Source organism: Thamnophis elegans, unplaced genomic scaffold (assembly GCF_009769535.1).
Source record: "Thamnophis elegans isolate rThaEle1 unplaced genomic scaffold, rThaEle1.pri scaffold_201_arrow_ctg1, whole genome shotgun sequence".
NCBI classification, from domain to species: domain Eukaryota; kingdom Metazoa; phylum Chordata; class Lepidosauria; order Squamata; family Colubridae; genus Thamnophis; species Thamnophis elegans.
In genome coordinates, this window is record NW_022473670.1 from 1 (window position 1) to 54,460 (window position 54,460).

Here is a 54,460-nt window from a genome sequence, read left to right on the forward strand (position 1 = left end):
TCTTGTTCTGACCGAAGCTTCCGAAGAGGCTGAAGCAAACTCCTGGTCCCGACAAAAAAAATCCCTTTTATTAATTTGCTGTGAATTCTGCTCCTTCACATCCAGCAAAGTCTTTCAAGGGAGGATTTACAGTCACAGACCTTATCTGGCTTGGAGAGCCGCCAGGCCGATCTCTGCGCAACTTAGCCAGGAGTCTCGGAGAGTCACGAACCAATGAAGGGAACTCCTGCAAACTCCACTCCCCTGTCGCTCCTCTTTTATTTCCTCTGGGAGGGGCCATTCACCGTCCACCTGCGGCCTTACTCTCAAGTTGACCCCTGTTCTTTAGCTGTTCCCTTCCTCTAGCAGCTCTGTGTATACGCACACTGGGAACAGGCTCCAGCTGTTCTTCTGCCTCACTGATGTCTGACTCCGAAGGCAGCTGATAACTGGCAGACGGCCCTGATCCCGTATCTGCCTCCGACACAGAGCCCTCATCAGAGCCTTCCCCAGACTCCAGGACTGGCCCAGGTTCCTCCCCAACCTCCTCACTGTCCGAATTGGCTGCCAGCTCCATTGGCTGCTAGGCGGCCCACCACAGGTCTTCTCCCTGCCTTTAGTTGGGAGGGGATGGAGAAAAAAGGACACCCCAAATTTTCCTATCAGACCTGTCACCCAACAGACGTCAAGTAATTTGCAATCTTCTCTCTGCGTCGCTTACCACGTGAGTGTCTTTGGAGGCCTTGGCGACCGCATCTCCACGCTCCAGAAAATATCTACGAGAACGAGAAAGCAAGGCTAGAACTTACAATCACCCAGTTTCCCAACTACACACGAAAATAGCTTTCTCTGAACTAGTGCCTACAAAGAAAATAAATATATAAGGCCATGACCCTCCTAGATGAAAAAGGACAAAGGGATCATCACCTTCTTTTAATGACCCATAATCCCTTGTGGAGTGGAATTTGGACAAGGGAATGGAGCCGAGCATTTACTGGCCGGCTGCTCGCCCTGTTGCCAATGAGGAGTTATCTTCAGCAGATAAATTCTCATCCTGACCAGAGAGAGAAAAATATCTGCCTCTACCGAGGATCGAACCCAGAGCCTCCTGATTGTGAGGCGAGAGCACCACCTCTAGGCCACCGCACCATTCGACGTGTACTAGAATTCCAGAATCACTTCCCTGTCGCTGTTTCCAGATGGATTCAATCCTCATCTTCTGATTTCAACATCAATTTGTCTTCCTCTCATTTTGTTTTTTTTTTAGCTTTATTGATTGTGTCACTGCTCCAGAGAGCCGAAATTTACCTAACAATGCCTTTTCTGTGTGGGGTGGGGTGGGTGCACTGATGATGTTACCTAGTTTGGTAATGAAAGGTCTGCACGAAAACAAGGACGAAGGACTCCTCCTCTTCCTCCTCCACTTTAATCTCTTCCTCCTTCTTCTCTTTCATCTTTCTCCTCCTCTTCTTTCTTCTACTTCATCTCCTCCTCCCCCCCACATTCCTTTCCTTTCCTCCTCCACCATTCCCACTCCCGCTAACACTGCTGATGTTACCCAACTGGGTGAAGAAATGTCTACAAGAAGGCAACCAACCTCATAGAGCACCGAAGAACCTGACGATTCAACCCTGAGCTACAAATATTCTCTTCTATCAGTAATGCTTATTCTTATTTTTCTCCTATCTTTGTCTTTTCTGCTTCACTAGCAGCTGTCCCAAGGACCGGCCCATAGATTTCCACTGTTCTCCTCTCCTCTGCCTTCTGTGCATTAGACACTGGACCCAGCTGTTCTTCCTCTTCCTCATCAGCCACCTCCAGACCTGGGAGCTGTTGACTCTCCATCAGAGGGCTGATGGATGGCCCAGGCTTCCCCCCACCTCCCCGCGCGCTCTCAGGTTGCTTTAACGTTGACCCTGACTCCCATGCCCCCTCCTCTGATTTGATTCTCCGGCGGCCAGCACCTTGGCTAAGGGAAAGATTACCCAGGATGCTTGCGCGCACAGTTAATAAGGAAGCCCTGTCTATGATGTACCCCAAGAAGCACAGATTCTGACATGCATGACACTACGAAGGTGAGAAAGGACCCCCATGAAGTTTGGTCAAAGTTTTGGGGCGCAGGAACACCAACAGGAGCGAACAGCGCCCGAGTACAGCGGACAATTCCCGCTACCCTGGAACCCAGATCCCACAGCTTTGCCTCCTTTCCGTGCCGGCCCTTCGGGACTACGTACTTAGCCATGGTGGTTTGGAAAGCTTCAGCCTTCGTCTTCAACGCCGTGATACGTTCCAGCACTTTCTCCTGCACAGGAAGGAAACGGTTGAGGTGTGCCAGCCAGGAGATTCCCACAGCCAGGGAAATAAAAGTTTGGCGGGGCGGAGAAAGTCCCCATTCCCCCCCCCCCCGATTCTGGTTACCTGAACCGCCACCCCGAAGTCGTTGCCATCCTCAATTTTGGGGATCATGAACTGGATCCAGGTCGTGACCTAACGGCGGGAATCAGGAAGAAGGGAAGATGGAAGTGATTTTGCAGGGAGGGGGAGCGCAAATCCCCTTCGTTGTTCAGCCGATGCACAACCGCGAGGAAACTCCTGGCCAATCGGAACTGGGGGAGGGAGGAGACCCCCCCGTTCGGCCCACTTACCAAAATGCATTTTTCTTTAAACTCGCGAACTTCAGGTTTCACGCGATTCAGAAGTGAAATAAGAACTTCGTTTCCTTTAAGATAACCACACTTTGGAGCTGGGAATCAGAGGAGAAGAGAAATTAAGTCCATCAAATGCTGGGAAATACTTTAAAATCCATTCCTCCTTTCTCCTTTCTTTCTTTCTCTCTTTCCTTCCTCTCTCCCTCCCTTCTTTCCTTTCTTTTTCTTCCTTCATTTTTCTTTTTTCCTTCCTCCCTTCTTTCCTTCCACTATTTCTCCCTCCCTCCTCTTCTTCTTTCCTTGCTTCTTTCTTTCCTTCCTTCATCTTTCTTTCCTTCCACCCTTCCTCCTTTCCCTCTTCCCTCCCCCATTCTCTTTCCTTCTTTCCTTCCTTTTTCTTCCCTATTCTTTCCTTCTTTCTTTCTTCTTTTTTCCTTCCTCCCTTTCTTCTTTCCTTCCACTCTTCCTTTCTTCCTTCCCCCTCTCTTGCCTTCCTTTCTCTTTCCTTCCTTCCACCCTTCCTTCTTCCCTCCCCATTTCTCTTTCCTACTTTCCTTCCTTTCTTCCCTCCCATTCTTTCCTTCTTTCTTCCTTCCTCCCTTTCTTCCTTCCACCCTTCCTTTTTTCCTTCCCCCTTTCTCTTTCCTTCCTTCCCTTTCTCTTTCCTTCTTTCCTTCCTATTTCTTTCTTTTTTCTTTCCTTCCACCCTTCCTTCCTCCTTTCCTTCTTCTCTCCCCCTTTCTCTTTCCTTCCTTCCCTTTATCTTTCCTTCCTGTTGCTTTCTTTTTTCCTTCCCCCCTTTCTCTTTCTTTCCTTCCCTTTCTCTTTCCTTCTTTCCTTCCTGTTGCTTTTTTCCTTCCTCCCTTTCTCTTTCCTTCCTTCTTTCTTTCTCTTTCCTTCCTCTTTCTTTTTTTCTTTTTTCCTTTCTCCCTTTCTTCTATCCTTCCCCCTTTCCTTCCTGCCTCCCTCGCTTCCTCATCCTTACCTTCCTTCTCCTCTTTTTCTGTATCCATCTGCAAGGAATAAAATATATCGATGCATAAATAACATTTCTCACCTCTTAAAAGTTACATTAAATTGGGGGGGGGAGCTAAGGAGAGAACTACCCCCATAACTCACCTCGTCTTCTTTGGGTGGGGGGTCTGGAATAGGGATCTCCAAAGGAGCTTTAAGAGTGGTCAAATCTTGCACGTTTAGTGAATTTTCCTAGATGGGTGGAGAAGGAGTTACGCTGTTAAAGAAAACACACACACAGAGATGCCCTGCCAATAAATCTTTGGTTTCAGATATTCACTTACCTTAAGAAACTTATCCAACTGAAATATTTTGGAAGGTAAAAATGTGCAAAGGAATTCTTCACCCTGCAGGGAAAGAAAAAGAGAGGAAAGAAAAAAAGAAAGAAAGAAAGAGGGAGAGAGAAAAGGAAGGAAACAGAAGAAGAAAGAAAAGGGAAGGAAAGAAAAAAGGGGAAGGAAAGAAAAGAGAAGGAGGGAGGAAGGGAACAGAAGAGGAATGAAGAAGGGAAAGAAGGAAGGCGGAAAGAAGGAAGGTAGGAAAGACAGAAAAAAGGGAAGGAAGGAAAGGAACAGAAGAGGAAAGAAGGAAGAAAAAGGGAGGGGGGAATTAGTTACCTGGGAAGGGGGAAAATATCCAATATTTATTGAACATTTGTTGCGCAGTAGAGACTTACCTCTTTCAAAAGCAATTCTCTGAAAAGAGCCATCTAAAGAAAGAAAAGGAAATTATGAGACCGATTGTAACCAGTGGATTAGAGCAGCACAGAAAGATTGCAGGAGATCATGTGAAAAAAAATCTCATTCATTCCCCAAATGCAAAAACAAAAAAGTTTTTGGAAGGGGGAGGGGGGGAAATCCAGAATAATTCTAATGTTTTTTTCAGCAAAAAAAGTATCACTGATTGACTGAAGATATCAGGACAGCATCATAGCAAAAACATAATATATGGTGTGTGTATGTATGTATGTATCTATGTATGTCAAATACAATAGCAGAGTTGGAAGGGACCTTGGAGGTCTTCTAGTCCAACCCCCTGCCTAGGCAGGAAACCTTATACCATTCCAGACAAATGGCTCTCCAACATCTTCTTAAAGACTTCCAGTGTTGGGGCATTCACAACTTCTGGAGGCAAGTTGTTCCACTGATTAATTGTCCTCACTGTCAGGAAATTTCTCCTTAATTCTAAGTTGCTTCTCTCCTTGATTAGTTTCCACCCATTGCTTCTTGTTCTGCCCTCAAGTGCCTTGGAGAAGAGTTTGACTCCCTCTTCTTTGGGGCAACCCCTGAGATATTGGAAGACTGCTATCATGTCTCCCCTGGTCCTTCTCTTCATTAAACAAGACATACCTTCAACCGTTCTTCCTATGTTTTAGCCTCCAGTCCCCTAATCCTCTTGGTTGCTCTTCTCTGCACTCTTTCTAGAATCCCCACATCTTTTCTACATCGTGGAGACCAAAACTGAATGCCGTATTCCAAGTGTGGCCTTACCAAGGCATGATAAAGTGGTATTAACCCTTCACCTGATCTTGATTCTATCCCTCTGTTGATGCAGCCTAGAACTGTGTTGGCTTTTTTGGCAGCTGCTGCCCACCGCACTTTATTTATTTATATATAAATAAAACTAGGTTTATGGCTGTATAATCCTACTGATTTATATAGGCCCACCAAGAGCATTTGGTGACTAGGCAAAACTCATACTTGGAAGGGATCTTTGAGGTCATCTAGGCCAACCCCCTTGCTCCATGCCAGATCCCCTAAAGGGTATTTGTGAGATAGCCACATTACTTCTCAGAGCCAAAAGCCTCCGTAACATACACCAACCTCTGGCATCATAATACTGGTAGCCCTCAACTAACTAAGTTGTATTTAGTGACCGTCCCAAAGTTACGACAGCACTGAAAAAAGTGGATGACGACCATTTTTTTCATGCATCCCCGTGGTCACATGATCCAAATTCGGATGCTGGGCAACCGACTCACATTTGCGACGGGGCGCAGGGTCCCTTGGGCGCGTATACCGCTTTTGTGACCGTCCGACCAGCACAGTCAGCGGAGACATTGGATTCACTTAATGACTGTGTGATTCACTTAAGGATTGCAACGATTCATTTAACAACAGCGGCTAAAAGTCACTTAACCAATGTTTCATTTAGCAATGTGAATCCTCCACTGTGGTCCTAAGTCGGGGACTGTCTGTATAGGATTGAAAAGGATGCCATTTGGCGTTCGTGATATCCCTGATGCTTATTCTGTATTAGCTTATTCTGTTGCCCGGGTATTTATTTATAGGGGGGAAATGTCCGGACCAAACGTAATTTCTAATGTTGGACTTTTCCCCCTTACCAGAGGGAGCCCCCTTGTGGAGTACTGTGAAGCCGTTACCATGGCAACTCCACTGCACTATACAAAAGAAGCCATTTTACGGCAGTACAGTAGAAGCCATTTGAAGGCACAACAGGCTGTATCTTAACAGAACACACACCCCGAGGGGCGTTAGGGGTGTCTTACCCCCCACAGTATTTGTTTCCAGAGAGGAAGTCATCTGTGTACCAAGTTTGGTTGAAATTGCTTGAGGCTTTCCAGAGTTATGCTGGAACGAACGAACACACACACACACACACACACACACACACACACATAGCCGGTAGGTAGGTAGGTAGGTAGGCAGGCAGGCAGGCAGGCAGGCAAACAGACAGAAGATAAATAGATAGATCCGTAGGTAGATAGAAGATAGATGGATGATAAATGTAAGATAGATAAATAGATAGAAGATAAATAGGTAGGTAGATAGAAGATAAATAGAAGATAAAGATAGGTAGGTAGGTAGGTAGGTAGGTAGGTAGATGATAGATAGATAGATAGATAGATAGATAGATAGATAGATAGATAGATAGATAGATAGATAGATAGAGGTAGGCAGGCAGGCAGGCAGACAGACAGACAGACAGACAGACAGAAGATAAATAGGTAGGTAGGTAGGTAGGTAGGAAGGTAGGTAGGTAGGTAGATGATAAATAGAAGATAGATAAATAGATAGAAGATAAATAGGTAGGTAGATAGAAGATAGATAGATAGATGATAGATAGAAGATAAATAGAAGATAGATAAATGGACAGACAGATAGATAATAAATAGAAGATAAATAGGTAGGTAGATAGATAGAAGATAGATAGATAGGTGATAGATAGAAGTTAGAAGATAAATAGAAGATAGATAAATGGACAGACAGATAGATAATAAATAGATAGAAGATAAATAGGTAGGTAGGTAGGTAGGTAGGTAGGTAGGTAGGTAGATAGACAGATAGATAGATAGATAGATAGATAGATAGATAGATAGATAGATAGATAGATAGACAGAAGATAGATAGATGATAGATAGATGATAGATAGAAGTTAGATAGATATAGATATAGATAGATAATTAGCAGAAGTGAACAGACTTCTTGTACTCCTTATACTGTAAACATCTATTTTCTTCATACTGAGGTTTGGTTTTTTAATTAAGAAAATCTCCCACAGAAACAGAAAAAATATCTTTAAAACCTCCCTAAAATGCAAACGCAACCCTGAACAAGCTAATCTTTTCCCTCCTACGTTTGACTCTAGCAATAACCGCTTTCTGGGGAAGACATATTGAAACCTCGAGACTTAACTACGGAAATCCCCTTTTAAACAGCCCAGAAAGATTTGTTTTTCGATCCCCCAAAAGTACAGGCTAAAAATTGCAAATTGCAAAAAAAAAAAGTCGTCTTGCAAAACAGGTTTAAATTTAATCGATGGCTCTTTCGGGGAAATTGCTTGGCGTGGCCGGGCATTGAAAAAGAAAGGAAGGCAAGATTTTATAAGCAGCGTTGGCATGTCACACTGACTTTGCAATTCTCAGTTGGTTTATTTTCAGAGAATGAAGTCAGGGCGGAACGAATCGATTCTGGCTAAAACCCAAGAATTTGAAAAGCGCTTGTTTTTTTTTCCTTCCCAGCTAGGAGATTCGATTTAAATGTTTTCAATCGAATGTTTCTCCGATCTTTCGTTCCCAAGGAAAGTCATGTTCAGCGTTTCAAGGAGTTGTTTTCCCCCCAAACTTTGGCCTGTTTGAAGCCCTGTGGACTTCAACTCCCAGAATTCCCTTTAGGCTGGCTGGGGAATTCTGGGAGTTGAAGTCCAAGTTGGGGAAGGTGGGGGGGGGAGACACTGATTTAAAGTTTCCCCCGATTGGTTGAACTATTCCTCCTCCTTTTCCCCCAACTTTTTCAAAAGTTGGCAAACTCCCTTAGGAAATCCACACGTGAATCAACAAAAATCAATCCCCTCTTTTTTTTTTTAAAGACACAAACAAGTAGCAAGTTTTGTTGCCATGCCAAAACAAAACCCAAATGTTATTTATTTTCTCCTCTTGGTGTTTTTTCCCTCCCCCCCTCCAGGCCTCTGAGCCTGTGCAGAGTTTTTTCCCCCACCGCGATTCGAACCCTTAAAAAAAGCAACTTTTTTCGACCTTCTTGCTAGCAAACTGGGGAAGGGAAGGGCGCTCTGCCCATGCTCAGAGGCAGGAGATGTTAAAAATAAAGAGGGGGGGGAGATACCCCCTCCCCCACCCATTTTTTTCCCTGATTTTTTTTTTTGCAACTCGTATCTCCCGCCCACCCCCGTTCACACGTTCTGCGGATCTTCCCCCCCCCCTTCCCCGAACCTTCTCGCGCGTCTCTTTGCCGACACGGAAGTTGGAGGTGCAGGATTTGGCCATGGTGTCCGCGGGAGAAGACGACTCGCTTTCGGCTGGCCGCGAAGTCGATTTCACTTTCACATTCCCACGTTCCGTTCAGGCCTCGCCCCACCCCTTCCTCCCCTCCCCTCCTCTTTCCTTCCTTTTTTCCCCTCCCTTCCTCCCTTTCTGTGTTCTTTTCTTGCTTTTGTATTTCATTTCTTTCCTTCTTTCATTCCTACCGCTCTTTCCTTCCCTCATCTTTTCCTTCCTTATTTTCCTTCCTCCCTTTCTATGTTCTTGCTTTTGTATTTCATTTCTTCCATTCATTCTTACCTTTCCTTTCGTTCCTCTTCTCCTTCATTTCTATTTCCCTCCTTTCGTTCCTTCCTTTTTTCTTCCCCCCACCCTTCGTTCTTTTTTCTCTCCATTTCCTTTCCTTTGTCTTCCTTTACTTTTTCTATCTTTCCTTTCCTCCTTTTTCCTTTTTTCTTCCTTCCTTTCTTCTATCTTTGTTTCCTTTCCTTTTTTATCCTTTCCTGTCCTTTTCTATCTTCCTTTCCTTCTCTTCCCTTTTTCTATCTTCCTTCCATTTCCTTTTTCTGTCTTCCTTTCCTGTCTTTTTCTATTTTCCTTTCTTTTCCTTTCTCTATCTTCCTCTCCTTTCCTTTTTTAAAATCTTCCTTTCTTTTCCTTTTTTAAAATCTTCCTTTCTTTTCCTTTTTTAAAATCTTCCTTTCTGTCTCTTCCCTTCCCTTTTTATCTTCCTTTCCTGTCTTTTTCTATTTTCCTTTCCTTCTCTTCCCTTTTTCTATCTTCCTTTCCTGTCCTTTTCTATCTTCCTTTTTCTTTCTCTATCTTTCTCTCCTTTCCTTTTTTTAATCTTCCTTTCCTTCTCTCATCTTCCCATTTTTTTAAAAATCTTCTTTTCCTTTTTCCTGTCCTTTTCTATCTTCCTTTCTTTTCCTTTCTCTATCTTCCTCTCCTTTCCTTTTTTAAAAAAAATCTTCCTTTCCTGTCCTTTTCTATCTTCCTTTCCTTCTCTCCTCTTCCCCCTTTTTAAAAAAAATCTTCCTTTCCTTTTTCCTGTCCTTTTCTATCTTCTTTTCCTTTCTCTATCTTCCTCTCCTTTCCTTTTTTAAATCTTCCTTTCCCGTCCTTTTCTATCTTCCTTTCCTTCTCTCCTCTTCCCCTTTTTTTAAAAAATCTTCCTTTCCTGTCCCTTTCTATCTTCCTTTCTTTTTCCTTTCCCTATCTTCCTCTCCTTTCCTTTTTTAAAAAAAATCTTCCTTTCCTGTCCTTTTCCATCTTCCTTTCCTTCTCTCCTCTTCCCTTTTTTTTAAAATCTTCCTTTCCTTTTTCCTATCCTCTTTCCCCTCAGGTGGAGGTGAGGGCCCGGCCTTTGGAAAGTGGCATTCCCTCATGTCCCCCCCTTTGCGAGCCTGGGGAAAGGGAGCTCAGGGCCTGACATGCGCCTCCTCCTCGTGCGTCGCTGCTATCCATCCATCCATCCATCCATCCACATCCATCCATCCTCGCCAACGGCCTTTCCCTTCCTATTGGGGGGGGGGGAGGAGGGGGAGATCCTCGGGCGCTCTGCCCATGCTCAGAGGCCTCCTTTCCCCGACTCCCCTTGGCCTCCCTACTACTCCTTGTAGTTCTTCCTCCGCGTCCCCGGAGGTCGCTTCTCGGCCTTTTTGTGTCGGGCTCCGGTTTCGGTTTCCAGCGGGGCGGCTCTTCCCCGTCTTCCCGGCGGCGGCTTCTTCTTCTTCTTCGCGCCAAGGCGGGGTGGGGGAAAAAAAAAACCCTGTTTGCAAGGTAGGCCGATCCCGTCCTTCTTCTTTCCCGGCCCTGGGTTCGAACCCGGGGCTTTGGGGAGCGGGGTCGGGGGGGCTGCGGGGCTGGGGCTGATCCTCTCTTGGCAACGGCTTCTCCTCCTCCTTAGGAGGGTTGGACTACAACTCCCATCGCTCCCCGACTCGCGGTCTTAAGGGGTGGTGGCGGCGGGAGAAGGTCTTTGTAGTCCCTGCAACGCGCCCCCTCTTCTCCTTTCGGGCGTCCCCCAAATCTTCCCCTTCCCAAAGTTTCCCCTGGTGGTTCTTCATCCTCCTCCTCCTCCTCCTCACTGTGTAACTTTATTCAAGTCAACGGAACATTTTAAAAAGGACTGAAAACGGGATGTCAAAATAGTATTATTCTTATTATATACTTTATTCATTAAACAGGAAACAGTCAACTGAACATTTTAAAAAGTATTAAAAATGGGGTGTTAAAATATTATTATTAATACTTATACTAATGTTAATATTAATATTCATTAAACAAGAAACAGTCAACTGAACATTTTAAAAAGTATTAAAAATGGGGTGTTAAAATATTATTATTAATACTAATACTAATGTTAATATTAATATTCATTAAACAGGAAACAGTCAACGGAACATTTTAAAAAGTATTAAAAATGGGGTGTTAAAATATTATTATTACTATTATTGTTATCATCATTATTATATACTTTATTCATTAAACAGGAAACTCATTCAACTGAACATTTTAAAAAGTATTGGAAATGGGGTGTCAAAATATTATTATTAGGATTATTAGATCCTTTATTCGTTAAAAAGAAAACTCAAGTCAACTGATCATTTTAAAAAGTATTGAAAATGGGGTGTTAAAATATTATTATTAGGATTATTATATCCTTTATTCATTAAAAGGAAAACTCGAGTCAACTGATCGTTTTAAAAAGTATTGGAAATGGGGTGTCAAAATATTATCTTTAGGGTTATTATATCCTTTATTAGTTAAAAAGAAAACTGATCATTTAAAAAAGTATTGAAAATGGGGTGTCAAAATATTATTATTAGGATTATTATATCCTTTATTCATTACTCAAGTCAACTGATCGTTTTAAAAAGTATTGAAAATGGGGTGTTAAAATATTATTATTAGGGTTATTATATCCTTTATTCATTAAAAAGAAAACTCAAGTCAACTGATCGTTTTAAAAAGTATTGAAAATGGCGTGTCAAAATATTATTATTAGGGTTTTTATATCCTTTATTCATTAAAAAGAAAACTCGAGTCAACTGATCGTTTTAAAAACTATTGAAAATGGGGTGTCAAAATATTATTAGGATTATTATATCCTTTATTCATTAAAAACTCAAGTCAACTGATCATTTTAAAAAGTATTGAAAATGGGGTGTCAAAATATTATTATTAGGATTATTATATCCTTTATTCATTAAAAAGAAAACTCGAGTCAACTGATCGTTTTAAAAAGTATTGAAAATGGGGTGTTAAAATATTATTATTAGGGTTATTATATCCTTTATTCATTAAAAAGAAAACTCAAGTCAACTGATCGTTTTAAAAAGTATTGAAAATGGGATGTCAAAATATTATTATTAGGGTTATTATATCCTTTATTCATTAAAAAGAAAACTCAAGTCAACTGATCATTTTAAAAAGTATTGAAAATGGGGTGTCAAAATATTATTATTAGGATTATTATATCCTTTATTCATTAAAAAGAAAACTCAAGTCAACTGATCATTTTAAAAAGTATTGAAAATGGGGTGTTAAAATATTATTATTAGGGTTTTTATATCCTTTATTCATTAAAAAGAAAACTCAAGTCAACTGATCGTTTTAAAAAGTATTGAAAATGGGGTGTCAAAATATTATTATTAGGGTTTTTATATCCTTTATTCATTAAAAAGAAAACTCAAGTCAACTGATCATTTTAAAAAGTATTGAAAATGGGGTGTTAAAATATTATTATTAGGGTTTTTATATCCTTTATTCATTAAAAAGAAAACTCAAGTCAACTGATCGTTTTAAAAAGTATTGAAAATGGGGTGTTAAAATATTATTATTAGGGTTTTTATATCCTTTATTCATTAAAAAGAAAACTCAAGTCAACTGATCATTTTAAAAAGTATTGAAAATGGGGTGTCAAAATATTATTATTAGGGTTTTTATATCCTTTATTCATTAAAAAGAAAACTCAAGTCAACTGATCATTTTAAAAAGTATTGAAAATGGGGTGTTAAAATATTATTATTAGGGTTTTTATATCCTTTATTCATTAAAAAGAAAACTCAAGTCAACTGATCATTTTAAAAAGTATTGAAAATGGGGTGTTAAAATATTATTATTAGGGTTTTTATATCCTTTATTCATTAAAAAGAAAACTCAAGTCAACTGATCGTTTTAAAAAGTATTGAAAATGGGGTGTCAAAATATTATTATTAGGGTTTTTATATCCTTTATTCATTAAAAAGAAAACTCAAGTCAACTGATCGTTTTAAAAAGTATTGAAAATGGGTTGTCAAAATATTATTATTAGGATTATTATATCCTTTATTCATTAAAAAGAAAACTCAAGTCAACTGATCGTTTTAAAAAGTATTGAAAATGGGGTGTTAAAATATTATTATTAGGGTTTTTATATCCTTTATTCATTAAAAAGAAAACTCAAGTCAACTGATCGTTTTAAAAAGTATTGAAAATGGGGTGTCAAATATTATTATTAGGGTTATTATATCCTTTATTCATTAAAAAGAAAACTCAAGTCAACTGATCGTTTTAAAAAGTATTGAAAATGGGGTGTCAAAATATTATTATTAGGGTTTTTATATCCTTTATTCATTAAAAAGAAAACTCAAGTCAACTGATCGTTTTAAAAAGTATTGAAAATGGGGTGTCAAAATATTATTATTAGGATTATTATATCCTTTATTCATTAAAAAGAAAACTCAAGTCAACTGATCATTTTAAAAAGTATTGAAAATGGGGTGTTAAAATATTATTATTAGGGTTATTATATCCTTTATTCATTAAAAAGAAAACTCAAGTCAACTGATCGTTTTAAAAAGTATTGAAAATGGGGTGTCAAAATATTATTATTAGGGTTTTTATATCCTTTATTCATTAAAAAGAAAACTCAAGTCAACTGATCGTTTTAAAAAGTATTGAAAATGGGGTGTCAAAATATTATTATTAGGGTTTTTATATCCTTTATTCATTAAAAAGAAAACTCAAGTCAACTGATCATTTAAAAAAGTATTGAAAATGGGGTGTTAAAATATTATTATTAGGGTTTTTATATCCTTTATTCATTAAAAAGAAAACTCAAGTCAACTGATCGTTTTAAAAAGTATTGAAAATGGGGTGTCAAAATATTATTATTAGGGTTTTTATATCCTTTATTCATTAAAAAGAAAACTCAAGTCAACTGATCATTTTAAAAAGTATTGAAAATGGGGTGTCAAAATATTATTATTAGGATTATTATATCCTTTATTCATTAAAAAGAAAACTCAAGTCAACTGATCGTTTTAAAAAGTATTGAAAATGGGGTGTTAAAATATTATTATTAGGGTTATTATATCCTTTATTCATTAAAAAGAAAACTCAAGTCAACTGATCGTTTTAAAAAGTATTGAAAATGGGGTGTCAAAATATTATTATTAGGGTTTTTATATCCTTTATTCATTAAAAAGAAAACTCAAGTCAACTGATCGTTTTAAAAAGTATTGAAAATGGGGTGTCAAAATATTATTATTAGGATTATTATATCCTTTATTCATTAAAAAGAAAACTCAAGTCAACTGATCGTTTTAAAAAGTATTGAAAATGGGGTGTTAAAATATTATTATTAGGGTTATTATATCCTTTATTCATTAAAAAGAAAACTCAAGTCAACTGATCGTTTTAAAAAGTATTGAAAATGGGGTGTCAAAATATTATTATTAGGGTTTTTATATCCTTTATTCATTAAAAAGAAAACTCAAGTCAACTGATCGTTTTAAAAAGTATTGAAAATGGGGTGTCAAAATATTATTATTAGGGTTTTTATATCCTTTATTCATTAAAAAGAAAACTCGAGTCAACTGATCATTTTAAAAACTATTGAAAATGGGGTGTCAAAATATTATTATTAGGATTATTATATCCTTTATTCATTAAAAACTCAAGTCAACTGATCATTTTAAAAACTATTGAAAATGGGGTGTTAAAATATTAATGTTATTGTTGTTATTATTATTATATACTTTATTCGTTAAACATGAAGTTCAGTCAACTGATCATTTTAAAAAGTATTTAAATGGGGTGTTAAAATATTATTACTATTATTATTACTACTATTATTAATATTAATATTCAGGAAACAGTCAACTGAACATTTTAAAAAGTATTCAGAATGTAGTGTTAAAATGTTATTATTATTATTACTATTATTACTACTATTATTATTAATATTCATTAAACAGGAAACAGTCAACTGAACATTTTAAAAAGTATTAAAAATGGGGTGTTAAAATATTATTACTATTATCATCATTATTATATACTTTATTCATTAAACAGGAAACTCATTCAACTGAACATTTTAAAAAGTATTAAAAATGGGGTGTTAAAATATTATTATTATTATTACTATCATCATCATCATCATCATCATCATCATCATTATTATATACTTTATTCATTAAACAGGAAACTCAGTCAATTGAACATTTAAAAATACCACAAATACATTTTGACTGGCAGTTGATATTGTTGATATGGATTGCTGCCAGCATCCTAGGTATCATCAACCAAGTATCTTCTTAAAATTATTATTATATATTATTATTATATATACTATGTAACATTACATTGCATTATATTACATATTATAAGATGATTAAAATTATATTTTATTCATTAAACATGAAACTCAGTCAACTGCACATTTTAAAATGTATTACAAATATAATAATAATAATAAAATATAATAAACACAATTTATTTTATTAAATATTAAATAAATATTTAATCATAAAATCATAAATTTTTTATTAGTGGTAGTGTCATTATCATTCTTGTTGCTGTTGTTATTATCATCATTATCATTGTTCTTGTTGCTGTTGTTAGTTATTACTATTTATTATTATTATTATATGTTTATCCTGACCTTATTACAGGTAGTCCTCAAGCTAGGACCAAAATTGAGAGCGACATTTATGTTGCTAAGTGATACATTTATTGAGGTTTGCCCCACGTTACGACCTTTCTTGCCACCGTCATTAAAGGGAATCACTACAGCTGTTAAGTTAGAAACGTGGTTGTTAAGTGAATCGGGCTTCCCCCATTTAGCTTTCCTTGTCAGGTGACCCTGGGACACTGCAACCGTCGTAAGTATCAGTCAATTGCCAGGCGTCTGAATTTTGATCACATGACCATGGGGGATGGTGTATCGGTCGTAAGTGTGAAAAACAGCCCTAAGTCACTTTTTTTTAGTGCTGGTGTATCTTCAGATGGTCACTAAATGAACTGTTGTAAGTCGAGGACTACCTGTATTTTGTAAGTAACTCAAGGGGTTGGGGGTAAGTGTCCCTAACCCTCCTTCCTCCTTCTGTTTTCGTCACAACAATAACCCTGCGAGGTGGGCTGGGCTGAGAGAAAGAGCCGATTTTATCATTTACTAGCTGATAATTCAGCGTTGCCCGCGTATTTATTTGGGCGGGGGGGGGGAATGTGTGGACCAAACGTAATTTCTAATGTTGGATTTCCCCCCTTACCAGAGAGAGCCCCCTTGTAGAGTACCGTGAAGCTGTTACCATGGCAACTCCACTGCACAGTAGAAGCCATTTTAAGACACAACAAGCTGTATCTTAACAGAACACCCACCCGAGGGGTGTTAGGGGTATCTTAACCCCCACACTATTTTTCTCCAGAGAGTAAATTTGGTTGAAATTGCTCGAGGCATTCCACAGTTATGCTGGAAAACTTTGGCCGCGCGACACTTATGCACAGAATCGTCCGGGCGGGTGGGGGGAGCCTCCCACCACCACTACTACCGGTTCGCCCGATCTGGACCGAACCGGGAGCAACCCACCTCTACCCCCCCAGTATTTGTTTCCAGAGAGTAAGTTACCTGTGTACCAAGTTTGGTTGAAATTGTTCAAGGCGTTCCAGAGTTATACTGGAACACACGCACACACAAACACATTATATACATTATATGTAGAGAAGATAATATTTTCTGAGGTCTCTTGAGGTCAGGAGGAGTGGGCTTCAATTGCTAGAACTCCCTAGCCCATTGACAGAATTCAACTCTGATTCAGACTGCGGGGAGTCCTCAACTTAGGACCACAATTCAGCCCAGAATTACCGTTGCTAAGTGAGACCGTTGTTATGTGGGTTTTGCCCCAGTATTGGACTTTTCGTGCCACAGTTGTTAAACGAATCACTGCAGTTCTTCGGTTAGTAACATGGTTGTTAAGTGAATCTGGCTTCCTCGTTGACTGTGCCAGTCATAAGGTCGCCAAAGGGAAATCAGGTGACACCCCTCCTCGTCATAAATACGAGGCCGTGGCCAAGACTCTGAATTTTGATCTCGTGACCACAAAGGTTGTGTGTCTGACAAAGGGCCCTAAGTCCTTTTTTTCCCAGCGCTGCCGTAACGTCAAATGGTCGCTAAGCGGACTGCCGTAAGATGGGGTCTTTTTGCAGATAGACTTCCTCGGCATAAAACTTCGCCTTTGGCCTACCTCGTAGGGCTGTTGTAACCTGAGTCCCTGCGCCTGGTTTCCAAAGGAATGTTGCTTTTTCTGCCCTGCAAAGGAATTTTCCAATTTGCCGGCGATTGCCAAAGCGGCATTTCACGTTGGATTTTTGTGTGTTTGTGTGTGACAGCAATGGGGGAGGCCGCGCAGGCATTCGCGGCCCTTCGGAACCAGCTGGTCACTGCCTTGATCCAGAATCCTTCCGAACAGAACGCCGAACTGTTGCAGCGCCTGGTGGAAGCGCCTTTGTCTCCGGCCCAGAAATACCTGAAAATCGACCCGAAGGGCATTTTGCGAGCCAATGTCAAGGAGCAGGTGAGGTGAGGGGGAGGGTGGACCCCACTCCGGATGTTTTACTTGTCGAATGTCTGCCTGTAATTCTCCGTTTACTCGTTGCGGGGAGAGGAAAAATGCCCTCAAATGTCATGGAGTAGATGAGGAGTAGATAAGAGCAGAGGTGGTATTCCGCCAATTCGGCCGAACCAGTAATGGAGATGTCGTCCTATTTAGACATGTTTTTCTGGCTGGATGCATGCACGGAAGGTGTATGCGTGAAGCAAGCATGCACGCGCACAGCAAACCGGTGATAAAAATAAGAGAAACCCACTGCTGGATAAGAAAGACGATAAATTCCCCACATGGGGTGCTTTACCTGTTGAATGTCTGCCCGTAATGCTCTGTTTACTCCTTGCGGGAAGCGGAAAACTGCCCTCAAAATGGAGTAGATGTGGAGTAGATGGTTCCACCACAAAACCGCGCTCAACTAAACCGCGTCGCTGACGTCATCAACAGGGCAACAACAGCGCGGAGACAGAAGCACGCTGTAAATCCTAAACCTAAAATTAACCCCTAAACCTAAACCTAACCCCCCTAAACCTAATCCTAAACCTAACCCTAAACCTGACCCTTAACCTAACCCTAAACCTAATCCTAACCCTTAACCTAACCCTAAACCTAACCCTAACCCTTAACCTAACCCTAAACCTAACCCTAACCCTTAACCTAACCCTAACCCTTAACCTAACCCTAACCCTTAACCTAACCCTAAACCTAACCCTAACCCTAAACCTAACCCTAAACCTAACCCTAACCCTTAACCTAACCCTAACCCTTAACCTAACCCTAACCCTTAACCTAACCCTAACCCTTAACCTAACCCTAAACCTAACCCTAACCCTTAACCTAACCCTAAACCTAACCCTTACTTTAAGTTGAATCGGCTTGCTTTCAAAGCGCTATTTAAAGCGCTCTTCTTTCTCCGCGCTGGCTGTTGTCGCCCTGTTGATGACGTCAGCGCCGCGGTTTAATCGGGCGCGGCTTAGTCGAGCGCGGTTTTGACGGGTCACGGGAGTAGATAAGAGGGATGATAGATTTCCCCATGTGGGATGCTTTACCTGTTGAATGTCTGCCTGTAATGCATTGTTTACTCCTTGCGGGGAGAGGAAAAATGCCCACATATATAATGGAGTAGATGAGGAGTAGATAAGAGACGACAGATTTCCCCACGTGGGATGCTTTACCTGCTGAATGTCTGCCTGAAATGCTACTTTTACTCATTGGAGAGGAGGAAACTGTGTTTCCAACATCAAGGGGCAGGTGAGGAGTGGGTAAGAGGGTGAGTAATTTTCACATTGGATAATTTACCTGTTGAATGCCTGCCTGTAATGCTCCATTTACTCTTTGCGGGGAGAGGAAAACTGCCCTCAAATGTCCTGGAGTAAATGTGGAGTAGATAAGAGGGACGATAGATTTCCCCATGTGGGATGCTTTACCTGTTGAATGCCTGCCCGTAATGCTCCGTTTACTCCTTGCGGGGAGAGGAAAACTGCCCTCAAAACGTCCTGGAGTAAGTGTGGCGTGGATAAAAGGGACGATAGACTTCCCCATGTGGGATGCTTTACCTGTTGAATGCCCGCCTGTAATGTTACTTCAACCCATTGATGGGAAGAAACTGACTTTGCAAAAGCTGAAAATTAAGCAGAAACCTTTTTTTAAAAAAAATGTACTTATTGTTTTATATGATGTTTTTATATTGTCGCAGGCAACCCAGAGTGTCAACCTTGACAGTGAGATAGGCAGCATATAAATTAATAAATTAATAATTAATGAATTAATGAACGCAAATAAATAAATAGAAATGCAATTAAACTCAGTTTGGAAGCAGTCTGGCTAGGTGTAAGGGGCCAGGTACGATATGGGGTTCATTTCTTTCCATTCCCCGGTTTGGGGGAATTTAGTGACACGCTCCTCAGACCTCCCATCTCCAAAACAAAGCTTCTAGTCCTCAAGACAAGCAATTTGGGTGGGCTGATTGCAGGTCGTCTTTGACTTAATGGCCACGAATGCGACCAGAATTTCCCTGGCTCAGCGAGGGGCCGTTCTAGCAAGTTGCACCCGTTTTGGCATTCTTTTTTTCTCTCTCATTGCGGTCGCTAAGTGAATCGCACAGTCGCTAAGCGAATCTGGCTTCCCCCGTTCGACTTTGCTAGCTGGAAACCAAGCTCGGAAGAGTCACAAAACGGGGACTGTTTTTTCCCCCCAATACCTGCCAGTTGCCAAGCCTCAAATTTTGGATCATGTGACCCTGTGGGAATGCTAATACAGCCATAAGTGCGAGGACCAGTCCTAAGTGCGAGGACTGGTCCTAAGTCACTTTTTTCCAGTGCCGTTATAACGTCCAACAGTCGCTATAGGAACGGATGTAAGCCGAGGGCCAGCTGAACGAAGCGTGCTTCTGGGAACTCCTCGGAAGCCAGCCGCATTCGAACCCACAACCGGTTACGGCTTCTGGGGCGGGGGGGCGGGGGGGCGGGGGGGGAGACATTGCTGAACTGCCAATCCCTCTTCAGATCCAGGTAGATCTCCGCATGATCTCCACCGCTTTCCAAATCCTGGAGAAATACGGCCGGAATCTTCTGAACCCTCGCAAACCTTATTTTTGGCGAATGGTCAAATTTAACAATCCGGTGTTCCGAGATACGGTGGACACTATCCAGGTAAGCCCCCCCCCACCCCTCCCCTGCCTGCCAAACTGGATCCCTTCTCTTGGCGGCGGTCCCGCTGGATTTAAAGTTTGAGTGTTACGCTGGAGAAGATCCCAAGGCTTCAAATATATATATATATATATAATAATTCATAGGAGCTTCCCAAAATCGAACCGGGAATGAAATTCCAATTTTCTTTTCCAAATCGGGTGAATTTCCAGAGAATGGATTGAAAGCCTCGATAATGTTTTAAGAAATCAGGTTTGGAAGGGGCAGATCCCTCGTCAGGTGATCCTTTCTTACGAGAAATAACCGGATTCCGGGAATCCCCAAATTTTCCCAAGGTTTATCGGCTTGCTGTCTACCGTTAGCAGAAAAATCTCCTGGGATTTTTGTTAATTTTTTACGGGGCTTTCCCGCTTTCCCTACAGATGGAGAACGGCAGGGATCTCCCCTGGGAGGGGATCTGGGATCAATTTTTAGAATCCACAAGCTTCTCTGGAGGTGAATCTGGCCTGTAAAGCCTTTAAAACAGTGTTTTGCCACTTGAAGAGAGGGGTGGACTTCAACTCCCAGAATTCTCGAGTCAGCCATGCTATGCTGGGGAATGCTGGGAGTTGGAGTCCACGAGTCATAAAAGGGCCCTACATATTCCCCCATGCTGGCTGAGGAATTCTGGGAGTTGAAGTCCACCCCTCTTCAAGCGTCCCAGGTTGAGAAATACTATGTACTTTATAATGCCAGTTTGAGGGTGTTGTGGCGAATGAAATTTCCTTTTTTAAAAAATATACAGTATATACACTTGTTGTATATAATATACAGGTTTTTTTTTTGCTGAAATGAAGGAATGGATCTGCTGAAATTATTCTTTCTTTTCCCAACGATGTCCAAATGTTTTAAAGAAGAATTGGCAACGAATAAATGTTGGCTAAATATCTCTTTCTCCCTCTCCTTGTCCCCGCCTCTCTCTTTCTCTCTTTTCTCTTCCTCTCTTTTTCTCTCCTTCCCTTTCTCTCCCTCTCTCTTTTTCCCTTCCTCCCTCCCTCTCTCTTTCTCTCGATCTCTTCTTTTCCCTTTCTTTCTCTCGCCCTCTTTCTCTTTCTTACTCCCTTTCTCCCTCTCTTCTCTCTGTCCTCCCTTTCTCTGTCGCTCTCCCTCTTTCTCTCTTTCTTTCCGTCCCTCTTTCTTATTTCCTCTATCTTTTTCTTTCTCTTTTTCTCTGTGTCTTTGTCTCCCTCCCCCTCTTTCTTTTCTCTCTTTTCCCCTTTCCCCCTCTCTCTTTCTCTCTCTCCCTCTTTCTCTCTCTCTCTCACTCTCTCTCTCACTCTCTCACCTTCTTAGCAATAGCAATAGCAATAGCAGTTAGACTTATATACCGCTTCATAGGGCTTTCAGCCCTCTCGAAGCGGTTTACAGAGTCAGCATATCGCCCCCAACAACAATCCGGGTCCTCATTTTACCCACCTCGGAAGGATGGAAGGCTGAGTCAACCCTGAGCCGGTGAGATTTGAACAGCTGAACTGCAGAACTGCAGTCAGCTGAAGTAGCCTGCAGTGCTGCATTTAACCACTGCGCCACCTCGGCTCTTCTCTCTGTTTCGTATGCGTTTTTGTATGTGTCACCCCTTTGCTTGCCAAAATGACGCCTTCTCTTCTTGCAGGGTGGGCGAGACGTCCTCCGGCTGTACGGCTATTCGGAACAAAAGACCGACGGGCTTTACTTCCCAGATTCCCAGGCCGAGCCAGACATTCCTCAAGTGGCATCCGTCACCGTGGACGTCATGCTATTCCGCGCAGAGCTGACCCTTGTCCTTTCGGTACGGGGCGGTGGGGACGTGAGACCAAGTCGGTCTGGTGGCGGGACGGACGGGGTCTGCTAGAGAACCTTTAGGGGTCCATGCAAAGAGTTGAAGGAGACTTGTGACTCTTTTTCCTTGTGTAGGAAACGCACCCCAACCCTCAGGTGTTGCAAGAATTAATGGACCAGGTGTTACAGGTGAGCAGGGCTATAGGGCAGGATGGTGGGGTGAAGTAGGGAGTGAGGTGGGTCGAGAGAGGGTGAGGGAGCCTAGGCCACCCGTCAGCCCTCAGATGGAGAGTCAACAGCCGCCAGGTCTGGAAGTGGCTGATGAGGAAGAGGAGGAACAGCTGGGTCCAGTGCCTGACGCGCAGAAGGCAGAGGAGAGGAGAACAGTGGAAATCTATAGGCTGGTCCTCGGGACAGAAGAATCTTTTGGGTTCACTTCAGAGGGTTGGCCATGTTTGGGGAGCTGGGTGAGAGCATTTTGTAAGTCTCTCCACTGCAGCGTTTCTCAATCTCAGTCCCTTGAAGATGGGTGGACTTCAACTCCCAGAATTCCCCAGTGGGGAATTCTGGGAGTTGAAGTTCACCCATCTTCAAACGTTCAAGGATGAGAAACATCAGTCCGGGAGGGAGGTGTCTTTGACTTCCAACTACTCATTTAAGAACCAATTGAAGTTAACAGCAGCGCTGAAACAAGTGACTGGTGAGCAGGCTTCACACTTACGACCGTCACAGTGTCCCTGCGATCATGTGATCCAGGCAAGGCATGGATTCGTGACAGTTGCGGCAGGCCGGGGTATGTGTGTGTCACCCGATCGCCATTTGCGGCCTTCTCCGCCAGCTTCCAACAAGCAGAGTCTATGGGCGGGAAGCTGGATTTGCTTAATGACCATGTGATTCACTTAACGACTGTTGGGGGAAGAATAGTCAAATCAGGCAGGGCTCGCTTAACCGACACACTAACGCTGAGCAACAGGGGTTGTGGTTGTGAGTTGTGGATTATCTGTCTATAATTGTCTGGAAACCATTTTGTTTGACCTTGTGGAGAAACCGTCTTCTCACTCTGGTTTCCATCATCCCCCACCAGAAGCGCTGGCTGTGGATGATGAAGGAGAGAATCCCACATACAGATCGCCCTCTACTTCAAACCGTTCATTTCGTGACCGAAGTCACTAAACAGCACTGAAAAAAATGACTGCTTTTCACACTTAACGACATTTATGACGGCTGCAGTGTCCCGGGGGAATCACATGATTCCCCTTGTGCGACCTTCTGACAAAGCCAAGTTCACTTAACGACATCACAACTGCGAGGCTTCACTTAACAACCGCGGCCAGAAATGTCATAAAATGGGGCAAAGCAAGGGTTTCCTTTAGCAACAGAAATATCGGGCGGGATTGTGGTCGTAAGTCAAGGACGGAGGGAGAAGATTTATCAACTGGCCTAACGGGCTGATTTTCCTTCCTTTGGGATTGCTTCTCAATTTTCTTCAAGGCCAACTTTAGCCTTCGAGGCAGGAAACCTAGTATGAAGGTTTGTTTCTCTCCTCGTCCTTCCGTGGTCCTGATTATCCTCTCTTCCTCCAGATCCAAAGGGCGGCCGATGCTGGATCCCCGAGTCCACTTTTAGCCATGATTCACGCAGGTAATCTGAGAAAGAGACACAGGTGGTTTGGTTGTAAGGTGGGACTGACTTTGTAACGCAAACTGCGGGGTTGAGATGAACCAAGATCCAAAGGATCTTTTAGACCAGAGGCGGGGGAGAAATTTAAAGATCTAATCTCAGCCATATTTTTTCAAGCCATATTTGCGGCTTTTGAGGGCCGGTTTTTTTTGGGGGGGGGGAAACAGCCCCCCAAAAGCCTCAAAAACGGCCTGGGGAAAAAGCCTCAAAAATAGGCCAAAAAAGCCTCAAAAATGGCCCGAAAACAGCCTCAAAAACAGCCCCCCAAAACCTCAAAAACAGCCCCCCAAAACCTCAAAAACAGCCCCCCAAAGCCTCAAAAGTGGGTAGAAAAAAGGTGGGAAAAGGCCCGAAAAAAGGTCCCAAAAAGGGCTGAAAATGTGGCCTGCCGAGGCCAAGAACCGTTGTTGTTGTTGTTGTTTTCCTTTTCTAAATTTAGGTGTGTCTTATAGTCAGGTGCGTCTCTTATACTCTGAAAAATACGGTAACCAGTGGAACAACTTGCCACCAGAAGTTGTAGGGGCTTCATCACTGGAGGTTTTTAAGAAGAGACCGGACAGGCACTTGTCTGAAATGTTATAGGTCTCCTGCTTGAGCGGGAGGCTGGACTAGAAGACCTCCAAGGTCCATTCCAGCTCAATTTTGATTGATTGATAACTGGGGAATAAAATCTGCCTCTGATGTAGAGATGGACCTGAGTCTTGAGTTTTGAGACCTAAGAGAACAAAATTTGAGAAAATTGTTGTCTCTCTCTCTCTCTCTCTTTCTTTCTCTCCCTCTCTCTCTCCCCCCTCTGCCTCTCTGTTTCTCCCTCCCTCTCTCTCTCTGTCTCTCTCTCTTTCTCCTCTCTCTCCCCCCTCTGCCTCTCTTTCTCCCTCCTTTCCTCTCTCTCTCTGCCTCTTTCTCTTCTCTCTCTCCCCCCTCTGACTCTCTGTTTCTCCCTCCTTTGCACTTTCTCTGCCTCTCTCTCTCTTTCTCTCCCTCTCTCTCCCCCTCTGCCTCTCTCTGTCTCTCTCTGCCTCTCTGTTTCTCCCTCCCTCTCTCTCTCTGCCTCTCTCTCTTTCTCTCTCTCTTTCTCTTCTCTCTCCCCCCTGCCTCTCTCCCCCTCTGCCTCTCTGTTTCTCCCTCCTTTCCTCTCTCTCTGCCTCTCTCTCTCTTTCTCTTCTCTCTCTCCCCCCTCTGCCTCTCTCCCCCTCTGCCTCTCTGTTTCTCCCTCCTTTCCACTTTCTCTGCCTCTCTGTCTCTTTCTCTCCCTCTCTCTCCCCCCTCTGCCTCTCTCTGTCTCTCTCTGCCTCTGTTTCTCCCTCCCTTCCGCTCTCTCTCCCTCCTTGCCCCTCTCCCTCCCCTTCTCTCCCTCCCTCCCCCTCTCTCTGCCTCTCTCCCTCCCTCCCTCCCTCTCTCTCTCCATCCCTCCTCCCTCTCTTTCTCTCCCCCTCTCTCCCTCTCCCTGTCTCTCTGTTTCTCCCTCCCTCGCTTTCACTCTGCCTTTCTTTCTCTCCCTCCCTCTCCCCCCTTTCCCTCCCTCCCCCATCTCCCCCTCTCTCTCCCCCTCTATCTCCCTCCACCTTCTCTTTCTCGCCCTCCCTCTCTCTCCCCCCTCTCTGCCTCTCTTTCTCACTCTCTCTCCCCCCTCTGCCTCTCTCTTTCTCTCTCTGCCTCTCTCTCTTTCTCTCCCCCTTCCCTCACCCTCTCTCTGCCTCTCTCCCCCCTCTCCCTCTCTCTCTCTCCTTCTCTCTCCCTCCTGCCTCTCTTTCTCTTCCTCCCTCTCTCCCCCCTCTGCCCCTCTGTTTCTCCCTTTCTCTCTTTGCCTCTCTCTCTTTCTCTCCCTCTCTCCCCCTCCCTCACTCTGCCTCTCTGTGCCTCTCTGTTTCTTCCTCCTTCCCCCTCCCTACTCCCCTCCCTTTCCTCCCTCTCTCTCCCCCTTCCCCTCTCTCCCTTCCTCCTTCCCCCCCTCTCTCCCTATCTCTCCTCCCCCTCCCTATCTCTCTTTCTCTGTTTCTCCCTTGCTCCCTCTCTCCCTCTGCCTCTCTTTCTCTGTTTCTCCCTCCCTCCTCCCCCCCCCCCGCCTCTCTTTTTCCCGGCCTGCAGGAAATCTGCCTCCAGACACCTGCCTGCTTTGTGGTTTAGAAGCCCCGTCTCAGCACTGTGCGGCTTGCAATCAGAGTTTGTGTCCTAACTGCGATTGGCTGTTCCATAAGCATCCTTCCCGGACGCATCACCATCGGGTGCCAACCAAGAACCCTAGCCGAGCGTGGCAGAGTCCTCCACCGCCCCCCAACCCCAGGTATCTGTTGGGACTGAGGCTTCCCAAGGGCCTGAAGCAAACCTTTTGTCCCGACAACCCTTTTGTTAATTGACTGTGAATTCTGCTCATTCATATCCAGCAAAATGTCAGCGTTCCAAGTATCATGTAAGAATTAAATCAGAATCAAAGGCAAAACGATCCTTAAAGTTCCAATTTAATAAAGCAGGCATCTTAGGCACATCTGTGTTAATCCCAATTATGGAAATGACATCAGAATACCACCCAGTTAAAAGTTCATGATCTTGTCCCCCACACCCACAATCCATCACTGGATTGAAGAGCCAAGGTGGCGCAGTGGTTAAATGCAGCACTGCAGGCTACTTCAGCTGACTGCAGTTCTGCAGTTCGGCTGTTCAAATCTCACCGGCTCAAGGTTGACTCAGCCTTCCATCCTTCCGAGGTGGGTAAAATGAGGACCCGGATTGTTGTTGGGGGCGATATGCTGACTCTGTAAACCGCTTAGAGAGGGCTGAAAGCCCTATGAAGCGGTATATAAGTCTAACTGCTATTGCTATTGCTATCACATGGTCCAATCTTCTTCTTCCACGCTGGCATCCACACCCAGCTTCTTCCGGTCAGGTGTACTGGTGCGGAGACAAAGGATGACTTTGGCTTCTAGTAAAGAATGAAAACAATGCATTCCACAATCCTACTCCTGTCTATTCCCCCCTCCCATCGACTATACTTAAAGAAACAGCATAATGAAATAAGAGAAAGTGTGGCAGGCCAAAATTCTAAAAGGAATATAATGGCCTGACACGAAGTCTTTCAAGGGAGGATTTACAGTCACAGACTTTATCTGTTAAACTTGGCAAGGAGTCTCGGAGAGTCGCAAACCAATGAAGCGAACGAATGGTCTCCTGCAAACTCCACTCCCCTGTTGCTCCTCTTTTATTTCTTCTGGGAGGGGCCATTCACTGTCCACCTGTGGCCTTACTCCCAAGTCGACCCCTGTTCTTTAGCTGTTCCCTTCTTGTCTGGCAACTCTGCGCATGCGCACACTGGGAACAGGCTCCAGCTGTTCTTCTGCCTCACTGATGTCCGACTCCGAAGGCAGCTGATAACTGTCAGACGGCCTCGGCCCCCTCTCTGCCTCCGACACAGAGCCCTCATCAGAGCCTTTCCCACACTCCAGGACTGGCCCAGGTTCCTCCCCAACCTCCTCACTCTCCGAATCTGCTGCCAGCTCCTCTGGCCACTGGCGGGCCACAACATTATCTTCTTGGGTGCAAGTCTCCAAGCTAGCCCTCTCCATGCACCCCCTTGTGGGCTCCACCACTTCCCCACCAAACAGGAAATCCTCCGGAAAATGGTTTCCACTTCCTGATTTTTGGATTCAAAGCAAACCGCCCCTCCATTCGTCCCTCTGGTGGAATTATTTCCCTCTGTCCCCCCCAAAAATTAATCTGAGATACAGGTAGTCCCCGACTTAACGACCATAATGGGGGCCAAATGTTGAGCAAGTGGCGAGCGATTTTACGACGTGGCAGCGAAGGGAATTGCCGCGGTCGTAAGTGAATCAGGCGGCCATTAAGTGAATCCGGCTTTCCCCCGTTGACTTGGTTTGTGGGAAGCTGGCGGGAAAGGTCACAAAATGACATTTGTGGTGCGACCATCGGTTGCCGGGCGCCCAAATCTTGATCACGTGACATGATCCTGCGGATGGTCGTAAGCGCGAGAAGTTTTAAGTGGCTATTCCCAGTGCTGTTGTAACTTTGCTCGCTAAATGAATGGTTGTAAGTCGAGGCCCACCTGTAAGCACCAGATCATCATCTTTTAACGACCCCCATTAATCCTTTACGGGGTGGAGTCTGGCCAACTGAATGGAGCTGAGTATTTACTGGCCAGATGCCTTTCCTGTCACCGATGCAGAGTTTTATTCGGCAGATACATTCTCATTGTGCCCAGAATTTATTAATGTATTGATTAGTCGTGATTCATACAGCATCTGGCTCTTGTCTCTTTGCAGCCTCTGTAGCATCCCCTCGGAAACAACTTCCCTACGACCCCCCAGCCTCCCCCCGCTCTCATCTTCCCGTGCCATCCCCAGTCCGCGTCCACCCTGGCGGTGCGCAGCTTGTCAGAAGAACAACGAGGCCTCCTCCATCCTCTGCACCAATTGTGACCGGCCTCGGGGGTGTAAGACCCCCCAGAACCTCGGCCTGGACGACGAACTGACCAGCCCGGGCCAACTGGCCAGAGGACGCTGGGCCTGCCAAACCTGCACCTTTGAGAATGAGTCGGCCACAGTCCTGTGCGCCGTCTGCGAGAGGCCACGCCTAGCTGGGAGACCGGGCACCGGCGATGCGAAGCCCCTGATAGCCTGGGGGGAAGAGGGCGGATCCCAGCAGGAAGATGTGAGTATTGGGGAGGGGGGCTTCCAAGAGGAAACGGTTTCTAATACAGGACTAGAATTCACTGTCGCCTGGTGATTGGCCCCAAAACACTCAGAGGGTGTTCGTGCCTAAGGCGGGATTAGAACTCGACGTCTCCTGGTGATTGGCCCAAAGTCACCCAGATATTTTCCCTGTCTAGAGCGGGACTAGAACCCACTATCTCCTAGTGATTGGACCAAAGTCAGTCAGCCGGTTTTCATGCCTGAGGCGGAACTAGAACTCACTGACTCCTGGTGATTGGCCCTAAGTCACCCAGATAATTTTCCTGCCTAAGGTTGGAATAGAACTGCCAGTCTCTTGCTGATTGGCCCAAAGTCACCCAGCCAGCTTTCCTGCCTAAGGCGGGATTAGAACTCGCCGTCTCCTGGTGATTGGCCCAAAGTCACCCAGATATTTTCCCTGTCTAGGGCGGGACAAGAACCCACTATCTCCTAGTGATTGGCTCAAAGTCAGTCAGCTGGCTTTCATGCCTGAGGCGGGACTAGAACTCACTGACTCCTGGTGATTGGCCCTAAGTCACCCAGATAACTTTCCTGCCTAAGGTTGGAATAGAACTGCCAGTCTCCTGCTGATTGGCCCAAAGTCACCCAGCCAGCTTTCATGCCTAAGGCGGGACCAGAACTCCCAGTCTCCTGCTGATTGGCCCAAAGTCACCCAGCCGACTTTCATGCCTAAAGCGGGACCAGAACTCCCAGTCTCCTGCTGATTGACCCAAAGTCACCCAGCCGGCTTTCATGCCTAAGGCGGGACTAGAACTCACCGACTCCTGGTGATTGGCCCAAAGTCACCCAGCCGGCTTTCATGCCTAAGGCGGGACCAGAACTCCCAGTCTCCTGCTGATTGGCCCAAAGTCACCCAGCCGACTTTCATGCCTAAAGCGGGACCAGAACTCCCAGTCTCCTGCTGATTGACCCAAAGTCACCCAGCCGGCTTTCATGCCTAAGGCGGGACTAGAACTCACCAACTCCTGGTGATTGGCCCAAAGTCACCCAGCCGGCTTTCATGCCTAAGGCGGGACTAGAACTCCCAGTCTCCTGCTGATTGGCTCAAAGTCACCCAGCCGGCTTTCCTGCCTAAGATCGGACATTGAGACCCAACATGGCTAAGATCAGACATCAAGATAAAAGCAGGGCTAAGATCGGATGTCAAAAACTGGTACAGGCAAGATCAGAGATTGGGGCGATCCGTGATTTATGATGTCTCTTCTTTGTCCTGTCCGATCTTCGCCATGCCTCGTCTCGATGTCAGATTGAATGCCAGCTGTAGTGGGAATTGTAGTTCTACTTCCGTGTGGCGCTGTCTTTTGGGGCTGCTCCCGGTGTCTCATTTTAGCCAGGCCTAATCCGCAATGTCTTCTCTTACCTCTGCCCGTTTTTGATACCACTTTTTCCCTGTCCCCGATCTCGATGTCCGATCTTTGCCGCGCCTGATCCCGAATCTTACCCATGCCCGATCTGGCACCCCCGGCGCTAATCTCCATCCCGGATGGGGGGGCCCTTCTCTCTTCCCGCAGGCCCCCAGCTGGCAGTGTGAACACTGCACTTTCCGCAACAATGGCAGCGGACGGATCTGCGAGATGTGCCACTGCACCAGCCTGCACGGCGATCCCCAGCCCCCCAGCCTTGCCCGGACGGAGAAAGAGGAGGTGGGCAGGCTGAAGCGAGAGGTGGTGGAATCCCCCGGGGAGTCCCAGGGTCTGTGTCGAGCCCCATCGGCCTCGTCCGAGGAAGTAGAGCATCAGAGGCAGGAGAAGCTGCGGGACGACGGGCAGAAGATGGTGGCCATGATCAGGGTGAGTTCTCCCCGCAGCCCCAATCAGTTTTGAACCTCTGTATGCGTCTTCTTCAATTGTAGCCCCCCAGTGATTGTGGGAATTGTAGTTCAACTCCTGGGCGTGTTATCTTTGGGGGGCCCAGAGGCCTTAGGATATATCGGAAGTCTGCCCAAGCTCTTTTCTTTTTGTCTCGTACACAGATTTTTTGGGGTGTGTGTGTCTATATCAGTGGGGAAATCTAAATTTTTTTACTACCGGTTCTGTGAGCGTGGCTTGGTGGCCGTGGCTTCTAAGAGCCGAGGTGGCACAGTGGTTAAATGCAGCGCTGCAGGCTACTTCAGCTGACTGCAGTTCTGCAGTTCGGCTGTTCAAATCTCACCGTTGACTCAGCCTTCCATCCTTCCGAGGTGGGTAAAATGAGGACCCGGATTGTTGTTGGGGGCGATATGCTGACTCTGTAAACCGCTTAGAGAGGGCTGAAGCCCTATGAAGCGGTATATAAGTCTAACTGCTATTGGTATTGGTGGGGAGGATTCACATTTCCAACATTTGGGGGAGATATTTGCTAAGATTTTTGCTAACCTTACTGGTGCCAGGTGCCATCTGTAAAACATTTTGTACTGGTTTTCCTTCTACGCAGCCGATAGTGTCGTTTTTAAATTTGTCGTCCCCCCCCCCCCATTTTTCCCATTTATCTAATTCAATATTGTAGCCAAAGTTCTGTTCCCATTTTACCATTTGTTCTTTCGCGATTTCTTCTTCCATTTTATACTTCAGAAGAAATTTATATATTCTCCCTATCATCTTTCTTTCTGAGTTTTGGATTACTTTATCTGATTCGCGTGGTTCCATTTGGATGCCGTATAATTTAGTATCATTATTGTGTTTAGTTTTGATTTGCAAGTAGGTTAGCCAGTCCACTTTCATGTTTTGTTCTGCCAATTCTTCGATTGTTTTTAAATTTCCCTGTCCATTAATTAAGTCTCTGTATCTTAACATTTTATTCATATCTGTAAGATTTGGGTGTGTTGTCCTTTCTGTCAGGGATAGCCAGTTCGGGATTTTCCCATTGTGGATTTTTAAATTTTTGAGCCAGTTTTGCAATAACACATTTCTAATTAGATGTTTTTGAAAGTATTTGTGTGTTATATTTTTATCATCCTATAGGAATGTATGCCAACCTGCTTGCAGATCATGGCCTTCTAACGTCAAGATTCTTTTATTCTTTAACTCTATCCAGCCCTTCACCCATGTTGTTGTTACTGCTAGTGCGTATAACTCCCAGTTTGGTAATGCTAAGCCTCCTCTCTCCTTGCTATCTTGCATTGACTTTAGTTTAATCCTCGCTTTTTGTCCTTGCCAGATGAACCTAGCAGTTAGTTTGTTTAATTCCTGAAAGAAAGTTTTACCCGGATTAATAGGTGCGGCTTGTAGCAAAAATAAAATTCTTGGTAAAATATTCATTTTAACTGTGGCTATAGGTCCCATTAGTGATAGCTGAATATTTTTCCAACTTTCTAAATCTTTATTTATTTCTGTCACTAGTTTATTATAATTATCGTCTTTAATTGTAGAACATTTTGCCGACACCCAGATCCCCAAGTATTTCACTTTCTTAATTATTTGCATCTTAGTTACTAATTCCAATTCCTCTTCTTGTTTTTTTGTCATATTCTTAGTTATCATTTTTGTTTTGCTTTTATTAATTTTTAATCCTGCCACTTTGCCATATTCTTCTAATTTTTGAATTAATTTGGGACTGGATTCTAATGGATCTTCTAAAACAAATCCTAAGTCATTGGCATAGGCTTGGTTTTATATTCTTCATTTTTAAGTCTTAAACCTTTTATTCCCTGGTTCTTCCTAATTTCATTTAACAATATTTCCAGAGTTAATATAAACAGCAAAGGAGAGAGGGGGCATCCCTGTCTAATTCCCTTTTTTATTTCAGTCTTCTCTGTTAGTTCTCCATTCATCAGAACTTTGGCTGTCTGGGTGTTATAAAGTTTTTCTATCATTTTTGTAAATTTTTCTCCGAATTTCATCCTATCTAATTGTGTTGTTATAAATTTCCAAATTACATTGTCAAATATAGTTGCCGACCAACTTCGGAGTCCTCCCTCTGTCATCAAAGGCCCTGGCTTTGTCTTTTGGCCCCACAGGAGGCGGAAAGCGTGGGCGTGGCCCCCGAAATGGTGGCGGCCGCCTTGTGCTACTCGGGAGCTGAGGTGCCCCTGGCCTGGCTGAAATCGGAGCTGCCCTGTGTCCTGGAAGGGATGGCGGAAGTGGCCACTCAGCGAGGCGAGGAGGACCCTGACGGTGGGCTGGGTGCCATAACCCTCCAGGAAGTCCAAACCGCCTGGGTGGCCAGCCAGGGTGACGTAGATGACGCCGTCGTTCGATGCCTCAGTGCCCGTCGGAGCAAGGTGGGTCTGGACGAAATGTATGGGAAATCAGAATAACAGTGTCAAACCTTGGTCACTTTATGACGGGTGGACTTCAACTCCCAGAATTCCCCAGAAAACACAACAGTTTCCCATTTAATTGTCAAGCCATCTAGCCCACCTTTAACTAATAGGATAGGGGAGGGGAAGGGAGGGGAGAAGAGAAGAGGGTAGAACAAGAAGCAATGGATGGAAACTAATCAAGGAGAGAAGCAACTTAGCACTGAGGTGGAATTTCCTGACAGTGAGAACAATTAATCAATGGATCAGAAGTTGCCTCCAGGAGTTGTGAATGCCCCAACACTGGAAGTCTTTAAGAAGATGTTGGATAGCCATTTGTCTGGAACGGTATAGGGTTTCCTTTCCTGCCTAGGCAGGGGGTTGGACTAGAAGACCTCCAAGGTCCCTTCCAACTCTGCCATTGTATTGAGAAGAGAAGAGAGAATGCAATAGAATAGAATAGAATAGAATAGAATAGAATAACAGGGTTGAAAGGGACCTTGGAGGTCTTCTAGTCCAACCCCCTGCCTAGGCAGAAACCCTACACCACTTCAGACAAATAGTTAGCTAACATCTTAAAGACTTCCAGTGTTGGGGCATTCACAACTTCTGGAGGCAACTTCTGTTCCACTGATTAATTGTTCTCACCGTCAGGAAATTCCTTCTCAGTTCTAAGTTGCTTCTCTCCTTGATTAGTTTCCACCCATTGCTTCTTGTCCTGCCCTCAGGTGCCTTGGAAAATAGCTTGACTCCCTCTTCTTTGGGGCAACCCCTGAGATATTGGAAGACTGCTATCATGTCTCCCCTAGTCCTTCTTTTCATTCAACTAGACATACCCAGTTCCTGCAACCGTTCTTCCTATGTTTTAGCCTCCAGTCCCCTAATCCTCTTTATTGCTCTTCTCTGCACTCTTTCGAGAGTCTCCACACCTTTTCCATATTGTGGCAACCAAAAATGAATGCAGTACTCAGTATATGTCAGATTTTTTTATTTATGTTTGCAATTTTTTATTATATTTTTAAACATTAAAAAAAAAACATAAAAAAATTCTCATCCATTACATACAGCATGTCCTTGGGTTACAAATGTTTTTGCATCCATAATCTCAAATACATTTACAATCACAGATTTTCCATCTAATATAACTAAATACCTCACTTTCATTGTACAACATATATTCAATTACGATATATATACATATATATACATATATATACATATATATATATACATACATACATACATACATACATACATATATGTTGTATTTGTGCTGATAAATAAATAAAGGGAGACTAGTATAGATCTATTTCAAGCTATTTAGCTCTCATCAGCTAGCCATACCCTTACTGGGATTCAAACCTGGGCTGTATTACATATTAGGCAGATGTGTTAACCACTAAGCCACAAGGTTCTCCTCCTTTATCAGCTGAGCCAGGGAAATAGGTATGTATTTAGTGTCACAACCCCTGGTATGCCCAAATATGGGAGGAAGCCTACTGCTTCCTTTCTCTGTCTATCGGCTCGTCATAAGAGACCATCCAGACAGAAACCCAATATTTTTACTGTTGCCTTTGTTACATTTGTGTTGTATTTGTGCTGATAAATAAATAAAGGGAGACTAGTATAGATCTATTTCAAGCTATTTAGCTCTCATCAGTTAGCCATACCCTTACTGGGATTCGAACACTAAATACATACCTATTTCCCTGGCTCAGCTGATAAAGGAGAAGAACCTTGTGGCTTAGTGGTTAACACATCTGCCTAATATGTAATACAGCCCATGTTTGAATCCCAGTAAGGGTATGGCTAGCTGATGAGAGCTAAATAGCTTGAAATAGATAGGTGGCGCAGTGGTTAAATGCAGCACTGCAGGCTACTGCTAGATCAGCAGTTCAGCGGTTCAAATCTCACCGGCTCAGGGTTGACTCAGCCTTCCATCCTTCTGAGGTGGGTAAAATGAGGACCCAGATTGTTGGGGGCAATATGCTGACTCTCTGTAAACCGCTTAGAGAGGCCTGAAAGGCCTATGAAGCAGTATATAAGTCTACTGCTATTGCTGCTATTGCTATTGCTATTGCTATACCAGGGGTTGTGACACTAAATACATACATACGTACGTACATACATACATACATACATACATTCAATAAACCTAATTCCCTTATATTCTTGATTGTCCGTTTAATAACAATATACATTTATATAATCACTTATCCCATTCTGAATATTTTTACAATATGAAAAAGATTTACCAACTATTTATATTTGTATATCACTGTTTTTCAATTATGTATAATCCCACCAATCATCTATCGAGTATGCTTATGTTCACTATTGTCCTTGTACATCGTACATTCAAACAAATATGTTATTCCTTCATAACCGCCTACTACCAATTACCTCCACGCGACCTATTAGATCTCATCGATTAGGCCTCCTCCGAGTTCCATCTGCCGGTCAATGCCGACTGGCAACTACGCGGAGGAGAGCCTTCTCGGTGGTAGCTCCGACCCTATGGAACGATCTCCCCGTGGAGATTCGTACCCTCACCACCCTCCAGACCTTCCGCACAGCCCTCAGAATCTGGCTATCCCGTCAGGCCTGGGGCTAAGACTGTAACCCGCCCGAATGGTATGAATGTTGTGTTTTTAATTATGTATTGTCTTTATGTTAAAAGTTTGTCTCCCCCTCCCTTTTGGGTTGTGAGCCGCCCTGAGTCCCCCCAGGGAAAAGGGCGGCATACAAATAAACTTCTATACTCTATACTCTATTTTTCCACAAGGTATTCTAAATAGTCACTTCATATATATGTACCAATTTTTAATTACTTCCTTATTAAAATGTCAGATTTATTTTTGAAAGGGGATACTAACCAGAGTCAGATCCTGCTGACGGTTTAGTTTTCGGAAGGTAACGTCAGGGTTTGTTCGCTCCACAGGTGACGGAGTTGAAGTCCCTGGGCTTTGAGGAGCGGGGCCCTGTCTTACAGGCCCTGTACGAGAACAACGGCGATTTATGGCGGGCCCTGGTGCAGCTGCAGCGTGCCCGCCTGGCACCTTTTCACAAGCGGCTGTGGGAGAGCGAAGACCCTCCGATGAACTTCCAGAGCGCCGACCGACAGGTGAGCAAGAGAGGAAGGAAAATGTACCCCGAAAGCGGCCAGCAGAGCTGGGAAGCAGAGTTCGGACAGTGAGGAGGTTGGGGAGGAACCTGGGCCATTCCTGGAGTCTGGGGAAGGCTCTGACGAGGGCTCTGTGTCGGAGGCAGAGAGGGGGCCAGGGCCGTCCAACAGTTATCAGCTGCCTTCAGAGTCGGACATCAGTGAGGCAGAAGAACAACTGGAGCCTGTTCCCAGTGTGCGCATGCGCAGAGTTGCCAGAGGAAGGGACCAGCTAAAGAACAGGGGTTGACTTGGGAGTAAGGCCACAGGTGGACAATGAATGGCCTCTCCCAGAGGAAATAAAAGAGGAGCAAAAGGGGAGTGGAGTTTGCAGGAGTCCGCTTCATTGGTTCGGGATTCTGCAAGACTCCTTGCCGAGTTTTGCAGATCTCGGCCTGGCAGCTCTCCAAGCCAGATAAGGTCTGTGACTATAAATCCTCCCTTGAAAGACTTTGCTGGATGGGAATGAGCAGAATTCACAGTCAATTAATAAAAGGGTTTTTTGTCGGGACCAGGAGTTTGCTTCCTGCTCTTGGGAAGCCTCGGTGAGAACAACAACGACCAGATTTGGCCACCCACCACTGAGTCGGACATCAGTGAGGCAGAAGAACAGCTGGAGCCTGTTCCCAGAGTGGCCAGACGAAGGGAGCAGCTAAGGAACAAGGGTCAACTTGGGAGTAAAGGCACAGGTGGACGGTGAATGGCCCCTCCCAGAGGAAATAAAAAAGGAGCAACAGGGGAATGGAGTTTGCAGGAGACAATTCCCTCATTCCTGCATCCTTGCCAAGTGTTGCGGTGTCTGAAAGATAACGGCCTGGCCTGATCAATTGTGAACTATCTCGAAAGACTACGGGAGAGGAAAGACTCTGCGGGAGAGGAATTCACTGTCAATTAAATAAAAGGGGTTTATCGGGACGAGGACTCAGCTTCGTGCTGCTGGGGCAGCCTCGGTCAGAACAGGAAGGGATCTTTATCCAGAGATCCAATGTGAGTTACCCCTGATCATTTCTCGTCTTGTTCCACCCCAGGCGCTGCTGCGGCGTCTCCTGGCCTCCCTGTCTTTGCCCAGCTGGGGCCGGGCCGAACTGGTGGTCTCCTTGATGCTGGAGCAGCCGAACGAAGGCTGGGAGCTCTCAGACATCGTGGAAGCCGTCAAGGCCTCCCCGAACCGCGACTTCATCAAACGCTTGCTCAGCTGGGAGTGCGCCGTCTGCAGCCTGGCTTTGCCGCGGAACAAGGTACCAACGTGCTGCGCCTTTCTTCCATAGTGGGTGTCGACTCATAAATTTGCCATGGTGAGCATAGCGGCGGGAGGGGTGCACCTCAGTGGGAAATGTGATTTATGACACAGACTGAGCGGAGGGAAGGAACAGGGGTAAAGTTCAGCTATAATTCAAATGAGGCTCAGATCTGACTGCAACAAGATCTTGCCAAGTGATGCTTCTAATAAACGGTGGTTTTCTTTTGAAAATTGGCTCGTGACTCATGAATCAATTAGGGCATCTTTCGGAAACCTGACAGTGGGGCGGGTTAACTGCGTCCAACCCGTCATTAAGTTTGGGTCGCCACAATGTAAAAAAAGAGGTTCAGACTCTAGAACAGTGATGGTGAACCCTTTTCTTATGACGTGCCAAAATTGCGCTATCACGGACGCATGCCCACTCCATCTCCCCGCCCACCTGTGCATGCGTGTGTGACCCCTCCCCAGGCTCTGAAGTCTTTCCTGAAGCCTGGGGAGAGCCAAAATGCCTCCTCCCACCCCATCCCTCCGGAAGGGCGGAAAATCAGATGGCCGGCGCACATGACCTGACGGCTGGCATGCCACCAGATATGGCTCCGCGTGCCACCTGTGGCACACGCGCCATAGATTCGCCATAACGGCTGTAGAAAGAGTGCAGAGAAGACAACCAAGAGGATTAGGGGACTGGAGACTAAAACATAGGAAGAACAGTTGCAGGAACTGGGTATGTCTAGTTTGATAGAAAGAAGGACTAGGGGAGACATGATAGCAGTGTTCCAATATCTCAGGGGCTGCCACAAAGAAGAGGGAGTCAAGCTATTCTCCAAGGCACCTGAGGGTGGAACAAGAAGCAATGGGTGGAAACTAATCAAGGAGAGAAGCAACTTAGAACTAAGGAGAAATTTCCTGACAGTGAGAACAATTAATCAGTGGAACAGAAGTTGCCTCCAGAAGTTGTGAATGCTCCAACACTGGAAGTCTTTCAGAAGATGTTGGATAGCCATTTGTCTGAAATGGTATAAGGTTTCCTGCCTAGGCAGGGGGTTGGACTAGAAGACCTCCAAGGTCCCTTCCAACTCTGCTTATTCTATGCTGTGCTATGCTATTCTTTCCATTCTGTACATTCTGTTCTCTTACATATTTTCTTTTCTTTTCTATTCTATTCTCTTCAACTTATTCCATTCTATTCTATTTTCTTCAACCCATTCTATTCTGTTCCGTTCCTATATTCTATTTTATTGTGTTCTATTCTTTTTTCTCTCTCTATCCTGTTTTTTAATTCTCTATTCTGTTCTTTATTCATCTGTTCCGTGTTCTCCATTCCACTCCATATTTTTCTATTCTATTCTATTCTCTTCAACTTATTCCATTCTATTCTATTTTCTTCAACCTATTCTATTCCATTCCGTTCCGTTTTATTCTATTCCTATATTCTATTTTATTGTGTTCTATTCTTTTTTCTCTCTCTATCCTGTTTTTTAATTGTCTATTCTGTTCTTTATTCATCTGTTCCATGTTCTCAATTCCATTCCATATTTTCTATTCTCTTCTCTTCAACTTATTCCATTCTATTCTATTTTCTTCAACCTATTCTAATCCATTCCGTTCCGTTTTATTCTATTCCTATATTCTATTTTATTGTGTTCTATTCTTTTTCTCTCTCTATCCTGTTTTTTAATTCTCTATTCTGTTCTTTATTCATCTGTTCCATGTTCTCTATTCCATTCCATATTTTCTATTCTATTCTATTTATTCCATTCTATTCTATTTTCTGCAACCTATTCTATTCTATTCCGTTCCATTCCATTTTATTCTATTCCTATATTCTATTTTATTGTGTTCTATTCTTTTTTCTCTCTATTCTATTTTTTAATTCTCTATTCTGTTCTTTATTCCTCTGTTCCGTGTTCTCTATTCCATTCCATTCCATATTTTCTATTCTATTCTACTCTAGTCTAGTCTACAAGGTCCCTTCCAATTCTGTTAATGTGTTCAGTCCTTCTCTTTTCAGATGCAGTCTCTAACGTCGTGCGAGTGTACGATTTGCCCTGAATGTTTTGCTTTGCACTTCACCATCGCCGTAAAGGAGAAGCACATCACGGATTTGGTGTGTCCAGCCTGCAACGAGCCGGAGATCAGTGATGAGACCGAACTTCTAAATTATTTCTCTACTCTTGATATCCAGGTGATGTTTCTCCCCTGGTTTTGATTTTGTGCCAGTCTATTTTTATTTCATTTTTAAACAGTTCATTTATGTATTTTTTTTTCCCCTTAACATCCATAAGTGCTTTATGAACAGAGTATTGTCTGGATCAATTTGCTAACATAATAGTATATGATATAATAATACATTAAACATAAGACATACAGAATAGTATTTTTTTCTTTCCTGTTGCTTTAATATCTTTTTTATTTTAAATACAAGTAACACAAACATCATCGACAAAAAATACAAACATCACATACAAAAGATAAAGACAAATATTGCAGTGCACTCCCCCTCCCATTAATGGAGACCATTTTTATTACTTATATTTCTTCTTCTATAACACCTAAAGAAATTATATATACATAAAAATGGCTCTGTGGGCGTTTCTGTGTGTGTGTGTTCAAGCATAACTCTGGAATGCCTTGAGCAATTTCAACCAAACTTGCTACACAGATGACTTACTCTCTGGAAGCAAATACTGTGGGGTTAGGATACCCCTAACACCCCTCGGTGTGTGTGTTGTGTTACGATACAACCTGTTGTGCCTTAAAATGGCTTCTACTGTACTGTCGTAAAATGGCTTCTACCGTACAGCGCAGTGGAGTTGCCATGGTAACGGCTTCACAGTACACCACAAGGGAGCTCCCTCTGGTAAGTGGGAAAGTCCAACATTAGAAATTACATTTGGTCCAGACATTCCCCCCCCCCCCTATAAATAAATATCCGGGCAATGCTTTTTTATTGGCTAGTATTAAATATATATTCCCTTTATCGTATTTTGCCTAACAAATATTTCTTTCTTATAATCGATGTGTTGCTTTAACGCTTTTTCTAACCATGTATGTATTTTCGTCCAGTATTTTTTTATCTTTGCACATGTCCACCACATGTGAGAATATGCGCCCGGCGTCTGATTAAATGTCCAACATTTGGCAAACATGTTTTTAAACAACTTTGCCAGTCTTACTGGTGGTAAACGCCACCTATAAAACATTTTATACAATTTTTCCTTAAATGCAGTTGCCATTGTCAATTTATAATTTCTATCCGAAAGCTTTTGCCATTTTGTCTAGTTTTATAGTATATCCCCCCAAAAAATTTGCCCATATTATCATTGTTTTTTTTTCACCTGTTCATCTTCCGTTTTAAGGCTTAATAAAAAGCTGTATATTTTTTCATCTGTCAGTAATAATAGTCTATTTTTGAGTGTATTAGTTTATTTATATATATATATAGTGGTGGGTTTCAAAAATCGTTCGAACCTACTCTGTGGGTGTGGCCTCCTTTGTGGGAGTGGCTTGCTGCCCATGTGACCGGATGGGAGTGGCTTGCCGCCCATGTGACCGGATCTGAAGATGCCGACGACACTTGTCAGAACCACCTTAAATTATCTCACGCACAGCACTGGCATGCATAAGAATAAAAAACTTGTTTTTTAAAAGGCATCTTTGGTTTGCGTTAAAACAACTTCAACACACTCAATGTTCTGATTGCACCACAAACGCAGTAGTCATCCTTACCTTTCACAGAGGCACTGAGTTTTATAAATAGGAGCATGATAGTGTAGAATAATCATATCCAAGGACCAGTGGTGGGTTTCAAAAAATTTTGGAACCTCTTCTGTAGGTGTGGCCTGCTTTCCGGGTCCACTGGTGGAACCTCTTCTAACCGGTTCGGTAGATTTGACGAACCGGTTCTACCGAATAGGTGCGAACTGGTAGGAACCCACCTCTGATATATATATATTAAATATATGAAAATAGCACAAAAAGAGGGGAGGAAAAAGGGAAGAGGAAAAGTATAGAATAAAGGGGAAAAAGAAAACAGAAAGCATCAATTTCCTTTTGGGCATAATAGAATAACCTAATATACAGTGTCAAATTTTTAGTTTTACATCTATATATACATATATAAGCGAAATACCACTCACGCATCATCACAAAATCTCCAGAACCGTAAAGCCTACAAACTTGAAATTTGGCACGTATGTTCCCCTTGGCTTCTAGGTGCTCGCTAAGAAAGGATATTTCAAAATGACCATCAGATCTTTAGTATTTCTTATACAGTAATTAACATGCAATTAACAGTTCTACTCCCCCTCCTCACCCGAAAAGAAATCTGTTCCAACTGCCATTTACCTCACATTCCGTTACCTCAGTTCAAACTGGCAGACGTTCCACTCCTTCACTCAGGAGCAGTCTGGGGTTCCTTATAGTACTAAACGTCGGTTCCCCATCAAAATGTGAACGCCTTCCACTTACGGATACTTCCGGACTCAAGGTAGTGGGAGCAATGTTCCCTTATGTGTTTCAATCACTGACTACCACTGAGCCAATTTCTTCTACATAGCCTGATCACATGGTTTTGTCGCGAAGCACATGTATCCTGCTAGTAATAATATATATATCGGCCACTCCTATAACGACAAACTTATTTAATCAGCAAAACCCAGAATCTAAGTTTCATTTGTTTCCTGCCTCAAGCACAAAGTCCAGAAGTGGTTTCCAAGTGGAAATGAAACTAGACAGAAGTTCCTGTCTTTAGTTAGTTATTTTATTTATTTAAACAAATTGATTGAGCCGCCCAGCTTAAACCTAGCTGACTTCAGACAGTTGACAACACTTAAAAAAAAAACTAAAATATCATAAAAAGCCATTAAAAAACTGCCGTTAAAACACTCCCCATTTGCCGTTCTGTGCCAACTTCACATCCAAAATCATCACTGTTGTCTGCACACACATACCCCTCATGACCACAACATTCTGGATGCAAAGTGAGACTGTTGTTAAGTGAGTTTTGCCCCATTTTACAACCTGCCTTGCCAACGTTGGGAAGGGTTTCACTGCAGTTGTTAAGCGAGTAACACGGTTATTAAGTGAATCTGGCTTCCCCCTTGATGTGGCTTGCCGGAAGATCGCGAGCATCATAAATGTGGGTCAGTTGCCAAGCATTTGAATTTTGATTCCGCGACCGCGGGGGAGGGCCCTCCATTTTTTTAAAGTTGAGTTTTTTCTTCACAGTTGCGCAGTTGTTTAGATCAAGAGACGTACGACCTCTTCCATAAGAAGCTGACGGAACACGTCCTTATGCAAGACCCCAAGTTCCAGTGGTGCACCCATGTGAGTAACAACCCCTCCTCCCCCCTCCGGGGTTGATTTTCTTTCCGAATGAAAAGAGAAAGGGGTGCTTTTAAAAGAAAAGGGAACTCCGCCCCTCCAAAAAGTCAGTGGATGACACCAGGGGTGTCAAACTCGATTTCATTGAGCAATAGCAATAGTTAGACTTATATACCGCTTCCTAGGGCTTTCAGCCCTCTCTAAGCGGTTTACAGAGTCAGCATATTGCCCCCAACAACAATCCAGGTCCTCATTTTACCCACCTCGGAAGGATGGAAGGCTGAGTCAACCCTGAGCCGGTGAGATTTGAACAGCAGAACTGCAGTCAGCTGAAGTAGCCTGCAGTGCTGGATTTAACCACTGCGCCACCTCGGCTCTTGAGGGCCGCGTCAAGGTTGTTTTTGACCTCGGAGGGAGGGGGGCAACTGGGTGGGTGTGGCCAGCTCAATGTCGCTCGTGACGGGGGGGGGCTTGGGGTGGTGTTCTGACCGAGGCTTCCCAAGGGCCTGAAGCAAACTCCTTGTCTCGACAAAACTCCCTTTTATTCATTGACTGAATTCTGCTCATTCACATCCAGCAAAGTCTTTCAAGGGAGGATTTACGGTCACAGACCTTATCTGGCTTGGAGAGCTGCCAGGATGATATCTGCAAAAGCTGGCAAGGAGTCTCGGAGAGTCCCGAACCAATGAAGGGAACTTCATTGGCCTCCTGCAAACTCCACTCCCCTGTCACTCCTCTTTTATTCCCTCTGGGAGGGGGCCATTCACCGTCCACCTGTGGCCTTACTCCCAAGTCAACCCCTGTTCTTTAGCTGTTCCCTTCGTCTGGCCACTCTGCGCATGCGCACACTGGGAACAGGCTCCAGCTGTTCTTCTGCCTCGCTGATGTCTGACTCCGAAGGCAGCTGATAACTGTCGGACGGCTCTGGCTCCCTCTGTGCCTCCGACACAGAGCCCTCATCAGAGCCTTCCCCAGACTCCAGGACCGGCCCATGTTCCTCGCCAACCTCCACACTGTGTGAATCTGGCGGGCCACAACAGGTGGCCTGAGCGCTCTGCCAATGAAAACGGGCTCCTGACCTCCATTTTTGGCTACGACGGCCTCCTGCAACCCTCTGCCGGAGCTCGGGAGAGCCGCACGTGGCCCTCTTGAGCTCCGTTTTCACTGGCAGAGACACTGTGAGCTGGTCCTTTGCTGTATCCTCAGGGCGGCCCCGTGGGCCAGATCTAAGCACCCTGCGCGCCGGATCCGGCCCCTATGCCTTGAGTTCGACACCCCTGGAATACACCGTCCTTTGAAGAAACAGGTGGACGTCGGGGGATAAATGCCCCCCTTTACTAAACCAGAGCCTAGGGATGGCAGCAGGGATGATGGGAGTTGTAGTGTAATGCATCAGTAGGCTTCCTGGCTGGGGAACATGGGTGTTGGCGACTGATCCGCTCACCGAGGAAGGCTGAAGAAATATGTTTCCTGCATTGGCTTTTTTTAATTGGCTCAATCTGTACAGAGACTTTGATCCAGAATGTTGGATAATTGATTATTGGTCCAATGCTTAAGGAGCCAGGGTAGAAGCCAGGAGACTGGGAGTTCTAGTTCTGCCTTAGGCACGAAAGCCGGCTGGGTGACTTTGGGCCAATCGCCAGGAATACAGGGAGTTCTAGTCCCCCTTAGGCCCAAAAGCTAGCTGCCTAACTTTGGGGCAATCGCCAGGAGATTGGGAGTTCTAGTCCCATATTAGGCACAATAGCCAGATGGATGACTTTGGGCCAATCTCTAGGAGATTGGGAGTTCTAGTCCATCATAGGGACATGAGCTGGCTAGCTAATTTTGGCCCAATCGCCAAGGAGACTGGGAGTTCTAGTCCTGCCTTAAGCACAATAGCCAGATGGGTTACTTTGGATCAATCTCTAGGAGATTGGGAGTTCTAGTCCATCATAGGCACGTAAACTGGCTGGTTAATTTTGCCCCTGTCGCCAAGGAGACTGGGAGTTCTAGTCTTGCCATAGGCACAATAGCCAGATGGATGACTTTGGGCCAATCACAAGGAGATTGGGAGTTCTAGTCCATCATAGACATGACATCTGACACATAGGCATAAAATCTGACACAAGGAGAATGGGAGTTCTAGTCCACCTTAGGCACGACAGCTGGCTAGCTAATTTTGGCCCAATCACCAAGGAGACTGGGAGTTCTAGTCCTGCCTTAAGCACAATAGCCAGATGGGTTACTTTGGGTCAATCTCTAGGAGATTGGGAGTTCTAGTCCATCATAGGCATGTAAACTGGCTGGCTAATTTTGCCCCCATCGCCAAGGAGACTGGGAGTTCTAGTCTTGCCGTAGGCACAATAGCCAGATGGATGACTTTGGGCCAATCACAAGGAGATTGGGAGTTCTAGTCCATCATAGGCATGACGTCTGACACATAGGCATAACATCTGACACCAGGAGAATGGGAGTTCTAGTCCACCTTAGGCACGACAGCTGGCTAGCTAATTTTGGGCCAATCGCCAGGAGACTGGGAATTCTAGTCCCGCCTTAGCTACGATATCCAGATGGGTGACTGGGCCAGTCCTTCCTCGGCAGCCCGACCCACCTCGTACGGCGGGGAAAATAGGACCATCGAGTATTTGATAGGTTCGCCAGCTATTTGTAAAAATAATCCATCCATTCATCTCCAAGTGGACTAGGAGCTGGTTGCTTTTAAGACGAGTTGAAATGTCCAGCACATCATCGAAGTAAGATGCAAGGAATCCGTTCCGATTTAATGTCTTTTTCATTTAAGGACGGCCTCTGGATCCACCTCCGGGAAGTGAGGAAAGGTTGATCGCTGTCTGGGCGAAAATTGATTTCTTTATTTTTCTCTTCTTGCCTTTAGTGCTCTTTCGGCTTCATTTACGAATCGGAGCAGCTGGAAGCCAAATGCCCACAATGCCGGAAATGTTTCTGTGTCCTTTGCAAGCGCCAGGTTGGTAAACCTTCAGGGCGGAGATATTTGTCTGAAACGGTACAGAGTGTCCTACCGGAAAGACCTCTGTAGCTTGGAGAGCGGGGAAAACGGGCCTATTGTGCCCACCGGAAGTCAGGAAACACGCCGCTTCCAGCCTCCGCTGGAAGTCGCTGGAGCCCAGGGAGGGCAAAAAACGGGCCTACCAGAAGTCAGAAAACGGGCCTCTGGAGGCTTCAGGGAGGTCCGCTAGGCCCAACAGGGGGCGGGGTGGTGGTGTTCTTTCCCCCCTCTCACCCCGCCCCCCCCCCGCTCGGGGCCCATGTTTCGTCCCAGGAAGCTTTAGGTAGACTTGCTATGCTATGGGGTGGGGGGGGTATGTGTGAATACGTGGGCGCAGCGCGGGGGGGGGTGTTGCGCGCATGCACAGGGGGATGGGATGCATTGCATTGTGGGTGTGAGCACGCGAGGACAAAACGGTTAGCTATCACTAGCATCCTGCCTTAGCAGCGAGTTGGACTAAAAGGTCCCTTCCCGTTCTGGTCTCCTATCTTATATTTAATCTGAGTAGCTAGAACACTCAAATGATGAACAATAAGTCAGTACACAACAGTTACTGAAATTTATTTTTATATACTCTATTTTTCGGAGTGTAAGACGCACCGGAGTATAAGGCGCACCAAGATTTTGAAGAGGCAAACTAAAAAAAAAAGAAGTTTTTGTACTCTGCAGACCTCCCAGAAAAGGGCGCATTTTTTGCGATAACGGGCCCATTTTGTTTTTCAAAAAAAAAAGGGCATGAATAGCCTTTAGGAGGCTTGTAGAGTGCTCCTGGGGGCTGGGGGGGGGCAAAAAAGTGCAAAAATTGGCCCGTTTTTTGCAAAAATTGGCCTGGTTTTTTTGTCAAAAAAAAGGCATGCATAGCTTTTAGGAGACTTATAAAGTGCTCCTGGGGCTGGGGGGGGGGGGCAAAATTGAGCAAAATACAGCCTATTTTTCGCTCAATTCTGCCCTCCCCAGCTGCCAGGAGCACTCTGAAAGCCTCCTAAAGGCTATGCACGGCCATTTTGGTGAAGGGGGCAGGAATTTCGGGAAGCAAAAGAATGCTGTATTCAGTGTATAAGACGCACCCAGATTTTCAGCCTCTTTTTTGGGTGGAAAAGGTGCGTCTTATACTCCGAAAAATATGTTGGTAGTTGGGCTTTCAGCCTCCTCTCCAAGCTTGCCAATTTGGGTTGCAAACGTTTCATCACGTTCGAGGAGACATTGTCAGTTCATTTTGAAGTGGGCTTCTCCGTCTGACAAGACGAGCCCACTTCGAAGCGCGCTGACAATGTCTCCTCGAACGGTGATGAAACATTTGCAACCACATTGCCTGGCTCAGAGCGCAGGCTGACAGCCCACACAACGATGATAGCGGATTGCTTGGAAAGAGCTAGCGCCTCCCTGAGGCAAATCTAAGCGTCTGCTTGTTTGGGGTTGCTTGACATCTTCTCCTGTTGGGGACCAAGGATGGAAGGCTAAATGCTGAACTTGGGGTGTCTTTTTTTCTTTCGGCGGCAACAGTGGGAGCCACAGCATCAGGGCATCACCTGCGAAGCCTTCCTGGAATGGAAACGAACCAACGACCCTGAATACCAGGCGCAAGGCTTGGCGATGTATCTCCAGGAGAATGGCATCGGTGAGGGTTTTGTCTCAATTGAGCCAACCAGGTTTTCTACGCTAAGCCGGGAGTTGGATTTTGATGCTCCCACTTCTGTTGTGGCAGCAGATTCGGACAGTGAGGAGGTTGGGAAGGAACATGGGCCAGTCCTGGAGTCTGGGGAAGGCTCTGATGAGGGCTCTGCGTCGGAGGCAGAGAGGGAGCCAGGGCCGCCTGACGGTTATCAGCTGCCTTCAAAGTCAGACATCATTGTGACAGAAGAACAGCTGGAGCCTGTTCCCGGTGTGCGCATGCACAGAGCTGCCAGACGAAAGGAACAGCTAAGGAACGGTCAACTTGGGAGTAAGGCCACTGGTGGACGGTGAATGGCCCCTCCCAGAGGGAATAAAAAAGGGGTTTATCAGGACGAGGACTCAGCTTCGTACTACTAGGGAAACCTAGGCCAGAACAACTTCCTATCCTCAATTCTTGGGAGTGTCTCCTTAACTCCTTGTTTGGGCAGAGGGGTTGGACTAGAAGACCTCCAAGGTCCCTTCCAGCTCTATCATTCTGTGAGAAACAATGTTGTTTGGTGGTTAAGACAGCATTTTAGAAAGCAGGAGGTGGTGAGGTCTAGTCCGCCTTAGTCGTGAAAGCCAGCTGGGTGACTTAGGGCCAGTCACCAGGAGACAGTGAGTTCTAGCCTCATCTAAAGCATGAAAGCCAACTGGGTGACTTAGGGCCAATCACCAGGAGATGGTGAGTTCTAGTCCCACTTTTGGCACCAAAACTGGCTGAGTAACTTTGGGCCAATCACCAGGAGGGGGAGAGTTCTAGTCCCACCTTAGGGCATGAAAGCCAGCTAGGTGACTTAGGGCCCATCACCCGGAGACGGTGAATTCTAGTCCCACCTTACGGCATGAAAACTGGCTGGGTGACTTTGGGCCAATCACCAGGAGACGGGGAGTTCTAGTCTCGCCTCAGCCATGAAATCCAGCTGGTTGACTTTGGGCCAGCCCCTCTCTCTCTCTCTCAGGTCAACCCACCTCACAAGGTTGTTGTTAGGGGGGAAATAGGAGGAGGAAAATGCATTGGTTATGTTTTTTACCTTATTTGTTGTTGTTTTTATGATGTTGTTTGTTTATTGGATTTATATGCCACCCTTCTCCCAAGGACTCAGGCCAGCGTACAACATTTAAAAAAAAACACATATTACAAAAGTTAAAAAAAATTAAATAGAATATCCAAAACAAACCCAATTAAAATTAACAATAACATTTTAAAAAATTCGATTAAAATTAACAAGGAGCAATAATTTATTTTGTTTTGTTCAGGCCAGGCCGGCTTGCTGGAAAAGTCACGTTTTTAGGGCGCGTCGGAAGGACTGGAGGTCGGGGATTATACGAAGCTCCAGGGGCAGCTCATTCCAGAGGGAAGACGCTCCCACAGAGAAGGCTCTCCCCCTGGGGGTGGCTAGCCGACACTGTCTGGCCGACGGCACCCGGAGGAGGCCAACTCTGTGGGATCGCACTGGACGGTGGGAGGCTACCGGTGGCAGTAGGTGGTCTCGCAGGTATCCTGGGCCTAAGCCATGGAGCGGTTCCACCACAAAACCGCGTTCGACTAAAGCGCGCTCGACGAAACCGCGTAGCTGACGTCATCACAGGGCAACAACAGCGCGGAGACAGAAGCACGCTGTAAACGCTAAACCTAAAATTAACCCCTAAACCAAAACCTAACCCCCCTAAACCTAATCCTAAACCTAACCCTTAACCTAACCCTAAACCTAACCCTAAACCTAACCCTTAACCTAACCCTAAACCTAATCCTAACCCTTAACCTAACCCTAACCCTAACCCTAACCCTTAACCCTAAACCTAACCCTAAAGCTAACCCTAAACTAACCCTTAACCTAATCCTAAACCTAACCCTAAACCTAACCCTTAACCTAACCCTAAACCTAACCCTTAACCTAACCCTAAACCTAATCCTAACCCTTAACCTAACCCTAACCCTAACCCTTAACCTAATCCTAAACCTAACCCTAACCCTTAACCTAACCCTAAACCTAACCCTTACCTTAACTTGAATCGGCTTGCTTTCAAAGCGCTATTTAAAGCGCCCTTCATTCTCCGCGCTCGCTGTTGTCGCCCTGTTGATGACGTCAGCGACGCGGTTTAATCGGGCGCGCTTTAGTCGAGCGCGGTTTTCTCGTGCCACGCCATGGAGCGCTTTAAAGGTCACAATTAGTACCTTGAATCGCACCCGGAAGGCAACCGGCAACCAGTGCAGGCCGCCTAAAAGGGGTGTAACGTGGGAGCACCTAGGCGCCCCCATGATACTTGCGCACCCACATTCTGCACCAGTTGAAGCCTCCGGGTGCTCTTCAAGGGCAGCCCCATGTAGAGAGCGTTACAGTAGTCCAGGCGAGACTACTGTAACGCTATTATTATTATTTTAGATATTATTATTTGTAAAAATAATATAGGTGGGATACAAACAAATACAATTTTCCTTCCCCCCCCCCTCTTTTTCCAGCTTGTCCCAAATGCAAGTTCTCGTATGCCTTGGCTCGAGGGGGATGCATGCACTTCCAGTGTTCGCAGTGCAGGCACCATTTCTGCAGTGGCTGTTACGGAACCTTTTATGCCTCAAATGTAAGGATGGCTCAGGGACTCGCGCATGTGCGGGGCAGGTCGGGAACCCGGTACCCTGTTGATATTCATTCCCCCCCCCCCTGTGGGCTCCGTAGGGGAGAATTTGAAGAACGGAGGCGGAGACGGTTAGCCAAACCACAGGGGAACAAGATACAGGTAGTCCTCGCACTTACGACCACCCTCGAACCCAACATTTCCGTTACTAAGCCAGACAGCGAAGTGAGTTTTGCCCCATTTTATCGTGGTTTTTTTTTGCCTCCGTTATTAAGTGAATCGTTGCATTTGTTAATTAGCGACAAGGTTGTGAAGTGAGTCTGGCTTCCCCCGTGGACTCAGCTTGTCAGACGGTCGCCAAAAGGGGATCACAAGACCCCCCGGGGACATGGCGGCAATTGTAACTAGGAACCAGTTGCCAAGCATCCGAATTTTTGATCACGTGACTCAACACGGCAAGCCTGCCCACGGTCGTAAGTGTGAAAAATGGTCAAAAGGCCCTTTTTTCAGTGCCGAATGGTCACTAAATGTAAGTAAGTTCGAGGACTGTCTGTCGTGTGAGAAAGCGACTTAAAAATACTAGAATTCCGCGATATTGATAGCGGGTGTTATCAGAAGATTGGGAAAGTTTCTGTCAAAAAGAAAGAAAGACTTAACATTTCACATAGAATGGAATAACAACTCTTTGAATCACATTGTTTTACTTAGTGGCCATTTGAAGTCACAACGTCAACTCACAAAGCATCCCTGGCCTGCTCTGGAGTTGCCATAGGCAAGTGGGGGGGAAACTGACAGCATGGCAGCCACCACCATTCCACGCATACCTTTCTCAAGGCTGTATCCCAGGTTACTTGCAACAGCCGGAGGGCGTGATCTCTACAGCCCACGAAAAGTGCTCTGTTGGTGAATGTGATTTATGACACACCATAGGGAGAGGGAGGGAAGCTGGGTCATAATTGGGCCGTAAATTACGTGGGGTCAGAGCTGGCTTCACTTGGGTAGGTGCCTACGTTGCTCCTAATAAATAACTGGATTTCTTTTGAAGCTTGGCTCGAGGCTCATGATTTAATTAGGGCATTCGTGGGAACCCTGACATGCAACAGCACTGGAAAATTGACTTACGACCAGAGATGGCATTCACTTACTTTCTCTACCAGTTCACAAATATGAGTGGGCCTTCCGCGCATGCGCTCACACAACTCATATTTAGATGGTCATAGTATTCCGTGTATGTGTGTGTGTCACGTGTTCCCCTTTTCTACGACCTTCTGACAAAAAAACCCAGATTCGCTTAACAACCGTGCGACTAAGTTCACCCCTGCGGCGATTCACTTAACAACTGTGGCGAGAAAGGTCATCAAAGGGACCGAAGCTCCCTTAACAAACGTCTCACATAGACATGTGCGACAGAAATTTTGCCCAAACTGAAACATTGGGCTTGGTTGTGGTCGTAAGTCGAGGACTGCCTGTAATTTTTTTATTTAGAGGAATGGGTGGGCGGTTCAACGGTTTTCCTATTCCGGCATTTTATGATTATTTTTCCCCCAGAAGTGTCCAATCCCGCACTGCCCGATCCGGCGGTCCCTACATGGCCACCATCCACGTGACTGCCTCTTCTACCTGCGCGATTGGTCCGTGCCACGTCTCCAGAAGCTCCTCCAGGTGGGTCTTTCGGTGCGGGGAGGAGGAGTGGAAGCCGCGGGGGCTTAGGGGAGGGGCTACTTGGGAGACTCACTGGGATTCTCTCTTTCTGTCTCTTCGTCCCAGGATAACAACATTGCTTTCAACACGGACCCTCCAGCAGGCACTCGGGCCACTCCCGGAGGTACGTGACTTAAGTTGCCGGGAAGCTCACCTCTCCTGGGATGGCTTTACGTTCTGAATGAAAGATTTCACCTCACCTCAGTTCACTTCAGTTTACTCCGCTTCATTTCACTTTAGTTTACTTTACTTCAGTTTGCTTTATTTTATTTTTATATTTTATGTTTACTTTATTTTACTTCACTTTATTTTAGTTTACTTTACTTCACTTCCTTTTATTTTATTATACTCCATTTGACTTCATTTTATTTTACTTCGCTTCATTTTATTTTACTTCGCTTCATTTTACTTTTTTAGTTTATTTCATTTTACTTTATTTTACTTCACTTCACTTCATATATTTTTTTTAGTTCACTTTATTTTATTTTACTTTACTTCCCTTCATTTTACTTTTTTTTTATTTTACTTCATTTTATTTTACTTCACTTCATTTTACTTTTTTTATTTTACTTCACTTCACTTTAGTTTACTTTATTTTGCTTCATTTTATTTTACTTCTTCATTTTACTTTTATAGTTTATTTCATTTTACTTTATTTTACTTCACTTCATTTTATTTTTTTTAGTTTACTTCACTTTATTTTATTTTACTTTACTTCCTTTCCCTTCCTTTTACTTTTTTATTTTCACTTCATTTTACTTTTTTAGTTTACTTCACTTCACTTCATTTTACTTCACTTTACTTCATTTTATTTTACTTCACTTCACTTTAATTTACTTTTTTAGTTTACTTCACTTCACTTTAGTTTAATTTATTTTGCTTCATTTTATTTTATTTCACTTCACTTTAATTTACTTTTTTAGTTTACTTCACTTCACTTTAGTTTAATTTATTTTGCTTCATTTTATTTTCTTCATTTTACTTTTTTAGTTTACTTCACTTTAGTTTAATTTATTTTGCTTCATTTTATTTTACTTCACTTCATTTTACTTTTTTAGTTTATTTCATTTTACTTTATTTTACTTCACTTCACTTCATGTAATATTTTTAGTTCACTTTATTTTATTTTACTTTACTTCCCTTCATTTTACTGTTTTTATTTTACTTCATTTTATTTTACTTCACTTCATTTTACTTTTTTTATTTTACTTCACTTTAGTTTACTTTATTTTGCTTCATTTTATTTTACTTCACTTCATTTTACTTTTTTAGTTTATTTCATTTTACTTTATTTTTCTTCACTTCCCTTCATTTAATTTTTTTAGTTTACTTCACTTTATTTTATTTTATTATACTCCATTTTACTTCATTTTATTTTACTTTTTTAGTTTACCTCACTTCACTTTAGTTAACTTTATTTTGCTTCATTTTATTTTACTTTTTTAGTTTACCTCACTTCACTTTAGTTAACTTTATTTTGCTTCATTTTATTTTACTTTTTTAGTTTACCTCACTTCACTTTAGTTAACTTTATTTTGCTTCATTTTATTTTACTTTTTTAGTTTACCTCACTTTAGTTTATTTTACTTCGCTGCATTTTACTTCTTTAGTTTATTTCACTTTACTTTATTTTACTTCACTTCTGCGGCTTTTACACGCTTCTGATGGGCCGCTCATGTTTGTAGCCGAATGAGAAGAAAGACACCAGACAAGTCTCTCTTGAGATGAGCTTTTTCTGGCCCTGAGCGATGCCCGGGGGGGGGGGGGCTCTTTTTATTAGTTCCAAACAAAGAGAAGGTGTGTACAAATTACATCAAAATAATAAAATAATGACTAAATAATCCAATAATAATAATGCAGCGTGGCAAAAGGCTTCGTCTCTGGGCAAAAGAGGAGAGGTGAATCAAAAAGGGGGGCTGCTTCCCTGGGCAGGAGAAGATAGATAGATGAGAAGGGAGGGAAGTGAAGAGATAGGGGGAGTGTGGGAAGGCTAGCAGCTCGCATTCCTGCATTCCTTTGAGGTGCTAACTGCTAAATAAACTAGTACAGAGAGGTATACTAATTGATAGGAAAACTTTTTATTGCTAACAAGAATGTTTTTGTTAGCATCCATCTCTGGGCCTGTGTTTTCCAGACAGCCATAGCCGCCCTATACACAGAACTGGTAATGGATCTCAACACACTTCATATAATTTTTTTAGTTTATTTTATTTTACTTTACTTCATTTTATTTTACTTTGCTTCATTTTACTTCATTTTAGTTTATTTTACTTCACTTCATTTCACTTTATTTGTTTACTTCACTTCATTTTACTTCATTTTATTTTACTTTTTTAGTTTACTTCACTTCACTTTAGTTTACTTCGCTTCATTTTATTTTACTTCACCTCATTTTACTTTTTTAGTTTACTTCATTTTATTTTACCTCCCTTCGTTTTACTTTACTTCCCTTCACTTTTACCTTTACAGATAGTCCTCGACATACGACCACAATTTAGCACAAAGTTTCTGTTGCTGAGACAATGGTTCAGCACGTTTTGCTCCATTGTTTTGCCTTTCTTACCGCAGTTGTTAAGTGAATCGTTGCGGTTGTTAAATTAGTCGGGCTTCCCCGTTGATTTTGCTGAACCACTGTCTCGCTTAGCAATGCAAATGTTGCTCAATTGTAGTCGTAAGTCGAAGACTGCCTGTAATCCCGGTCAAAATGGCGGAATGGGAAGGCTTTAACCGTTACAGTCTCTCCTCGGTGCGCAGGTGGATGTCGGGTTATGGAGCAGAAGGAAACCCTCGACGGCTTGAAGGATGAACCGTGTGGCAAAGAGACGCCAGCCGGATATGCCGGCCTTTGCGAGTGAGTAAAACCCCTTGATGGGGAGACAGAAAACACAGGTGCTTGTTGTGGCCAGCCAGTGGAGCTGGCGGCAGATTCGGACAGGGAGGAGGTTGGGGAGGAAGATGGGCCAGTCCTGGAGTCTGGGGAAGGCTCGGATGAGGGCTCTGCGTCGGAGGCAGAGAGGGGGCCAGAGCCGTCTGACAGTTATCAGCTGCCTTCGGAGTCAGACATCAGTGAGGCGGAAGAACAGCTGGAGCCTGTTCCCCGTGTGCGCATGCGCAGAGTTGCCAGATGAAGGGAACAGCTAGAAAACAGGAGTCAACTTGGGAGTAAGGCCACAGGTGGACGACGAACGGCCCCTCCCAGAGGAAAGAAAAGAGGGAGTGGAGTTTGCAGGAGACCATTAGTTCCCTTCATTGGTTCATGACTCTCCGAGACTCCTTGCAGAAATCGGCCTGGCAGCTCTCCAAGCCAGATAAGGTCGGTGACTGTAAATCCTCCCTCGAAAGACTTTGCTGGATGTGAAGGAGCAGAATTCGCAGTCAGTGAATAAAAGGGGTTTTTGTCGGGACGAGGAGTTTGCTTCAGGCTCTCGGGAAGCCTCAGTCAGAACAGAATGGATCATTGCGTCAGGGGACAAGATTGGATATAAAATCCATAAATTTCCA

At 44.2% G+C, this 54,460-nt stretch overlaps 2 protein-coding genes across 3 annotated transcripts; one reads left to right on the forward strand and one right to left on the reverse strand.

Annotated features, from left to right (window-relative positions):
* Positions 1-664: 664 nt before the first annotated feature.
* On the reverse strand, positions 665-8,473 carry LOC116523358 (proteasome activator complex subunit 2-like). Its single transcript, XM_032238457.1, has 9 exons — positions 8,332-8,473; positions 4,318-4,350; positions 3,926-3,988; positions 3,747-3,833; positions 3,613-3,640; positions 2,625-2,722; positions 2,398-2,466; positions 2,214-2,281; positions 665-755 (listed from the first exon to the last, which is right to left on the reverse strand). Exons 1-9 carry the CDS (start codon positions 8,383-8,385, stop codon positions 665-667), a joined length of 591 nt encoding a protein of 196 aa, XP_032094348.1. The 5' UTR covers positions 8,386-8,473.
* A 1,198-nt stretch (positions 8,474-9,671) lies between these two features.
* Positions 9,672-53,836, forward strand: RNF31 (ring finger protein 31). Of its 2 annotated transcripts, none has more exons than XM_032238458.1 (20): positions 9,672-10,161; positions 17,035-17,219; positions 19,754-19,900; positions 21,549-21,704; positions 21,830-21,883; positions 23,278-23,335; positions 25,463-25,658; positions 27,649-28,036; positions 29,589-29,867; positions 32,012-32,275; positions 35,235-35,417; positions 36,485-36,694; positions 38,708-38,881; positions 41,926-42,024; positions 44,897-44,986; positions 46,532-46,646; positions 49,146-49,264; positions 50,810-50,920; positions 51,026-51,083; positions 53,714-53,836. In XM_032238458.1, the coding sequence occupies exons 2-20, from the start codon at positions 17,037-17,039 to the stop codon at positions 53,812-53,814; spliced, it is 2,985 nt and encodes a 994-aa protein (XP_032094349.1). In that variant the 5' UTR covers positions 9,672-10,161; positions 17,035-17,036; the 3' UTR covers positions 53,815-53,836. The 2 variants fall into 2 exon arrangements, with proteins under 2 accessions (XP_032094349.1, XP_032094350.1); XM_032238459.1 differs by having other exon boundaries at positions 10,003-10,161; positions 50,807-50,920.
* The last annotated feature ends 624 nt before the right edge of the window (positions 53,837-54,460 follow it).

Coding starts and splice junctions, on each gene's coding strand:
- RNF31 (XM_032238459.1), top strand. CDS start 17,037: ATGGGGGAGGCCGCGCAGGCATTCGCGGCCCTTCGGAACCAGCTGGTC. Junction 49,265..50,806: donor GAACCTTTTATGCCTCAAAT/GTAAGGATGGCT, acceptor TTTTTCCCCCAG/AAGTGTCCAATCCCGCACTG. Junction 51,084..53,713: donor CACTCGGGCCACTCCCGGAG/GTACGTGACTTA, acceptor CTCGGTGCGCAG/GTGGATGTCGGGTTATGGAG.
- LOC116523358 (XM_032238457.1), bottom strand. CDS start 8,385: ATGGCCAAATCCTGCACCTCCAACTTCCGTGTCGGCAAAGAGACGCGC. Junction 2,723..3,612: donor AGAAAAAGAGGAGAAGGAAG/GTAAGGATGAGG, acceptor TCTGATTCCCAG/CTCCAAAGTGTGGTTATCTT. Junction 2,467..2,624: donor TTAAAGAAAAATGCATTTTG/GTAAGTGGGCCG, acceptor TCCCGCCGTTAG/GTCACGACCTGGATCCAGTT.